Source organism: Rhipicephalus microplus, chromosome 2 (genome assembly GCF_043290135.1).
Source record: "Rhipicephalus microplus isolate Deutch F79 chromosome 2, USDA_Rmic, whole genome shotgun sequence".
NCBI lineage: Eukaryota > Metazoa > Arthropoda > Arachnida > Ixodida > Ixodidae > Rhipicephalus > Rhipicephalus microplus.
Window position 1 is genome coordinate 112261101 of NC_134701.1, and position 72089 is coordinate 112333189.

The following is a 72089-nucleotide window of genomic DNA, read 5'->3' on the forward strand; positions in this document are numbered from 1 at the left end:
GACACTGTCAAGTTTCCAACAAGTTTTTCGACACCAACTGCATCAATGATAATAGGGTCCATTGGCAAGAAATCGGTGCTTGTTAACTGTGGAAATATAGTTGGGATGCTGTTCTGAAAGTGTGCAGCAAATACATTACTCAGAACGTTGCAGCACTCGCTAAGAGCGACAGGGACATCAGACTGTATTAATTGGATATGTCGCGTTGTAGTTCCGCTAATGATGCTCCAAAACTTACGTGGATTAGAGCGCAGCAGCGAAGGAAGAGTTTCATCGAAAAATACTTTTTTGGCTTTCGAAAGCGCAGTACAGAATTCTCTGTTAAATGTCTGATAAAAAGACCAAAGGTCTGTTCTGGCTGTTGATTTGGCGCGTCTGAATAGCCGCTTCTTTTTATTGCGCATGCGTTTCAACGTGTTATTGAACCACGGAGAACGAGGATTCGATGAAACTTTTCTCTTAGGTACAAATCGGTCAATTAGGGCTAGCAGTTTGTTCTTATAGTCTAGCCAGTTCTGTTCAACAGATCGCTGCTCAAAACCAGCAAAGAATAGGTCAACAAAAGATTGTAACTCTGTATTCATTCCATGAAAGTCCGCTTTGCTATAGTCTTGGATAATTTTTGTTCTTTTCTTGATGGAAACCCGTGCTTTTATTGTGAAGTGGATTATGCAATGGTCGCTAATTCCCGGTAGATGAGTGAAGGGTGAAGCTAGGTCAGGTGTACTGGTAAGTACTAGATCTAATACGCTAGCGGAAGTGGGAGTAACGCGAGTAGGAAAGTCAACAAGCTGGGTAAAGTTGAAGTCGTGACAAAAATTCAAAAATTCCCTACTTTCACCTGAGTTGTGCTTTAAGGTAACCGGGTCTCTTTCCCACATGATGTCGGGAAAGTTGAAATCGCCAAGAATGAACAAAGGTGATCTCGGGTATCTGACGAACAGCTGATTGACAACATCATGCAAGTCATTGCAAAAGGATGATGATGCAGTTGGTGATCGATAGCAAATACAAAATATTATTTCGCGAGAATCAATGAGCACGCGAACACAAACAAGTTCAAGTGAAGACATAACAGGAATAATATGAGAGGCAAGATTATCGGCAACCGCCAGCAGAACACCCCCACCAGACCGGTAATCGCGGTCGCATCGGTAAAATTTGTAGTGCTTCTCACAATCCAATATTTCTTCATTTCTTACTTTTGTAGAAAGCCAAGTCTCTGTCAGACCAACAATATCAGCGGAACAGGAATCAATAGCAGAAGACAGTTCGACGCGTTTATTCAGGACGCTGCGCACATTAGAAAAGAAAAAAGAAGCGTTTCCTGCGCAGCAACGAGACGGGCGTAGCTATGAGGTGCTAGAAGTGTCAGCACGTGCAGGTAGAGAGGGTTCTTTGTCCTTAGCTTGGGGTGAATTGATTTCGCGAACGCTGTCGCTTTCTGCGCAGTAAACGTAAGTTTTCTTGTTCATGACCAGTTTGTTAACGCGTAGCAAATACGGTTGCCCGGCTGCCTTAGCAAATTCCATTAATTTCTTCCTTGAGTTTCGCGTGCTTTTGCAAAAATCTTCGCTAGCTGATACACCAGTTCCTTTGAATTTTTGTCTCTGCATCAGGATAGCATCTCTAACCTTAAATGACGAAAATTTGACGATAATTGGCCGAGCTTTTTTAGCGGCGTAACTTCCTAACCTATGTGCTCGGGAAACTTCGGAGTCAGAAATGTGCATGTCAAGGTGTCGGGAGAGTAGATCACGAACATGGCCTTCAGACTGAGCCCACGTCTCATTAGGGCTGTCCGATATACCAAAAAACAATACGTTCTCTCGTCTGGACCTGTCTTCAAGATCGTCCAGTCGGGCACTGAGTGTCTGGCCTTGCACCTTGACAGTTTCAGCGATTAGACGTGGCACATCACTGACTACTGCAGAACCGTCGCATGACTCGACGAAAGCTTCCACCGCCGACAACCTTTCCGTTAAATCAGCAACAGTTTGCGCTAATGCCTCCTGTTTAGTCTTTAGGTCGGCAAGAGCTTCCATTAGCTCATCGTGACGGTGATCACCTTTTTCAGATAGCTTAGCGATCGCGTCTAGTATTTCTTTGTTAGTATTTGCAGGGCCAGGGTTTAGTTCAACGTCTCCACAACATGGTAGAAGCTTTGTGACATGCACGCATTCGCACACACATTCAAATATGACACTTGGGCACGGTAGGAGCAGCAGACAGACGTTACTGGTTCGCTTACAGTAGAGAGAAGGAGGTTTACTGACCTGCACAAAAAGCAAAATCGGATTTCTGAGCGACCGCATCGTTGCCGCTCCACCGTGCCCACTGAAGGAACAGGAGAATTCCGTGGTCTTTATATGCTCTTGCGTCGCTGCAGTCGCCCGCAGTGTTGTGGACCAGGTGACGATGGAAAGGATGCCACCGTCAGATAGTGGCAGATGACGCAGGGGCGTGTTCATCCAGATCGGGGCCGCCAGCAACACCGGTGAAGAGTAGTTGGCACGCGCTGGATTCGCACGCGGTGGTAATGTTCCAAACCAGGCGACTAACTGCACAAAAAGCAAAATCGGATTTCTGAGCGACCGCATCGTTGCCGCTCCACCGTGCCCACTGAAGGAACAGGAGAATTCCGTGGTCTTTATATGCTCTTGCGTCGCTGCAGTCGCCCGCAGTGTTGTGGACCAGGTGACGATGGAAAGGATGCCACCGTCAGATAGTGGCAGATGACGCAGGGGCGTGTTCATCCAGATCGGGGCCGCCAGCAACACCGGTGAAGAGTAGTTGGCACGCGCTGGATTCGCACGTGGTGGTAATGTTCCAAACCAGGCGACTAACTGCACAAAAAGCAAAATCGGATTTCTGAGCGACCGCATCGTTGCCGCTCCACCGTGCCCACTGAAGGAACAGGAGAATTCCGTGGTCTTTATATGCTCTTGCGTCGCTGCAGTCGCCCGCAGTGTTGTGGACCAGGTGACGATGGAAAGGATGCCACCGTCAGATAGTGGCAGATGACGCAGGGGCGTGTTCATCCAGATCGGGGCCGCCAGCAACACCGGTGAAGAGTAGTTGGCACGCGCTGGATTCGCACGCGGTGGTAATGTTCCAAACCAGGCGACTAACTGCACAAAAAGCAAAATCGGATTTCTGAGCGACCGCATCGTTGCCGCTCCACCGTGCCCACTCATTGCCGACATGCTGTCGATCGCCGACATGCTGTCACATTGACAGCATGTCGGCGATCGTTTTGTTAAGCCGCTCGGTGAGGCCGTTGGTCTGTGGGTGGTACGCTGTCGTCCGGCGGTGGTTTGTTTGGCTGTATGCCAAAATCGCTTGAGTTAAGTCGGCAGTGAATGCCGTTCCTCTGTCGGTGATAAGGACCTCCGGGGCGCCGTGACGTAGGACGATATTTTCGACGAAGAACTTCGCTACCTCGGATGCACTGCCTTTTGGCAGGGCTTTTGTCTCGGCGTAGCGGGTGAGGTAGTCGGTAGCTACCACTATCCACTTGTTTCCGAAAGCCGACGTCGGGAACGGCCCCAGTAGGTCCATACCAATCTGTTGGAAAGGTCGGCAAGGTGGATCAATTGGCTGCAGAAGTCCCGCTGGCCTTTTCGGCGGTGTCTTGCGTCGCTGACAGTCCCGGCATGTCCTCACATAACGAGTGACGTCGGTGGTAAGACGTGGCCAGTAGTACCTTTCTTGTGTCCTCGCGAGCATGCGGGAAACACCGAGGTGCCCTGCCGTCGGATCGTCGTGCAGGGCCTGCAGGACTTCTGGTCGCAGAGCTGAAGGCACCACAAGGAGGTACTTAGCTCGAAGCGGTGAAAAGTTTTTCTTTTGTAGAAGACCTTTTCGTAGAAAGAACGACGCAAGTGCGCGCTTGAATACCTTCGGGACTTCGGCGGTCCTGCCTTCGAGGTATTCTATTAGGGCTTTAAGTTCCGGGTCGGCCCGCTGTCGTTCAGCGAAGTCGTCGGTAGTTATCGTTCCCAAGAAGTAGTCGTCATCCGAGTCGTCGGGTAGCGGTTGGTCGACAGGCGCACGAGAGAGACAGTCAGCGTCGGAGTGTTTTTTGCCGGATTTGTAAATGACAGTAATGTCATATTCTTGAAGTCTTAGGCTCCATCGTGCGAGGCGACCTGAAGGGTCCTTCAAGGTGGCTAGCCAACACAAGGCGTGGTGGTCGCTCACAACTTTGAAGGGCCTGCCGTAGAAGTAGGGGCGAAATTTCGACGTAGCCCAGATGATGGCGAGGCACTCCTTTTCTGTTGTGGAATAATTTGCTTCTGCTTTGGATAGCGATCGGCTGGCGTAACTAATAACCCTTTAGTGTCCGTCAGCCCTCTGCACAAGAACGACGCCAAGACCTATGCTGCTTGCGTCAGTATGTATTTCTGTCTCGGCGAATTCGTCGAAATGGGCAAGTAACGGAGGCGTCTGGAGGCGATGTTTAAGCTCCTGGAAAGCGTGTTCCTGCGGCGTTTCCCACTTAAACTCCACGTCGGCCTTAATAAGGTTAGTGAGAGGATCGGCAATGCAGGCGAAGTTTTTCACGAACCGCCTATAATAGGCACACAGGCCCAGAAATCGGCGCACGGCTTTCTTGTCAGTGGGCGGCGAGAAGTCGGCGATAGCGGCTGTTTTTCGTGGATCGGGACGAACTCCAGACTTGCTGATAACGTGCGCCAGAAACAAGAGCTCCTCATACGCAAATCTGCACTTTTCTGGCTTCAGTGTGAGTCCGGACGTCTTGATGGCTTGAAGTACAGCTTCAAGGCGCCAAAGATGCTCGTCGAAACTCGAGGAAAACACGACGACGTCGTCCACGTATACAAGGCAAGTCTGCCACTTCAATCCTGCCAGTACTGTATCCATAACGCGTTGAAAAGTTGCAGGCGCTGAGCAAAGGCCGAAGGGCATCACCTTAAACTCGAAAAGGCCGTCCGGTGTTATGAACGCCGTCTTCTCTCGGTTTCTTTCGTCGATTTCGATTTGCCAATAGCCAGTCTTGAGGTCCATTGACGAGGAGTACTTGGCGTTATGGAGCCGATCAAGGACGTCGTCTATTCGTGGGAGAGGATACACGTCCTTTCTTGTGATTTTGTTCAGGCGGCGATAATCGACGCAGAAACGTAGGGTCCCATCCTTTTTCTTCACTAACATCACGGGGGATGCCCATGGACTGTTGGACGGCTGGATAATGTCATCTCGCAGCATTTCATCAACTTGTCTCTTCATTGCCTCACGTTCTCGCGTCGAAACCCTGTACGGACTCTGACGGAGTGGTCTGGCATTTTCTTCGGTTATGATTCGATGTTTCGTGATTGGGGTCTGCCGAATTTTCGATGACGACGAAAAGCAATCTTCGTATTGCAGGAGCAGGGCCTTGAGCTGTTCTTGCTTATCGTTCGGAAGTCTGGGATTGACGTCGAAAGCTATGGGAGGGGCTTGGTTCCTCTGAGCAGGTTCCGCAGAATCGGCGAGGGCGACAGCACTGGTGGCTTCGACAATTTCTTCGATGTATGCGACCGTTGTTCCTTTGTTCACATGTTTGTACTCATTGCTGAAATTCGTGAGTATAGCCGTTGCTTTGCCTCCCCGCAGCTCTGCAATTCCTCTTGCGACGCAAATATTTCGGGTGACCAACAGATGCAGACTGCCTTCAACGACGCCTTCCAAGTCAGGTGATTTAGGAGCACCGACTGAAATAATGACGCTTGAGCGAGGCGGAATGGTGACTTGTTCTTCCAGCACATTCAAGGCATGGTGTCCCGACGGCGTGCGCGGCGGTAGTGCTTCTTCTGTGGATAACGTTATCGACCTTGTCTTTAGGTTGATGACAGCACCATGGAGGCATAAGAAGTGTATGCCAAGGATGACATCTCTCGAGCAACGCTGTAGGACTAGGAAGTCTGTAGGATAAATACGGCCGTTAATGGTGACTCTCGCTGTGCAGATTCCTGCAGGCGTTACGAGATGACCTCCGGCTGTGCGGATTTCACGGCCTTTCCAATCTGTCCTAACTTTCTTTAACTTCGCGGCGAACGACCCACTGATGACAGAATAGTCGACTCCAGTATCGACGAGAGCAGTCACACTGTGGCCGTCGATAAGAACGTCGAGGTCGCTAGTTCGCCGTCTCGCATTACAGTTAGGGCGTGACGTCGGGTCAAGGCTGCGTCGGCTTGTTCCGCTGCTTCCATGTTGCGTCGTCCGGCCACCTTCGGTAAGTGAGCTTTTGCCTTCAGGGCTTTGCCTGGTTGGGGTTGTGTTCAAAAAGCTCCGTCGCGTCGGCGTCGTCGTCGGAGGATCTTCGGTATTTCGTCGCACAGCAACCGCACCTCCAACGGTTGCTGCCCTTAGTTTCCCGGATACGGGCTAGGAGACCGGCCCCGCGTTGGGCCAGAGTACTGCCGGGGGTGCGGTGACATGCGGCGGCTGGGCGACGGCGAACGGGAAGGACTTCGTCGTCTCCATTGAGTTCCTGCCAGGTAGTCGGCGATGTCACGTGGTCGTTCTCCTGGCTGTGGACGCGGTGCATTGACGGCAAAGCTACGCAGTCCCATCTGTCGGTACTGGCAACGGCGGTATGTGTGCCCGGCCTCGCCGCAGTGGTAGCAGAGCGGGCGGTTGTCAGGTGCACGCCAAACGTCCGTTTTCCTCGGTGCACTGCGCTGGCCCGCTGGGGAACGGTAGGACGTCGGTTGGGGTGGTGGCGGCGGTGGCGTCTGGCGACGGAAGTGTGACGGGGCAGCGTTTTGGCGTGGACGGGGAGGAGCGTTGTGGCGCACTGCAGCGGCGTAGCTCATAGTTTCTGGCTCGGGCGGCGGTGTTTCGGGAATTCGAAGCGATTGCGGGACTTCTTCTCGCACAATGTCGGCGATCAAATCCACTTGAGGCTGCGCCGAAGGCAACAGTTTGCGCAGCTCTTCCCGCACGATCGCTCGGATCGTTTCACGCAGGTCGTCGGAGTCACTGGCTTGAGTAGCAGCGCATTCTGGAGTCAGGCGACGATTATACTGTCTGGTGCGCATGTCCAGCGTTTTTTCGATGTTGGTCGCCTCGGATACAAATTCTTGGATGGTGTTCGGTGGATTTCTCATTAGTCCCGCGAAGAGCTCCTGTTTGACCCCTCCCATGAGGAAACGAACTTTCTTTTCCTCAGGCATGTCTGGGTCAGCGTGACTGAATAGGCGGGTCATCTCCTCTGTGAAAATTCCCACCTTTTCATTTGGTAGCTGAACCCGGGTCTCGAGTAGAGCAGCGGCTCTCTCTTTGCGAGCGACGCTTGCGAACGTTTGAAGAAATGCGCCGCAGAAGACATCCCACGTTCGGAGCGTGGACTCCCGATTCTCTAGCCAGGTCCTTGCGGTGTCTTCCAGGTAAAAGTACACACGACGGAGCTTTTCTTCGTTGTCCCAGTGGTTGAGGGCGGCCACACGGTCGTATGTTTCTAGCCAGGTTTCCGGGTCTTCAAACGATGAGCCATGGAACGTTGGTGGTTCCCTGGGTTGATGAATGACGATCGCGGGCTGGGATGCTCCGGTTGTCATTGTCGCTGCAGTCGAGGTCATGGTCTTGGTCTTTCGCGCCTTGTCTTGTAGCAGGCCGTACTCCGGTGGGAGACCTTGCTGTCGGCGGCTCGTTCGCTGCTCTTGGTGGGCGTCGGTGTCTTCTCCGCGAAGGGGGCTGGGTTCACGGCTTGACGGGGGCGTCCGGTACATGAACGAAGCAGCACCTCCACCAGATGTCACGGGGTCGTGACGTGGCCAAAGACAGAAAACTTCGTGTTGGGATTTAACTGTTTATTTGGGCGAACCTGTGCCCGGTAAAAGGAAAGTCTAATTACAGCAGCAGTCTTGCACAGATAGCAGTCTCAGACTGATAGCGGCGAACGCAGCGTCGGCCTTCGATCAACAACTGACAAGCGGCGAAGCGCGTCGGCATTTATACCCTTGCCGTCGAATGTTCTAGCGTTATCGCTGGCGGTGGCGTAGGTTCCAGAACAATCTGTACCGTTCGCACAGCGGGCGTGATCTTATCAAAATGATCTACTACAGTCCGGAACCTTCTCGAAGCCTGCAGGCGCGGTTTGCGCCGAGAATCGTGTGGTGTTTCGGAACGATAACAAAAACTTGTGAAATGGAACGTGGCAATATCTACCAATCAGGAGTGCAAAGGGCGAAAACCCTGTACTACGTTGTGGGGGTTCTCTGTGGGCGAAGAGCACAGGTGCTAGATTACGGTCCCAGGATCTTGGACACTTCTGGCACATACGCCCCAACATTCGTTTCAATGTGCCATTGAACTTCTCTACCAAGCCATTGGCCATGGGGTGGTAGGGTGTAGTTGGCATTTGCTTCATAGATAGCAAGCGGCTCAGCTCTTTCATTATGGTCGACATAAAGTAGGATCCCCAATCACTGACTATTTTTTTGGAGATTCCCACGCAGGAAAACATTTCAAGAAGGCCTTCTGCCGCTTGTTTTGAATTATTGGTCGCTAAAGCGACCGCGTCTGGATATCTGTTTGCGAAGTCAACCATTGTTAATATATACCGGTTTCCCTTAGATGATATAGGTGAAATCGGTCCAACAATGTCGATGCCCACCCTTGCGAAAGGAGTTTCGATTACGGGCATCGTGCCTAAGGGTGCTTGTCCTACTAAGTGTCGCGGCACAGACCGCTGGCACACATCACATCAATTTACGAAACGCTTCGTAGAGGACTGCAAACCTGGCCAATATAATTCGGCGACGATCCTGTTCACCGTTCTGGTCACGCCTTGGTGTCCCGCTAGAATTCCTTCGTGGGCCATTTTTAACACAATATTCCTTAGCTGTTTTGGTACCACCAGCTGTTCCAACTCTTTCTGGCATGGTGATAGGTGTTTCCGAACTATATTGCTGTCCTTCTGAAAGAATTCTGTTTCGTGGGACTTGGCAATCACCTTTTTTCTCGACTGCGTTGAAATAGATTTCAACGAGGCGTCCTCTTTTGACAATGTCGTAAGGTGTTGATATCCATACTGGCAACAGAAGTCGCTAAAACCGGGATAGGAGCGTCGCTAAGTTTCATCGCGCCCGTTCCTGATATCAGGTCGTCTTTTGTTGCTTCGAATCCGTCCCATTAATCGTTGATGTTGTGGAGGTTTGTCTTCACCTACTTTTCGTACTACTTCACCTTTGACATCGTCGCTACTGCAGGCTACCTCCTGTTCAGTGACATCAATGGGGTGATGAGACACATCCGTTTGTTTTACGTCAGCTTCCTCACCTACACGATTGGCTCCATTCTGGGTCCTTGTCGATGTGTCTAGTGCCACAGTTCCTGGGATGTTTCCTAAGACCACATCGTACATAAGGTCTTGCATGCCCTTTGCTCGAACTTCATCACTAAAATATGGTGTCTCCAAGAAGACCACAGCTTCTGGTAAATATCGTACTGTGCGATCGAGGAGGAATACCACAATATAAGTCCTGGTCATTTTCTCTTTAGCTACCAGCGCCTGTCGCACTACAACAGTGTTACAGCCTGTGTCTCGCAGCACTGTAACTTCATGTTTATACAAGAGCCCTTTCGCCACTGGCATGTCTCGAGGCCCACCAGCAGTAACTCCTCGGCTCACCGTTGCATTCACGATCGGGATTGTCTCTCCTTTCTGTAAGACGACATAACCCTCGTGATTCGTCATGACTTGTTCTGCTTTATCTACTGAGACCGCGCACGAGTCCCCTCTCTTGCCTACTCCTCCAGAGGATAACTTGTCCCTGTTAGGACTCAACTTTTCGCCTGTTTGACCTTGGTCTCTGTAATTGCCTTTCGTGCGAGACCAACATTCTGCTGCCCTATGCCCCTTCTTGTCGCATAGGAAACTGCGATTGTTTCATCGAGGTGTTTTCTTCGTTTGATTCGCCCTCCAGCTAGGCCCTTGGGTCACTTCCTTCTCTTGTCACTTTCGACCACTCTCTTGTCTCACTTCTCTTATCACTCTGAGCAAATTTTAGGCCTCGACGGAATTTTCGGCTGCCTGAGAGAGTTCCTGTATGGTTTGGCAATTTCTCTCCTTCAGAAAAACGCTTAACGCTGGGGAACAACCCTTGAGAAACTGCTCGGCAATGAATAGTTCCCTGAGTCCCTTAAAGCTTTTCTCCACCTCCGCGAGCTCCAACCAATAATCGAAGTACCCCGAGAGCCTCGAAGCGTACTGCTTGGCGGTTTCTCTATTTTCGGGCCCCTTGCATAACGGAAATTCTCCCGGTACCCGTCTGCCGTGTACAGGAACCGTTAGAGGAGTGCCCTTTTGAGCGAGTCGTAGTCCAAGGCTGCGGTCGGGTCCATGCGTCCAATTACAGTCAAAGCTTCCCCGGTCATACAAAGGCCTAATGAAAGTGCCCATTTCTTGCGCGGTCATTCCTGAAAGGTGGCGACACGTTCGAAGCGTTATAGGTACTCGTCTAGGTCGTACCTCTTGTCATTGAACAGAGGTATGAGTTTGTAGGGACTGCACACGTTTGATGCAACGGACGCGTTCGTGCTCGCAGCATTTATGTTATCGGCGGCCTGCGGACTAGCGGCACTCTCTTGAAGCCAAAGTCAGTTCGAGAATCTTCATTTTTCGTTCTAGCAGCTGCTGGTGCTGCTCCGTTTCGTCGCGAGCAGCAGCGCGCTCCTGTTGTATCAGCTGCTGCTTGGTGCTATTTCGTCTTTTAGAGCAGTTCGCTCTTCAGCGCGCTCATTGCATAATCTTATACGCTCTTGCTCCACCCATGCCTTCAGTTCCGCATCTTTTAGTCCTAACACTTTCCCAATACTGACGACGCTCTCGTTGTTCATGTCTCAGCCCTGTGTTTGAGCGTTGGCTACAGATGTTGTTTGCCGATCCTGGCAGGCTCGCCAACTTCGAGAGGTTCGTGTGGGCCCAGGCGCTCAACCGACAAGTAATAGGGCCTACACAAAGACAGGGTGTTTATACAAGTTGGACATAAATACATACATGAACTAAAGCTGCATACATGTACACCTAACTCGTGCCAGTCCAGTTTGCTCTACCGGTTTAAAAGACATAGTCATGGTTCACGCGGCCCTGACACAGCGAATATAGTTCGCGCACCACTCGACGTCAACCACTCACGCGACCGCCATCGAGATGGTCCGACGTGTCGCCGCTTCTCCTTGATTTGGGAAGGTCCCGAAGTTGCCCTCGCACCACGGCCGTCGCTGGGACAGCTGCTCGCTGTGCGGTGGCTGGTCGGATCCGTGCTCGGCCACGCCAAAGAGCACCCGATAGATCGGTCCAGCACGCCTCAGCTTCGCTCACTCGGCAACCCACGTAAACGCCGTCTCGCTAGCAGGTCTCGACCGTGACCACGAGCACCATCGTCGCCTGGCGTAGCTCGTCGCCCGAGGTCGTATGCAGTCCATTCATGACAGGTTGCGCGCCGTAACGGGCCGGTAGCCACCACAACCCTCGTTCTGCCACTGCTGCTCGACTGCTTTGGTCCGACCTTCTTCTCCAACGTTCCGAAGAATCCCCTTTCACGCGCCCCCTCACGAGTGGTGCCGCCACTCACCACACATGCACTTTCGTTTTCCTCTATCTTCCCAGGTCCCATTTTCACTAAAAAACGTCCCCAAATTAATACACTATCTATCTACCTACCGTTCTATCTATCTATCTATCTATCTATCTATCTATCTATCTATCTATCTATCTATCTATCTATCTATCTATCTATCTATCTATCTATCTATCTATCTATCTATCTATCTATCTATCTATCTATCTATCTATCTATCTATCTATATATCTATCTATCTATCTATCTATCTATCCATCTATCTATCTATCCATCAATCTATCTATCTATCTATCTATATATCTAGCCACCTACAACTTCTAGCTCTCCTGGTTGTTTCAATAATAGTATCAATACCAAACTTGGTATGGCATAACATGACTTTATGAAGAACATATATGACTAGTCATAACACGAAAATCATTTTACTTATGTCATGATTGTCATGATAAACCTTTCTTGTTCTACCTGCTTTTGCAGTGGTTTCCTTCACATGATACTTTGCAAACCATGTATGGTATCACTTGACTGCCTTGCTAAGAAAAGTGGCAAACTCTAACGTGGAAACCATAAATTGCATGTCATTATTTTCATGTTATAACAAGTCATGACTACACACCACGCTCATAGTGTGCGCGTGGTCGTTTCGCTAGCTTCAAGTATACCAATTTTGGTAGGATGGGATGTGAATGAATGACGATGGTACATGACTGGTACAAAAATGAAATAATGAGATGCGTGTCATGCGAGAACATGACTACATGCTACGCTCATGATGCGCTAGTGGCCCTTTGGCTAGCTTAACATATACCGAGTTTAGTGTTACGTGACTTGAATGGACTACAATGGTAACTAACACGCCCAAACATGATAATGATGATGTGCGTGTCATGAAAAACTTGAATACATACTACGCTCATAGCGCACTCGCAGCCGTTTCGCTAGCTCCACATACACCAAGTTTGATATCACGTGACGTGAATAGACAGCGAAAGTAAATGAAGCGTCTAAACATGGTAATTACAATATCCGTGTGATCTGAACATGATTACATGCTGCGCTCATAGCGTACTCGCGGCTGTTTTGCTGGCTGCCCTTATACGAAACTTCGTATCAAGTGACGTGGATAAACGACAAATTTAGATGACACGTTAAAATATGATAATCTTGATATGCGTGTTATGTGAAACATGACTTAATGCTACACTTATATCGCGCATGTGGCCGTTTTTCTAGCTTCGCATATACGAAATTTGATATCGCATGACGTAAATAAACTCGAAGGTAAATGACACGTCCAATTATTATGAACAGGACATGCGTGCGCTGTGAAAAATCACTACATGGTTTGCTCAGTTTCTCGCAGCCGTTCTGCTAGCTCAACATATTACGTTCCTTGATATAAAATTTGGTATCACGAGACGTGAATAGACGACGAATGTAGATGAGACATACAAACTTGATATTGTTGGCAAGTAAGTCATCTACAGCATAAATTTCGTCCGCCTCGTAACGTTCAACTGATTCTAAAGGGACATATCCACCTTCCTCAATCATCCTTCGCTTATCATCGATTCTTACTCTATCAGGGATCTGCCACTTTTAGTAATCATGGCTGCCCTGTCGAATTTGCGTTTCAATAAGGAAGCATGCAGTGTTTGTACTCGTGGGCTGAGGGTGATGTTAACACTGAAGTGTGAGTTACTTCAATAAATGGGGGCAGATTTGGAACGAAAAAAGTAAGAATGCAAGGCATTGTCGGAAGTAATAGAGTAATACACTGTGAGATCACTTGTCATTCTCAGAACTATTTATTGACACCTGTGCGTTCTTATTATTGTTTTTTTTTCAAAGCATTGCGTGAGGAAAACGGCGCACAGTAAAGACACACATGCACACAACACAGTTCTGTAAAGAACGCAATTAGGAACACAAAAAATGCTGTGTGTCTTTAGGAAAGGTGGTTAACGCTTTAGAGTACTTAGTACTCTACTATCCGACGTGTGCCTTAATGTGTGCCGTTTCCTCGCACTACGCTTCGATAAAAATATTGAATGTACTGTGGCCTTTTCACGCCTCTAGTAGGCGTATGGACACTTTGCTATTGGAACATTTCAAACACAGCACATGAGATGCATATTAGTGGTTTCTAGGTGCTATTTGCCACTCGCTACACAACTTTGCATCTACTGTCTTCTGCATACCGTATGTCTGAAATTTGCTCAAATAAATATGTCATAAGTTTTTTCTTTGAATCTCGGTCCGGATGTGTCAATTAATGTGTTCCCCTTCAATATTTGTTAGGAGCACCTATGCCTGATAGTGTGACATCTTAAAATGCAAACTTGGCATCTTTCAAAATAGGCATGATTTACTAAGAGAACAATCGATGTAAGTTCCAGTTTTCTATAGATGCTTCCCCAAATTTCTTTGTTAGAGGCAGCTTTTTTTTTGGTGGCTAAGGTACTCGGCTACTGACCCGCAGGTCGCGGGTTCGAATCCCGGCTGCGGCGGCTGCATTTCCGATGGAGGCGGAAATGTTGTAGGCCCGTGTGCTCAGATTTGGGTGCACGTTAAAGAACCCCAGGTGGTCAAAATTTCCGGAGCCCTCCACTACGGCGTCTCTCATAATCATATGGTGGTTTTGGGGCGTTAAACCCCACATATCAATCAAGCTTTTTTTGTTACGTCTGGGCTTCAAACAACAATTGTCTCTTAATTTACAGCAGAAATCACAGGATGGTGATCTCACTTGTCGTTGTAAAAACGCATGTTGTATTTCTTAAGAGGTCGTGTTCGGTAGCATGCAGGTAAATGTAGGTACACTTGCGCTTCCGGATTTTCAATGCCACCGAATGTCAGTCGCTATTGCTGAAAATAAAATCCATGTTACCAGTAATAATCCTGAAGAACGTAATCGCTCAGCCATGCCGGTAGAGACAAAAATGGACCGTGTATTTCTATGCTGTGCTGCAAAGGACGTCGAAAGAAGGTGGTCTTGTGTCTTGACGCGTTGTGTGAGATATGGTGTCATCTAGAAGTAATATGAAGCGCGGTGGTTGAAGAAACGAAAGTTTTCTGTTGTTTTTTTTTTCAGGAAGCAGAGCCACTGGTATGTAGCGACGGATCGCTTCAGATAAAGCCTCTTAATTTTCAGCAAAGTGTAGGAAGCACACAAAGCCTGCATATTCCACTTGTGTAACTGAATTTTATGTACTTGTGTCGCATTGAGCGTGTTTCGTGTTTTTTCGCTTATTCGTTGTAATTTTCTGGTACTTCAGCCCTTCACTTGCACTTAAGTTGTGTAATAATACATGCTGTGATAATTATTCCTTTTGTTGTTATTGTCAATAGTGTTCGTCTGCAGTTGTCCGACTTTGGGACCCTTTTTTGCATATCTTTAACTCCGAACTTTGTATTTTGAGTGAATGAATAAATTAAATAATCTGAACTCACTTTTTCGTTCTTTGGGTCACAATGCCAGCGCAGCGTATTAAACACTTCAGTGTTAACACATACGTAATTATACATTTTCCCACAACAAACACTCTGCCGAACACTTACATATTTCTGTTATGCCTCAACTATGCACAAAATTTGCTTTTTGATTGACAATGCTTACAAATAAAAAAAAGGCACCAAATCAAAATGAGTGGGCTTTCAGCACGGGCTTAAGCTATAGTCGGGTAGTTGAGTTGTTGGGCAGACTCCTAGAGATGGACAGTCGAACCAAAATTTTTGCTTTGATGTGCTCAAAAAAGTACTGTCTAAAAGACTTCGGCTTCAGGGCACGCATATTAATTGAAGGAACAGCCCAAGCATGATGCCCTTTACCAGTAGTGTCACATGTGGTGCTCCGACTGTGAAAACTTTGCTCGTTGTGCTCACACCATTATTGCTCTAAGCTACTGCTGAATTGTGCCATCGAGCAGCACTAGCTTTAATTGATCGAACATATACCTACTATACTACAAAGCATTCCATATACCGAAGCAGCGTTGTGATTGTTGCACCTACACGTCAGTGAAGTGCTGCCCAGGTTTTTGCGAAAACATTAAATCACATAAATTATCTTGACACTACAGTATAGTTCAAGAGTTAAACTTTATTTGTTTGAGTTGTGATATATTCATATTTTAAAAGAACGCCTTTATGCCAAGACAGGGGTAGCATTGTGCTTCTTCACTAGAAAGTGCGCTTTCGAATCAATGTGAAAATTTGTGTATAGCACCTTTTTACTTATTGCTCTCCGACTGGTTAACAATCTATGTTGGAGATTAACGTCCCGAAACCAGCATATGATCATCAAGACGCCATAGCGGAAGGCTCTGGAAATTTCTACTACCTAGGGTGTTTTAACGTGCCCCTAACTATAAGCACAGAGGCTTCAAACATTTACGCCTCCATCGAAAATGCGGTGCGACCTGCTGATCCACAGCCTAGTGCGTTAATCATTAGAGCACCGTGGCGGGTACTGTCGCCCTGCTTGACGACAACGTCAGGCTTGCAATTTTCTTGGGGATTGTTTACTCTCAGTACGTCTAATTACGTCTAGAGAACCCTCGTTCAATAGATTAGATTTGTAGTGTTCAGTCATTCTAATAAGGTAATGTGGAATATTACCCATTAAAGATTACCTTTTTTTAATAATACAACCACTCGTTGTTGCCTAACCTTAACGTGAAATTGCTCTCGGACGACTTTTTTATGCTATGTCATTAGGTATAATACCACTATTTTCTATTCTACCACTCAATCACTTCCAGCTCACAAGAGTGAAATAGCAAAATACTTTCTCTCCGAGAACCACAGTAATTAGCCATTTCTTTATTTTCCAGCTGTGAGGCCATCTCCACGTTTCTAATAGGCAATATTAGCAGCCTACTTCGGACGTGAAAAGTAATGTTCTAATTATTTACAATGCTGTATTAATAACGTCATGGCCTAATTGAATATAATAAACATATGAGGCTTTTTTTTACATGCTGCTGATGAGACACCACCAAAGAATTTAAATAGCGAGCCTAAGAGGCGCTGATACAATCTGATTTTTGAAAAAGAAATATATTGGGTAAGCAACTACGTTCTCACTTGCTTTACGTAGTATTTATAACGAGAGGTGTTACAATGCTCGAAACCTTCATTTTTTCCACTACGTTGTGGCATCTCGATTTGTTATATCTTCCAGCGATATCGTCCCAACCAAATAGGACATGTATTCAACTCTCAGTGAATGTAGGCCTATAGCGTACCGGCCGAGCCGGTCATACATGTTATCAGCCCTTCTGGGTTGAATGTTGAGTGATTACGATGAGTATAAATGACTTTAGAGTACATTCTTCAATAGGTTCACCGAACGAACCATTATTTCCTGCGTACGGTGTCCGTATGCGGAGTGATGAGCTTCGATGCGACGCGCTTTCAGCCAGCACACACAGACCACCATCAAAAGCAGCCGGGCGCACTCACCGGAAAGTCGCCGACTTACACGTGAGAACATGAGCTTTTCAGTAGGTAAGCGTGAATAAAGTAACATGATGAGACATTATGTGAACATTCAATTTGATTTTTAACAATCGGCCATGCAGTTGCAAGTGCAGATGCGAATCAGTGCACAATAACACGACTGCCTTGCTAGCATATCGTAGCTCGTGGAGGAAAACACACAAAACCATGTCACGACCTTCCTTTTTCGAAATGTGGTTCAACGGCAACAGGATGCGCAGGAGCGTACGTTAGGATGGCTACAATGCACTTCGCACGATCAATTTATATTGTAGCAAGTGACTGTATCACAAGCTACAGTCAAGACATCAAAACAAACCTTCGATAACGAGATTTATGTCAAATTCCGGCTTCTTTCCCGCTCTCCGCGTGAGATGAGAATGTAAAAAAGGTAGCTGATACCTTCGATTCCTTGAAGTACGTGTGAATAACGAGCACCGAGAGCAAATCGCAACTGAGTGAGCGTCAGGGGCACAGCTATGTTGCCGAAAATCGCCACACTGGCTTCTCGGAAACAAGCGATCTTTCCTGGTTTTCCAAAAACGTGTGACACAATCAGCGGTGGCGACAAATAAGCGTCGGCAACAGCAAATCTGGTCGCTTATTGCTGTCGTTTGTCGCAGTAGCGAGAAAATTGTGGGGATGCAGTTAGGGCTTCACACGGCCTCCTTGCAGGGTGACTCCTAGTTCTTTATTCAATGATTACCCCGCTTAGCCCGAAGGCGCTGCGGCAGGGGGGTTACAATGTCGAGAAAAACACATCTTCATTAATACAGCACATTTGTTCATTTGATAAGTAATTCCATTCTCTAATGGAACGAACAAAAAACGAATTAGCATACAAATTAGATCTGGTACAGTACTCTAAAATCGTGAAACAATGATCATTTCGCGAAGAGATATAATGAGGACTGTGAAGGTACTTTTCTTTTCGAATGCCGGTTTTACCATAAAATATTTGGTACAGAAGCTTTAGCCGCAGTTTGTTTCGACGCGATGAGAGTAATTCCTGCCCTAGTTCATTTTTCATAATGGTGCAACAGTCATTTCTTGAGTACCGGCTTAGGACAAACCTTGCAGCTCTATTTTGTATTTTTTCAAGTTTATAACTTAAAGTACTTTGCCAGAGGTCCCACACGGCACAGGCGTATTCATGCATAGGGCGAATGTATTGTCGCGAAACGTCGGGGTTGTTCAAAGTTAGGCGCATCGGACGACCAGGGAGACGAATAAGTGTGGGTGAAACTCCGCGGAGGCAATCGATGAGAAGTCAACACGATGATTTCGGGGAGCACTCATTGGGGGTTTATTTAGCTAACACAACTTCAATTTACAAAATGCACTGGGTCACAAAGACAAAACTTAGAAAATGGTGGCATACCCCTCGGCCTGCATAGCTGGTTTCCGGTGGTGAGATCCGCTGTTGACCCCGACTCCCCTTGTGAGCCGTAAAAGAACAGGGTTTTCCGCGAAACATTGTTCTCGCGACAGTATGTTGAGTACGCCGTTGATTTCAAACATGCCGGCGCTTGTGTTAGGCTGCGCTGCATAAAATTTAGTGACTTGGCGGCCTTCGCAACAACTGAATCAACGTGTGCTTTCCATGAACAGTCGGCTGAAAAAGTTACATCTAAATATTTAAATGCGGTTTTTGTGTTACTATACTATTACAGATTACATACTCAGAAGATAACTTGGGTTTTTTACGCGTGAAAGTAGCATGAATGCATTTATTGGCATTTAATGTCATTTTCCACCTTGAACACCATTCTTGTATGCGCGAAAAGTCGCTTTGAAGCAGGGCGACATCACTCTCATTTCTCATTATTCTGTACAAGACACAGTCATCTGCAAACAACCGTATATTAGAATCAATTTCTGAGCAAATGTCATTCATATATATTAAAAATAAAAGTGGCCCTAGGACTGAGCCCTGTGGCACCCCTGAAGTGATGTTTACAAAACTTGATTTTTCGCCTTTAATACTACACACTGTTGGTGGCCTTAAAGGTCATTTTCTATCAACACCAGAACTTCGCGGTCAATGTTTAGCGCTGCAAGCTTACTTAAAAGAAAAGAGTGAGACACAGTGTCGAAAGCTTTTTGGAAGTCCAGGAAAAGGCAGTCGACTTGTCCGCTATTGTATATTTCAGATACTAAATCATGGTTAAATTCAATTAATTGTGTTGCACAAGATAAGCCCTTACGAAAACCGTGTTGTTGAGGCGCCAGCAAGTTGTTTGTTGATAAATGTGGCATTATTTCTTTATGCAGAATATGCTCTAATGACTTGCAGGTTATGGACGTAAGTGAAATAGGTCTGTAGTTGGTTACGTCTTTCTTGGACCCACTTTTATGAATAGGAAATGAATGTGCAATTTTGCAGTCATCTGGGAGGGCACCGGAGGACAAAGACTGTGTAGATTACGTGCAGGTAAAGAGAAATTAACTCGGCAGACTGCTTTAAGACTCGAGGTGAAATTCCGTCCGGTCCAATTGCCTTATTATCGGTAAGTTTGTTTAGTAATGCCCTAATTCCATTCACACTTAACTCTACTGATTGCATTTTCGGCACGGAACTTGTGCATTGCGAAGCACTAGAGCTATATTTCGGCAAGTATACGGAAAGGAAGTAGTTGTTTAAACAGGTAGCTTTCTCAGTGTCGTCTAATAACTCCTAATATTGAAGACAATTTTGGTGATTCCCGAGGGGTCTGCTCCATAGCCTTTCATGTATTGCCAGAACGCCTTTGCATTAGTTTTCATTTTGTTTCCAAATTTTAAGAATAGTTGCGCTTAGCCACCTTCATATTGAGCTTAAGCTCTCGAGTCACATCATTCAAGCTTTCAAAGTGCCGATGGCATTTATTCCTTTTATATTTTAAATATATGCGCCTTCTTTTCCTTACTATTCTTAAGATACGAGCAGTCATCCAAGGTTTGTTTCGCTTTTTAAGTCTACCGCTTTTTAAACTGGGTATGTAGGTTTCAGTAAGCTCATTGATTTTTTGTTTAAACTTAACCCATAATTCTTGTACGTCACAGTCATCCGAGAGACATTCAAAAAGCTGCAGATGATCGAGAAGCTTCCTTGATATGCTAGCGTAATCACCTTTGTCATAGAGGTACACCGTTCTCCTCTCCTGTTTCGTTTGTTATGCATTTTTCGTTTGGGCAATGGTGACGACAACAAGGTGGTCACTTATTCCTGGTACGACATTTACTGAATTCGCCATATTTGGCGAGTTGCAAAAAACAAGGTCCAATGTACCATTGCCTCGTGTTGAAGCATCAACACATTGGATTAACCCGCAAGAATCTACAATGTGCTTCATCTCAAGGTTTAAGGTTCCCCCCGCTGTCATCTCACAAATTCCGTCACGCCAAGATAAATCAGGCAAGTTAAAGTCTCCCGCCAAAATGAACATGTGACAACAAGCTTCCAAAACAATTTCATGCAACAGCTTTAACGCGATTACGGACGAGTTTGGAGACCGATAGAGAGTATCTGCTACAAACGAGAAATTGTCTCGCATAGTAATTTTGCACAACACGGATTCAACTTCTTGATGACCTATATCTAATTCAGATGAATTTAAAGAGCGACGAACTATAAAAAAACGCCCCCACCCGTGCGGGATATATCTTTTCGATAAGCAACAAAGTCGCTGGGAAACACCTAGCAATCTCTAATAGAAGGGTCCAGCCATGATTCAGTTCCGAATACTAGATCAGCTTTTACAGAATCGATAAGAGCCGCGAGTTCATCAGGTTTATGGACAACGCTTCTGCAGTTCAGTGTCAGCGTTATCAGATGTTGTATTTGACGCCCCCTTTTTTCTGGCAAGGGTCATTTTTTTTTACGATTTGAAAGACTTCTTCTTTTTCTTTGTCCGACCTATATGTTTTACCATCCACAATTAACTTATCAAAGTTCAACCTAGCTCGATGTTTTTCGTTCATGTTGTTGGTTTTAACATATTCCCAAAGTCTTTTCCGAATATGTCTTGTTTCAGGTGCATAATCTTGCTCGACACTATACGTCGTTCCCTTGAATTTCTTAGCTTCGGAAAGAACACGGGACTTTTCTTTGTAGGAGGCAAAGTTGACGACGTTAGGCCTGTTTTTTGATACATTATGATGAGCTATACGATGCACTCTTTCCACTGACTGCCATTCTAAATTCAAGTTTTCTTTGCAGATGTTTTTGAGCAGTAGTTCAGACTGTTCCCACGTTTCTGATTCAGAATCGCTGACCCCAAAAAGACCAGGTTGTTTCTCCGGCTTCCATTTTCCGAGTCGACGCCGTTGTCATGCAGCTGCTTAACTTTTTTTGCTATGGTCCTAATGGTGTTTTCTTGGTCGCTTAATTGTTCTTTGAGCATAGTAATTTGACCTTCAGTCGCACGTAATTTACTGTTAATTTCTGCCATCATTTCTTCGTGTTTTGCCAATATGGTGTCGATGGCCTCTAACTAACTCGAAATTGTAGCCTGACCAGTTTGTAAGGTTTTAAGCAGTTCGAACTCTTGGGCATTTAGCGGAGCGGGATTCAACTCAACATCACCGGAAAGTACTAACAATAATGCAAGGTACAGAACCTTATGCGTGAAAAAACGAAAGCGGTTGCTGTGATACATCATCGGCTTTTGCTTTCGGCGAACAGATACATCACTTGTGGGACATGGAGCCGGCAATACACACAATAATCTACAAATCGTAATTGGGCAATTATCACTAACCTGCAGCAACAGAAGCAACTTTAGCTGCATGTCGGCGAGTGTGCCGGCTCCAAATTCCACGTAGCCAACGTGCCGCTCGATTAAATACGGTTCATCAGTGTCACGTGGTTGTCGTCAGCCCATGGCGATGTGATGGCTGTCCTCGTTGACAGCCGCATTCCTATGTGGCTTGGCGCTGATAATCGTCGGAAGTGTCCCTGTTCTACCGGCCGCTGGCACTATCCATGGTGATCCTGTCGAAGAAGGCACGTCGCGAGCGTGTGCGATTGCTGGCCCTCCGTCCAAACTGCAACTGTACGTAGATGCAACAGCTCTAGCAACCTGCAGCAACAAAAGAAACGTTAGCTGCATGTCGGCGCGTGTGCCGGCTCCAAATCCCACGTAGTCAACGTGCCGCTCGATTAAATACGGTTCATTCGTGTCAAGTGGTTGTCGTCGGCCCATGGCGATGTGGTGGTTGTCCTCGTTGATAGTCCCATTCCTATGTGGCTTGGCGCTGATAATCGTCGGCAGTGTCCCTGTTCCACCGGCCGCTGGCACTATCCATGGTGATCCTGTCAAAGAAGGCACGTCGCGAGCGTGTGCGATCGCTGGCCCTCCGTCCAAACTGCAACTGTACGTAGATGCAACAGCTCCAGCAACCTGCAGCAACAGAAGAAACGTTAGCTGCATGTCGGCGAGTGTGCCGGCTTCAAATCTCGACGGTTCAGTTTTCACCGACGGTTCAGGTTTGAGCTACAGTCGTGCGGCGGCCACCTATTTGGTGCCCTAGCTGGAGCTTCACATCAGTGCCGCCTCACCTGCAAGGCTTCATTGACGATCGCAGAACTTGCCGCACTTGACCTCACCGCCGATGCCCTCCTTCAACTGAGAGTTCCGTTCGCTGCCGTACTCTAAGACTTGCCTGCTCGTCTCCAACTGCTCGCCCGGGACACCTGAAGACCTACTGTTGCCACGCGCATCACGCGAAAGCTCGAAGTGGCGCAGGACCTCGAGTGTGCTCTTGTGTCACAATGGATGTCAGTGCACGTTAGAATTTCCGGCATCAAAGCGGCCGGCTAGCTCGCCGAAGATGCGCGCTCACACGGGACCCCTAATACTAAAGCGCAACGTCGCACACACCACTCCGTCATCACTTGGCAGGGCAACCCCCACGTGCGCTCCGTAAACCGCATTTTCGAGAGAAAGGAAATAAACATTTTATTAGAACTAATGCAATTATGAGAGAATCCTACTTTCCTATGATGATATCGGCCACCAACCGGGCCAGTTGAACCAAGGCCTGGTTGACATCAGGAGGCCCGTTGCAGAGGGCATCGTACCACAGTTCTTTGGTACGGAAGGAATGCCAGATAGCAAGATGGGGAGGAAATAATTTTGTGGAACACATGACTGTGACATAAAATACTGTTGAACAGGTGCCACAGCCCAGGAAACAGTCTGTGTTGCAGTTAGGGTAGCATTTGTGCATGGAGAGAAGGCTGGGGAACGTACGTGTTTGGAGTTGGCGGAGTGCCACCTCCTCATCTCGCGGGAACGACGGTAAAAGCGGGTGCACGATGCGTCTAGTATGTTAATAGTTCTCAATATGTGAGTGGAAGGCCCACTTAATCTGGCTTCTTGGTCTCGCCATGCCGGGCAGATCAATAGGTAAGCTCTCGAGTGACCACGTGAGCGTTATTATTACCCGGCACAGAGGCGTGAACAGTCCAGATCAAGTAGACACGCTGGGAGCTGGACGTGTTGATGTTTGTGGCCTTGATTAGGATGTGGTGAGCCACCCCGGAAACGCTGCGTCTCATCAAAAAGGCTCGGTATGCATGTTGTCAATCAGTATATATGTAAAACTCTCCGTGAATGTCAAGAGTGTGTCAAACAGCAAGCGCAACACCAAGGACTTCACCCTCTGTAGGAGTAGAAATGTGCGAAGAGGCAGCCGTAACTAATGTTGCATTGCCATCCAACACTACCGGAGTATACCCGTTGTGCCCACGTGTGGGATCAGTGTATAATGTATTGGCTACAACGATGTCTTAGAGCATGCACACCCGGTACCCAGCACGGGCGCGCTGGTGTCCCACGTCATGCTGAGGACTCATGTTCCGGGGCAGTGGATGCACCTTCAAGGTTTGTCGTACCCGACGTTGGACACCGATGGCGCTCTCCGTGGGACATTGAGCGCACTCCACCTGAGGACGGCAACGCCATCCACGTGCACAACAATCTGGGGTGGCAGCGTGATCATACGCGCCCGGATAATAACAAGGTCGGACTTTTTGAGGGGAACAGGTTGAGCCTACTGTCTTGCGTAGGCGGCAACAATGCCGGCTTCCTGCTGTAGGTGATCCTGATAAGCCCCGTGTGAGCCTCGCGTTGTCCAGATTATTATGTCATCTGCGTCCATTGCATGGGCGACATTGGGGATCTGATGAAGCTGCTGTGGTAATTTTGCCAGGGCAACATTAAACAGGATGGGGGAGAGAACTGATCCCGGAAGAGTAACACGACGTGTAATGCGAATTGTATCCGAACGTTTTGGCTCTGTACCAATGCTAGGTGTCCTGTCACGCAGAAAGGAACAAAAGTAATTATACATGCGGACGCCGCAATGAGATTCCGCTAAGTTCTGTAGGAAGAAATTGTGTGCCATGTTATCAAATGCTCTTTTTAAATGAAGGGCGAGTATGACCCTTGTTTAGGCAAGCGACGGAGGTCCCAGAACTGCGTCCTTGAGACGTACACCCCTGTCTGGCGTAGAGAGTTGCGGCCAAAATCCAAATTATCAGTGCAAAAAGAATGTATGTCGCTCAAAAATAGGCTGCAGACGCCGTAAAGTAACGTGTTTCATGGATTTTTCAATGCATCAGTTAAAGGATATTGACCGCAGATGTTCTATGGCTATGGGATTACTTCGTTTCGCCATTAAGAAAATGTTGGCATGACGCCATGCCTGTGGTAGTCTATCCTTAGGCCAATTGTGTTTGAAGAGATTTGTTAGATGACCCAGATCTGATTCACTGAAAATATGAAGGGCAGAATATTGAATGTGAGCAGCAGATGGTGCCATATTTCGACTGAGACCTTGAACTACGCCAACTTAATCAACCGTTATGTTCGTGTCGAGTACCTCGTTAGATTTCAGCTCGCGGGGGTAGTCAGGATATTTTGGGATGTAGCCGGCAGTGATAAAACGTCGTTCAATTTCTTTGATCGAGGAGGCCGGGTGGATTGTTTCCGTACAAATGTGTTAGGCGATGTAGTTGGTGAAAAGTTTGCGCTTTGCTAGAGGTTGGATTTAAAAGGGCACCAAGTATCGAGCATCTTTTCACAGTGCCAAGGCGCCCGAAAGACGCTCGCATAGGCGACGCTAGTTGTTCCGGACGAGATGATGCGCGTATTCTTGTGCCTCATACGAGAGTTGTTCGATACGCTGGCGAAGCTTATGATTGAGGAGTTGTACCTCTACGCGCCTCCCACAGATGCAGAAAGTTAGGGTTCACGTCAGGATTTGTGGTTGTGGTAATGACTGCGCACATACACACATTTAGGTCACCAGAAAGAGACTACAGCCATTTCTCATTCACTGATCGTTTGGGGAGGCTCTGTTGACGCTCTTTGAAGTACACTCCACTAGTGATATGCATTTCCTGCTTGGGACAGCGTGCATTGTGTAGTGTAATTACAGTGAACACTATACTGTGGTCACTGCCAAGATATTAGTCAAGAAGACCATGTGCTGTTACTGGTCCTGTGTTGTTCGAAAAAAGTGACGTCGGGGTATGTGTCTCATGAGACACTGTTCCATATGCGAGTAGGGTGTCCGCGATCTGTGTGCAAGGTATATCGCAAGTTGCATTTATCATCATGGAGCCTAGTTTTCTTACCTTAACATTTGCGGTACCCCCGAATTTTGTGCGCAGCGTTGAAGTCTCCGCACACAAAATGGGTACGCCCAACGCCTGCATTCAATTAAAAGTTAATGAAATGAACGTATGGGTCAGCGGGGAGAACTATACACGCTGAGTATGTAAAAACTGCAACTTTTCACCATGGGAGATAACTTCAAGGATCTGATGAAGAACATCGATTCTTGTAGTGTAGGTGCTGCGTGTGATGCTTTTGGAAGCTAAGGCTCCAACGCGTGGAGAGTTAGCTGCAAAAGAGTTGAAACCAGATAGAGCCTGCTCCTATAGGAGAAGCACATCTGTGGAGTTGCTGGTTATAGCAATGTACTGTTCCAGGGAGCCGCTATTTTGTGAATATCCTTGGTAGTTCCATCGCCATACCATGATTTGATGCTGGTTAAGGGACGCCATCGTCATCTTGAGAGGAAGTGGTCAGGTGGGTGTATGCGTGCGTCAGGTTTGCTTCTGTGAGTGGAGGCTCGGGCCGCGTGGCATGAGAATTGGTTGGCAAGCGATGGACTCGAACAAGCCTATGGGTTCCACTACATCCTTTTTGGCCTTCTCTTCCAAATTGAGGCTGCTGATTGGTAATTTCGCACTGCGCGCTTACTTGAACCAGAGGAAAAACACATCTTTGATTTCTTTGTACGCCGTCGTTCTCATCGGCATTCTTTCCGCGACGACGAGATACTAACTCAGCAAAGAGAGAGTGGGTGCGCTCTTTCGGTGCCTGTATGACTACAACGATCTCCTGCACAAGTGCTGGAGAATACTACCTCGCACGTTCTATAGCTGCTTGATTGCTAGAGTTTGTACACTTTTTTGCTGACTAAAACTGCACATGCATCTGTGCGTAACGCGCTTCTGTTGTCACTGCTTAGGGGTGCGATTTCGAGGAAAGAATTGTAATTGGTAGTTCAGAGGTGGAGGGGTATGGGACGTGCGAAGGGGTGAAGGTTAAGAGGTATTGAGGTGTTCGGATTTCTGCCCCCTGCTTACCTCCCGAGGTGCTGTCTTGACATTGCTGGTCCGCGAACCCTGTGGTTGATGATTGCTTCGTGGTAACAGTGTTAGTTGTTAGCTTGCATAAGAGTGCCTGCTTGTAAGTTGACAGGGATGCCTGTGATGCTGGGATAGCAGGGCGCTTACTTGGATGCTTCGGGAAGTTGACTGGGAGTGGCATCGAAGCTTTGATTTTAAAAGTCCATGACTTGGAGTGGGGTGTGGATCGCAGCATCGATCGGGACCGCCCACCATTCGTCAGCGGTGTTGCAGAAGCGTAAGTTGTTGACAATTGTGAAGGAGCCTCATAAGTGGATATCATCAATTGTCGCTGTTCCTCGTCCATGGCTTTTTTAACCGAGGATCTGTTGGCAGGCTCTTGCTGGCGTCGCGGGAACTGTGGATCAGTTGTGGCATGATCACCTCCAAAGGATTCTCAGTGTGTAGAGCATGGGTGCGATGGTGTTGGGTTATTAATGTCGCACTAATCACAAACGGTGACATCCGGAATGGGGCAATGGTCAGCTCGGTGTCCCGAATTTAGGCGCGTTTTGTAGCCCTGGTAGTAGCATAGCTGTGCTCCAAAGATTGATATGTGAGGTTTGGCGTCTCAAAACCACCATATGGCTTGAGAGACGCCGTTGGAGAGGGCTCCAGACATTTTGACCACCTGGGGTTCCTTAACGTGCACCAAAAATGCAGCACACAGGCCTACAATTGCGCCTCCATCGGCATTGCAGCCGCCGCAGCCGGGATCCTATCCCCCGACCTGCGGGTCAGCAGCCGAGTACCTTAGCCACTAGACCACTGTGGCGGGGCCTTCTCCAAGGAAGTGGACGAAGCAAGGCACACGAAGGACATCAAATGTTACCAGTGCTATATTAGGGGCGAAGCTCCTTATAACGGCACCCGTTCACCCGTCGTAGCCGTTGTAGTATGTAACAAGTATAACATTTTGACCTTCAAGGTGGTGCCGGTGAGAGATTTTCTCTGTGCGTTGTTCAACAATAAACATGCCAATGACTGCTACATGTACATGCCAATGGCTGCTAATGGGGAATCAGAGACAGGAGCATTCGGCTTTTAGTTAACGCGCATGCTGCAATCCCCATTAGCAGCAATTGGCATGTACATTGAGCACTATCTGGCAAGGAAAGGTTGCTGCGTTATACTCGCTGGGTGTAACCTCCTTAGTTTTAGAAAAGTTTAGTGAGCGTTGAGCTGCAGTGCCATCAATACAATGAACTAGGGTATACCTTGAATGAACTCGAGGTGGTTAAAGGTGGGAAGTAGATACGAAGCGCAAGCCGTAAGAAAGTAAAAGCCAAATTCTCCTGTCTCTCATTTCCCATTTGCGGCCAATGGCATGTACATTGAGCACTATCTGACAGAAAAAAGTTGCTATGCTATACTCGCTGGGCGTAACCTCCTTGGTTTTAGAAAGGCTTAGCGAGCGTTGGGCCGCAGTTCTATGAATACAGTGGACTAGTATATACCATCAACTCGAGGTGGTTAAAGGTGAAAAGTAGACGCGAAGTGCGAGCCGTAAAAAAGTGTGCGTGTGCCACCTCTCGTTTAGTCCTTGGAATGTCCGCTGGATCGCGGTGCTTCTCTGTGGGGAAATATGATGAAAAGATGCGAGATAATGGCATTTGTAGTGTTGAATAGATGGACGAATGGACACACAAACAGATGCATGGATGGACGCATAAACGGACGCAGGGGCGGATGCATGGGTGGACGCAGGGACGGATGCACGAACAGACGCACACACCAACGGGAGGATGGACGCATGGACGGTCACACAGACGGACGCATGGACGGACGGATGTAAGAACGAATGGACGGACGAATGCTTCGCCCCACTCTCCATCATTCACTCCGTGGATATGCTGCCAATTTTTTCTTCCGACCCATCATCAGAGCTAGTAGTATCTGTATTCCAGTCACCTGAATTTTTCTCATCCGATGTGAAGTGGTACCTGGTTCTAGTCCCGGAGCAATACCCTTGCACGAATCATCAGGGGCTGCCAGATATGCAGATAAAGTGTAGCTTTGCTGGCCGAGTGAGAGCTATTGGACCTTCAGGAGGGCGTCGGCAACGTGTGATGACAAAGTGATTATGACGGCCCAGTTTTTCTGCGGTCGAGTTTGTAGAGTGAGGTTTCTGTGGTCATTCGGATCCGCTTCAGCGGCAGCCCAAAGCATGGTGACCATTGTTGGTCTAGGCCATAGATTCATTCTGAGACCTCTGAGCGCATGGAGGACAACCTTTTCAATTCTGAATGGAAAAGAAGATAGGCGTTTCGCTGCACTCGGCTTCGGCTTGGCCTGAAAGTTCTCCGAGTCGGTTGAGAGGGGCGACGCTGCTTCGAGAGCTGCGGCTTGCGGGCGCATTGAGAAGAAGGAACGACGAGCCAGTAGCTGCTGCCGGCGGGTAAAAATTTCTTCTTATAAAGAACGTCATTTCACAAGCAGTACGATGACAGCCCTCTTGACAAAAGTTTCGGCACGCTATTCATTTGCCCTTGTGGATAATTTATGAGTAGTAGCACTTCAGGGTCGTTGCACTGCTGTTTTGAAAAGGTGGCAGTGTCCACAACTTTCGAAAAGGCCGTGTCGTGTTCGTCATCTAGCGATGCCGTCTCAACAGGAGAGCGAGAAAACATCCAGCATCAGTGTGTTGTTTCCCCGACTTGTAGGTAACAATCAAGTCAAATTCTTAGAGTCGAAGACTCCAGCGTGCAAGACAGCGATATGGATCTTTTATGTTTATTAACCAACAGAGTGAGTGGCGGTCGCTGATAACGGTGAATGGGTGGCCGTACAAGTAAGGACAAATCTTCAGGACTGCGCACACCATTGCAAGACATTCTTTCTCCATCGTAGTATAGTTAGCTTCTGATCGAGACAGCGTCCTCCTGGCGTAGGCGATCACGTTTTCCTTGTCCTTCAGCTGTAGGAGCATTGTTCCAAGACCCACAATACTAGCCTCTGTATGTAGTATTGTTGGTGCATGTTCATCGAAGTGGGCGAGCACGGGCGGTTTTTGCATGCGCTGACGAAGCTCGTAAAACCCCTGCTGCTGGTCTTTGCCATATGTGAAGTGGATGTCTTCCCAAGTAGGCTATGTCCATAGCCATGTGATGCGCGAAACATTAGAAGTAAACCAATATTCACAGAGTTGGCAAAAAACCAATAGGCACAGAGTCTCGAAAAACGTCGCACTGATTGTTGTCTGATAGTGTCGGGAAATTCGCCGTGGCGGCAATTTTATGCGGGTCGGGTCGTATTCCTTGGCTGCTTCACCGAGGAATTGAAGTTCGTGGAAGCGAAGGGGAAGTTTTCGGGTTTGAAAGTAAGACCAGACAAGCATATCACTTCAAAAACTGCTTCGAGCCTTCGTAAGTGTTCCTTGAAAGTCGCTGAAAAGACAATCGCGTCGTCAAGGTACACCAAAAATGTTAGCCACCTAAGTTCCGAAAGAACCGTGTTCATCAGTTCTGGAATGTTGCTGGTGCCGAACACAAACCCAAAAGAAGTAGCTGAAATTAATAAAGTCCATTATGCGTAACAAAGGTGGTCTTTTCATGATCTCTCTCGTCCACTTCAATTTCCCAGTAGTTGATTTTGAAGTCCATGGGCAAAAAGTAGAGTGCGTTTCGTAATCTATACAATAAATCATCAATACGCGGCAGAAGATAGACGTCTTTCTATGTGATCAGATTTAGCTTCCGGTAGTCGACGCAGAAACGCAAGCTGCCGTTATTTTATTTGACAAGTACTACTGGCGATGCCTAAAGACTGTTAGATGGTCGAATAACACCATCCTCCAGCATCGCTTTCACCTGATTTTGAATTGGTTCACGCTCTTTCGAGGCGACGCGATAAGAATTTTGCCGGACGGGCCTCGCGTCGGAATCCCTCATGACGCGGTGTTTCGTGAGTTTCCTTTGACCAATTCTTGATGTGGGTGAGAAGCAGCCGTGGAATTTGTTGATCAGCGTGAGGAGGCGGTCTCGCTCAATGGGACATAACGTTGGACGAACGTCGAAAGATGTTGGTGTAGTAACAGTAGACGCTGGTGCTTCCTCCACTAAATGACAACCTTCTATTTGTGCGAGTTCGTCGAAATAGACAATAGCCGTGCCTTTAACTATGTGTCGGCGTTCTCTGCTGAAATTCGTCAAGAGTTCAACGCATCCGTCAATAGCAGTGATGACAGCCCTGGCAATAGAAATGCCACTAGTGAATGCTAATACCTTAATGTGTTCAGCAATGCCAGTACAGTTTTGTAAGATGTCGGAGTGCACAGATACGAGGGAGCCTGGTGTGTCGACGTGTGGTAGCGATTTCGGGCACGAATGTCGGGTCCGCGAAGAGGTGCCAATCATACGCGCGTCAATATTCGGACTTTATTGTTTATAATGAGTAGCGAAAATGAGGTTGTTATTTGGACTCTTAATTATAGATGCCGAGTTCGAAGATGCCACTACAGTTATAACATTGTTGTCAGTACCTTTCTTGAGTGAATTTCATTTTCATGTTTGATCGAAAGTAATTAGTTGAGGCAAAATGTGTCCATGTACATCTCTCTGGTCTCCATGACTTGATGGGCAGTGACAGGTGCCCTCGTAAGGAGAGACAGTTACGGGTCGGCACTTTTTTTGCTGATATACCAACTTATAAAGAGCACTCGTCAGGTAAGCGCTGCCAATGTCAGGTTTTTCTAACCACTCACGCGTTAAAATTGTCCATGTCTACTGTCGTTTTTCATGGGTAGACAATAAGTGTCAATAAAATGTGGCACGCACCTGCATAGCAGGGGTATCTACAAACCTACGGGTATGTGCCACTCTCTGCCGGGAAGTGTTTGACGATTTCCACGAGATTTCGGCATCAATCGTGGATTAACTAGCCCATCATATTCGCGAAGGCAGCTTACCCTCCCATGCTAATTTTCGCTCACGCCAAGTGACGGGGATGATTACGAGAGCAACCAGAAGTAAGCAGCTGAATAGATAGATAGATAGATAGATAGATAGATAGATAGATGAATAGATAGACAGATAGATAGATAGATAGATAAATATATAGATAGATAGATAAATAGATAAATAGATAGATAGATAGATAGATAAATAGATAGATAGATAGATAGATAGATAGATAGATAGATAGATACCAAAAGTGCTTCCAGTACACAAAAAAATGCTTCGCATTTATTGGCCCCAAAAATGCTATATTGTAGCATTCAAAATGTACATGCCAATTCATTTCTCAGAGGTTCATGGTGATTATGCTGTGTGCAACCTATTTTTCCCCCTTTAGCACTGTAATTTGTCAACTTGCACTTAGTATGCTTTTCTTGTTCTATAAGCAAATGTCGAAAATCAATGTTTCTTTTTTTCCAGATTCTGTACAATCTGTCTAGAAGCCGATACGATGAAATACTCTCTCTTGGTTGTAATATCAATGATCTTTGTGGCGGCATCACAGGCTCAGGTTGACTGCGATAAGACGACTCTCCTAATAGGCAATGGTAAACCATTATCTGTAGCACGATTTTATGATTTCTCGCTGCGAAATTCATAAGACGGTTTGGGGGGACATGCATTGAAGTGAGACTTGGTCCTTGTGCTTATCTTGTACTACTTTGCTAAGAAGGGCTTAATATCAAACCATTTTACTTGAGTGTCGGATATGAGTTTATGCAGCCATGCTTACCATTGTGGCTGATCTACCAGTTTGTCGCTGTGTTGTGGCATTGAAAATTTTAGCAGCCGAGACATCCCTTCTAACTTTGTCGTGGTTGTTGTGCCCGGCTGAACAACAAACATGTAAATAACAATTGTTCAATATAATAAAACCTGATTTTACAAGCTTGCCAATTTAACGTACGAATTTCCAGTGCAAGGAAGGGCCCTAAAGGGTTCGGTGTTGTCACCAGCACAAACTAGCTAAGCTTTCGTGTCTAAATAGTCTAGATATTACTACACAAAGTTTTTCCTTAAAAAATTAATAAAATGTGCAGTCATTTTTTTCGTACCCTTAATAGAAGTGGGTCTGTTTTGAAGGATGCACATTAACGCTACCTTGTAAGACCTTGTAGCCGGGCTACTCACAACCTTAATTTCATTTTATCCGGTCTGCGTATTGCGCACGTCAAGCGCTTTTACGTACAAAAGGAGAGTACTTGTTTTCACAAATGCCCCCCCCCCTGATAAATGGTGGATTGCCTATGTAATCAATGCTTTATCCCATAGATTGCGCTTATGGCATTTTGTGAATTTCCGAGCTGTGCCTGCTCACAAACTCATTCTGTGTCCTTGCCTCTTGGCAGCTCGTCACAGCCTCACGCAAGAGTCACCTTCACCGGTATGGAACGTAAATGTCATCCTTAAACTTCGGTGATTCTAGGAAGTTCCATTTCTTGGATGCAATGTGAACTAGTGATAAACTTAAGGGCGTGTTTGTAGAAATTGTATAAACTGCTATAAATTGTATATAAATCAATTTATAGCAGTTTTGGGGCGTTTCTACGCTACAGCTTTACTATTTGAAAGCAGCGATTGTGCCTGTTTTTTATTTTGTCAACCAAATGAATAACCTATTTTGGCATTGCCAATACTTGACTACGTATCCAAACCACGTGATTCAACCAGCTGGCCAACACATCAGCATGGTGACGAAGGCGTCGGAGGTGGCTTGCGTTGGCTTTAATCGCAAACTACCCGTGCAGCACGACGAAGCTTGGTGACCTCAAAGAGGACGTGCTCTTTAAGATTTTGGTTTCGATTACGAACACCGAGAGCACTGGAAGTTGACGGTGCAGCTGCATCGAGTCGGCATGCCCAAACGTGTCTTATTTTCCTTTACAGGTGGTTTAATCCACCACCGCCGCTGCTGGTGCGTTCAATCCTGTCGTTTCAGCTGGCATATACACCCGAAGCAACGTTCTATTAGGTGTGAGCTCTTTATTTTCAGCACTTTGCGTGAATAACTAGAATTAGGTACAACCTTTGGTTCTCATAACGCAGGCGGAATCAAAATAAATTTCAAAGCAGTGACGGCAGCGGCTGCAGAATGGGGAGAAACAAATGTGACCATCTTCGACGGAAGTGGTGGTGGTTTTCGGCTGCTCTGGCGTTGTAAAAGCGAATGCCTTCTGAGTCGGATTATGTCAGGCATCCAGCGGTAGGTAGCATCCGTGGCTGCGCTGCGCGCTGGCAGTTGTTATCTATCCACTCTCCCTCCAGCTCTCATTTCAACAGCAGCGGGCACACCCACTTATTCTCGCCCCAAACAACCGGAGCATGTGGTGCGAGAAAGTTTACGCGAGCACAGTGCTTCGCCGCTATTTTTCTCGCCATTCGCCTCTCTCTCCCTGCGCCCCACTTTCCCGTCCACTTTCGCCTCACTCTCGACCGTTCGCTGGCCTAGCCCTCTTAAAGTGATGGCAAATGTCGAAGAAGGTGAATTATAGCTACTTAGTACACTCTAGGTGAATGTTTGACCGCAACGGTGCCCTCTCTCGGCGAAAGAAATGCATTCGGATTTCCTCACGATGTCTTTTGGAGAATAAATTTTCGAAGTAGATACGGCAGCAGAGTCAGGATGGGGAACAAAAAATGGGATCATCTTCGGCGCACACTGGTCGTGGTTTTCTGGCTATTCTGGCGTTTTAACGTCAATAGGCTTTCTTAATGACCTTTGACGCAAAACATTTGGTCTGTCTGTACCTTTTTCTGTTTGTCTCTTCTAATGATACCCACAACGGCACCAAACGATACCCCAAACGCCGACCCCTTCCGCAGCACCCGCCAATAATGTTCAAAATTTAGCGTTCCTACTTGTGCAATTGTCAATTAAAAAGCGATTATTGCGCTTATCTGAGGCACCATAAGAACACATCAATATTCTGTATGTGCATCGTTTTACTAGCAAAGGCATACATAAGCAATTATAAGGACCATAGCGCTTATTACGCTGCGCTGACGAAGCAACGCTTGCACGAAGAGGCAAGTGTTGCAAACGCTTTGCTAAGACGACATGGTGGTGGCACCTACCCGTCGCCTTGCGTTCTAAACATTATCGCCTCCGAGACGGGCGTGCACGCTGCGCGCTTTGTTCAACAATAAAACGGCAAGATAGCGCTCATGTCTCACGTGTGACTAGACTTGATGTACTCATTCGCCTCCGCTGCACGCTAGGGCAATCCAACAGAGTGTCTCCAGAATACCATTCACCGAATTTCTTGCGCAGATCAAATAAACATTTTATTCCCTCTTTTCAAACGCAAGACTATCGTCTTACGACGACATTTGCAGCGTATCATGCAAATACGAGGCCGTCCTTTGTTTTCACTACATTTCTGAAGTGTCAACTTGCTATAACAGTGGTCGCAACTGTTTTATGAAAGGCAGTTCAAGAAAGCGCCATTTCTTACGCTAGTGGTCCCCCAAGAAAGCAGAGTCAAAATATTGGATGACAGAAAAAGTGTTTGTCACTATAATTAGGTCTATGAGATACATCAATGTTCTGCCCTTACCTATAAGGGAGGCCTTTCAATGTTCTGAGCGACCACCACCAATGTGTTCTCTGGAAAATGGCCACAACATTAAAACCAAGAAGAAGAAACTAACAGGAGAAGCGCTGACTCACAACTAAGCGGGTTATCAGAAATAAAATGTAGCTGTATACAAGAAGAGTCACGTGCGCACCGATAAACATAAAGAGTGAACTAAAACATGTGAGGGAATTTTCTGATTGTACACCAAAGCCACGTGCTCAATAAAAAACGTTATTACCAAACGAAAATTAGAAGCAAGCCTCTGTGACAATAATACTGGAGGCTGGCGAATGAACTTTTTTTATTTTTTACAAATGTATTAGGTATAGGTTTCGACAATTTCTTTGAAAAGGTAGTTCGTACGATGAGAAATGATAGTGTATTCATCTTAGCAGGGGTTACTACGACATCCGCTGCAGTGTGGTCTAATGTGGGACAATCTATCAGACTTGCTGGCTCCTTCATGCCTTTTAGGCGCACAAGAATAGCACGCCGTCTTCCCTGTACTTCTCTTTCCGCATGACAGTAGCATCTTAGACGTGACGGCATTTTACAGGCAACAAATATGGCCTAGAGCTTGACATCCCACGCACCGGAAGAAACCTTGCTGTCCTCCAAATTTCGCTTGATTGCAGCGCAGATGCCATCAATGCAATTTGGTGCCGAAAACAGCACAACGATGTGGTACCTCCTAGCAACACTTTTCAGTCCATGTAACTTACGATTGACATACGGTGTGCAAACTTCCTTGCTTTTCCTCACTTCTTCATGTTCCTTTCCGCCATTAATCAGTCACCAGCTAATTTTGTGTGAACGTGCAAATGTGGTCAGTAGCCATAGCTATTATAAAGCTATGTCACCCGACCAGAGTGGAGTGCGCTACCAAAAACCTTATGCAGTAATCACCATATATTCCAACTTGGCCCGTCTACGAGTGTGTAGCACAGACTCGTAGATAGACTAAGGCAGGAATAGCATGCTTAACTGCGTAGAATTTCTACAGAGATGATCTCGCTGATGAAACCACTATAACCGACATTGAATAGTGGTTCAAGAACACGCTAAATACAGCCGAACGACAGACTAAAACATGAAGCTCAACACCAACACACCCGCATTCGACGCCCACATTCTCCACTTCTTGAAGGCTAGGAGAACACTTCTCAAGAGGTGGAAGCGGCGAAAAACTTAACAGGCAGCTACAGAAACGTATCGCTTTCCTCACCAAGCAAAGTCAAGGTTATACCAAGCATTTGACCAGGCAGCACTGGTGCGCCTTTTGCGACAAGCTAAAGAGCTTTCTTAGCACCAAGAAAACGTGGCACCTGCTCCACTCTCCTAAGTATACGAAACCCTCCAAAGCAGCAAAGAAGCAATCTCTTCCCAAGCTTATTCACAACTACGCCGGATCGAAAGAACATCATCTACAAGAATTACTAAATAATGTTTGCGTAGACGCGCCCGCTGTCGCGTCTTTAACACCAAAAAATATGCGGGAACACCAAACCCTGACCTCGACCGGCCCTTCACGCAGGCAGAACTCTTCGAAGCCCTATCGAAGGTAACGAACAACACCAGCACCGGAAAAGACCGGAATGTCAACAAACAGTTGCGCAACTTACCGCACCAGGCCACCACAGCTCTTCTACAATAATACCACGACTGCTGGGAGAAAGGAGAGCTGCCTTTGGTTTGGAAACATTCGGAGATCACCATGATCTCCAAGCCTAACAAACCTAAGAGCATTGAGAACATGCGCCCAATTTCTGTCACGTCGTGTGTGGGAAAGATATTCGAACATACGGTACATGACCACTTTACCCTCTACCTAGAAGATACTTGGCACCTACTAGATACAATGTTCGGCTTCAGTCACCACCTCTCGGTGCACGACGTGCTTCAACTACTCAAAGAAGAGCTTCTTGATCACCTCAGTCACCGAACAAAGTACTCAATACTCGAAGTCGATGTCAAAGGGGCCTTCAATAACGTAACTCATGACGCAATCCTCACCAACCTTGAAGGCACCGCCTGCAGCGTGAGGACCTACACGTATGTCAGAAACTTTCTGACGGACCGTACAGCAACTTTGGGCATCTGGAACATCCGCAGCGAATCTTCCAACTACCTGAATACTAAAAAAGGCATTTCGCAGGATTCGGTCATGTCACCGCTTTTGTTGAACGTTGCAATAATCAATTTGCCTAAGGTTCTTGAAAAAGTACCAGATGTGCAGCACGTAATATACGCTGATGACATCACACACTCTGCCAAGGTTTCGAACATCGGGAGACACATGAGCTGCTTACAAGATGCTGTACACAGCATAGGAAAGTATCTCCGACACTGCGGTCTTAATTGTGCCCCCGAGAAGTCTCAGCAGCTTGTACTCAAAGCAAGGACGAGAGGCAGGCCTTCCATATACGAAGGTCACGTCCCATGCGTCACCCTCAACGGGACAATTATTCCGAAAGTTGATACGCTACGGGTGCTCGGATGTCGCATACACAACAATAGATTGGGGGCTTCCGCCGTACCAAGACTCCTAAGAAATGTCTCGCAGCTCGCACCCTTCGTCAAAAGGATCGTGAACCGACGCATTGGCCTTAAAGAACATGGCACCCTACAAATAATGCAAGTTCTTGTCACCAGCCGCATCATGTACGGCAGGCTATACCCTAGTTTGAATACCACGAACTTAGAAAAACTCAATAATATGATAAGAGAGGCAACCAAAGCCACTTTAAGACTACTACCCATGTCTTCTACTTCACGACTTCTTGAGATGGGTGTCCACAATCCTTGGCAAGAGCTCGCTGAGGCTCACAAGAACAGCTAGATAGAGCGGCTCAAGCTCACCCCAACTGAGATGTCGGCGTTCAGGTATCTCAACTACAGTGATTCATACATTGCCGATGCAGACCGGAAAAAGCGCATCCCAGTCAAACACGTCTGTTATCATAAAGCGTTGTCACTACTACAAGACAGTGTTTTGAGGCTACGTTATAGTTCGTAATCATTGCTTGGTCATTAATTCCAAAAAAATAAAGCTACTTTTCTTTAAAAACCCATTGAAAAGAGCCAATACACCCTAATTTCTTTTTGTCTGTGATTACGCTTTCTGTGTGCACTTTCATTGAATTTGTTCATTCTATAATACATCTCAGTGTAATTCTCAATAGCCACGTGTTTTAAATTGATGATACGGCTTACATTTATGGCAGACCACGCAAATCTCATGCTTACTTTCAAATACTAACCCGATTGCACCCACCAATATAAAGTGATCGTTTTGCTCGCTCTTGCGTACAGTGTCCAGTATTACGGAATCACATTATTTGCTCTTTGTTTCTCGCGATGGCAGTGTCGGGTTGATAATAATTTTAAAAACATTTTGAAACTCATTGTTTACAATTGTACACAAATACATAACTCAAATATCTTTTCTGTATTCGCCCGCCGTCTGTCAAAGCGCCATCCATTCAAACTGTGGTATTACGACAGTTCTGAAACTCTGTGTTAAAAAAACTGCTTTGCTCCTGTATATTAAGAAATTCGGCAAAGCCCACGTACCCAGAAACCACGTTATGTGAAGCACGCGGAGGGAGGACGACCGCGTTAAAATCTTTGATTGAGTGACATTTCATCAAATGACACTAAATATTTGTAGAAATATCAAATTTTGCACGCACAGACATATGTTGAAACGTTTCACATGTTTACATTACCAGTTCTTTGTACTTGCGCAACGATGCTAAATAGAAATTGGGTATTAGCAACAACAGAAGCAGATGTGAAGCACTGATGCTCACAAGGATGCTGGCCCTGGAAACTGCTACGTAAATCAACTTCTGCGCATGACAACTAACCAAAATTGACGTTAAGTCGACGTTACTGCTGTATCAAAGTAGTACATATGTTGTGTTAATATAATTGGCTAGGCAGAACTGCAACCACTATACATGTTTCACGAAGATTAGCGTCTATTTGAAAAGTAGTTCCAAGACCTTGCTTAACTCTCTGGTAAAATGCCTCATTGCCCCGCAGAATGCTTGGGTTCGATTCCAGCTGGGACCCTGACATTTATTCTTTGCGTTCAATGGGTCGACACTACCAATGTCGGGTATTCCTTAACCTCCCGCGTTAGATAGGAAGGAAAGAAGGAAGTACTTGGAAGCTGTGGCACACACCCACGCTGGAGGATTGGCCGAGAACCGGGTAGTTTTGACGAAATTGCCCATGCGGGATCTCGTCCTTCCTGGGTAGATATTAAGTGTCAATCATAGTGGCACATACCCGCCCGAGGGTATGTGCCACTATCTGGCGGGAATAGTGTGACGACGTACGTGACGGGGTTGTGACCATATTAATGTCTCGGCAAGCACGTCATATTCGTCAAATCATCTTAGACTCCCGTGTTAATTTGTGTTCACACCAAGTTAAAGAGGAGGGCACCCTAACGTAAGCGGCTAGATAGATAGATAGATAGATAGATAGATAGATAGATAGATAGATAGATAGATAGATAGATAGATAGATAGATAGATAGATAGATAGATACGCTCGAAGTCACCGAAGTTCGCTAAGAAATACTTCGCATTTAAAAAACATCCCGCTTTTCTGTACAAACTGTCAAAACACGATATGGCAAAGGTATTGAAAGTTTTATGTTTTTTCTGCTTTTAGTGAGTTCCCCGACAATGTTTTTTTCTGTAACGACAAAACGCCACTTACGAAATGTTCTAGAAGTACTTTTCGCTGCGCAATTTATTGTATGACTATTAATATATCTTTTGTTATGCCGGGTATAATCTGTTAAAAGTTGCTCAATCTTTATCTCAACGTTCTACTGCTTATATAGTTTTGTTTCCGCTAGTTTTAATTTTGTATATTATTGTTTTTATATTCTAGAATTTGTTCTCTAGAATTTGTTTGTATACTACAATTTGTTTGAAGTACTTATGAGTCATCACTGAGGTTTCTAGATGGTGGGCTGAAACTCGCACTTGCTGTTTCTTATAAATTATTTCAAGTACTGGTAAACCATCACGTAGGTAAACAGCCGGTAAGGCAACCCCCGTCATACCTGCTCTCTACAATAAAGATCCCGTTAGTGCTCTGCATTTTATTGGCTCCGCCGCGGTGGTCTAGTGGCTAAGGTACTCGGCTGCTGACCCGCAGGGCGCGGGTTCGAATCCCGGCTGCGGCGGCTGCATTTCCGATGGAGGCGGAAATGTCGTAGGCCCGTGTGCTCAGATTTGGGTGCACGTTAAAGAACCCCAGGTGGTCTAAATTTCCGGAGCCCTCCACTACGGCGTCTCTCATAATCATATAGTGGTTTTGGGACGTTAAACCCCACATATCAATCAATTGAATGTTATTGGGTTTAATGTGAATGGTTTGTAGACAGCCGCATTCGACACGATGAGCGGAACACTAAAATGACAGTGTCTCTTATAAAAGAACCCTTGCATTTTCCGACTAGACCGTTTATGCTTCTCTAGTGCGATGAATGTGCTTCTTGCCATATGGCAGCGGTATCTGACACGCGATAACGCCGTGGCGATAGCAACTCTTCGAGTTGTGCTTCACACTATAGTTTCCACTTTCACCACTGAATATTTTGTTTTTGTCGAATTTCTGGCGTCCCTTCGGACACATTCCGGCGAGCGTATGTGGTGACAAGTATATGAGATCTACAACATGCCATCTAGCAGCGTGTGTTCTTTTTTTCTAAAGACCTGTGAGAATGCGGCATTTTACGTATTCTTCAGGACAGCTACTGCTGTTTTACTGGTTTGATATTTTATTCCGCATCAACCCTTTCGTTATGAAAAATACACAGAGTTTTTTTATCACTTAAAACAGTGACGGATATGCTGGCCTGTCCTACGTTGTCTTGACTGAGCTAGAATTTATGTGAATAACGATGTGCGAAGGAACAGTGCTTTGGCCTTCACCAAAACAGCACAGATCAAGCTGACGTGTGCCCGCACGCTTGTTTGACAGATAGAAGCCGGAACGTGAACCAATAATGCCGCCAAAATACGATGTTTATGCAGTGCAGACCTCACAAGACGATTGCCTGCACAACGCCCCGGCTAAACCACTCAGAGCGTATCAACACTCGGTTGGTTACATCGACGTAGCTCATAACTCATATTCATCTTGTTATACGAGCTGAAAGTGTAATATAGTGGATAAGGCGCTGAATTGCTCACTGGTGGTTCGTGGGATCGAATGTCGGCCAGACACTTTGATTTTCGATGAATGTGTTATTTCCAGAGGCCCTCGTGCTTTAATGTTAGTACATGCTAAACGAACCCAGGTTGTAAAATTTTTTGGAGCCCTCCAACACAGCGTCCCGGGCACCTGAAAAAGTTAGAGTGCATAAAAGTCGCGTGCTTTGTAAGTAAACAGCTTGTACCCGTCATGCAGTACAACACGAATATGGGAAGTGTAGTTATGAGATAGGAAGCACGCGCAATGTTAATATTCAATTGCATCATTGATATTTTCTCTTCTCAGTGTGCAGAATGGGCCACTACCCATCTAATCATTTTATGCAGCGCGTTGTGCGTGTTGTGCCATTATTGAGGCGCCGTTCTCTTGGCACACATTGCTTCTTTCAGGTGTTTTTTTTCAGTACCAATATTCTCTATTTAGTATCATGGGTTACTTAATAGTCTTTGTTTCCTTCTCCAGGGATGTGCACTGAGGGACCGCTGCCTATTCCGCCAAATCAAGTTACTCGGCTACGATGCCCATGTGCAAACGTTACATGTCATGACTACATGAGGCGAGTCACAATTACCTGGTAAGCCATAAGTTTCAAATACTGTTTTGTAATGAAGCTGTCGAAACTAAGTGAATGGTTCGTGTTCTAGCTAGAAAAAAAGATTATAATTCTGGGTGAACATGCCTGATCTAAATATATTTCTCAAGCTCCAATGTGGCATGATTGATCATGCTGCTAACTTTTACGCAATACGCATACACATGTTTTTTGAACAGGACAATTGTGTTGCTGACGCTAAGACTACTGGGAAGTAATTCGACCCTTCACTCTAAGCCGAAAAAGACTAAAGTGGGGTATGCCATTGGTCCTTTAGGGGTCTAAATGCGCTGCCACAGATTTTGAACCAATTTTGGACTAACTGCGGGAGTAACTGCAAGGGCTCAACTGTTACTCCAAGCACTTACTCCACTTGGTTTAAATGTTGGCCCCAGTAGAATGCTCCGGCGGGACTAACAGTTGAACCGTCTGGACCAATGGCAAAAAAAATGGCGACACTGCGTTTGTGCAGTATAGTTTATGTTTATTCCAATTTAATCAGCACTGAAGATCATAGTATGTTATTCATGCAACACAAACCCACACACACACATACATACGCACTATTACTTCAAAGTAAAACACCGCAAACACTGACTGCCCGCGCTGTACTACAGAGAACAGACTCTCGGGTATATATAGCACAGTATTTTGACCTCCCATCTAGTGCCAGTGGGCGACTTTCACTCGGCTTAAGAAAACAATAAATATTGACACCGTAACGCGAAAATTTACATGGGCTTATTCGTAGCACCGATGCGCATCGATCTTTTAATATGGATCCATCTAATCTTCAACATGCCTCCAGCCCGAGAATACGAATTATCAGCTGGCATTCGATCATGTCGGCCGAACCAGCGTTCGCAGTGCTGGCGCACGAGTCCGCAAACACAAACATAGCAGCGGCGCTTGTGCGGGAAAGCCGGCGAAGCAGCCGCAGGCGCCCGCCCCGCCGATGCCATACCGTGTCGGCTTGCCGACGGCGTCGCTAGGCTTACGACGAGTACGGCTAAACGACCGCCGGCGATCGCAACATGCGGCTCGCGTGAAATTTTCGTCGTCGCTATTTTATAGTCACAAATGAACAATAGGTAAGTGCCTCATGTTCGCTGTGTCTTACGGAGTGATGTAGATATCTGTATACTTACAGCGACGAGACCGTTCGCAGGCACGGTTCTTTCATCGTGCTGGTAAGGCACAACCTGTGTACCACTGGCCGCACGATTAGTCGTATCCGCGATCGCTTACACGTTGGATTTTTGATAACGATTGTCGCATGGATAAAAAGACATAAGCTTGCCTGAGCTACTATTTTTGTGAACTTGTACGCGACGTTTCCTTCGCTTGTGCCGGCAATGCACTCACACCGGCAGCCCGCTTGATACCGATGACGTACGAAGCCTACTTTTCCTATATATCGCTTTGAACTTGTGGTCACTGTGTGGGTACACGACTGCTGATGAACAGCTTACCTTTATTAGCATTGTCAGTGTTCACCATAGTTCGAACATATTCAGCACATTAAAACGAGTTCTCGGCATTGCCCGTGTTTGCGGAGACTTTCACTTGGCTTCGGCTCGCCCGTGCCGGCATGGTGGAAACGCGAGGGCACTTGCTGTGTGCACTGACGGAGTGTTGTACTACTTTCCTCTAATAACATCTTCTATTTGTTTCATAGTGCTTCACTTTCACAGTGGCGTATAGCTTATTTAACTTGTTTTTATGATCGCCGACCACGCCGAGCATTGCAGTGCAGCATCGACAGGAGGCGATCGCGGCGCAGTTGCCCTCCCCGTTGGTCCCTTCATTGCCGGGCGTTTGCGCAAGACACGCATTGTCACACATTTAGTCCCTGTTGGACGAACCGTTCGTCTATTGGTTTAACGACTGCAGTTAGTCCAACTTAGCCGAATTTCGGCTTAGAGTGTTCAGTATTTTCACCATAGGGTGCTACAGTTTCATCAATTCTCTACTAAAACATCGCATTCATAAATAATCAATATCTCATATAGCATTTATTTATCAATTCTAAAATGCAAGAGTGACCACAGCAAATAGATAATGTCACCAGAACTGCCACCCGAAAAGAAAAACAGCCAAATAATATGAAAGCGTCTTTAATCTCAAGATATCAGATAGGGTGTAACGTGGAAGTCAAGTGTTCTCTCACAGAAGCAGTTGAAGGTTTCTTTTGCGCGTACGTTGAAGTACGAGCGCTAGCACAATGCCTATTGGTTTTGTCAGCTACAGGCACCGTTTGAACAGAATTCACTGATGTTGGCGCCTGTTTACACATCTCAGACCCGACGAATAACGTCTATGATCATAAATAAAAGTTCGTGGTACACTGTAAGCATGTTTTAGCATTTTAGGGAGTTTTTTTATCATGTTTCAGCGTATATCTCAAAGGTAATAAATGAAACGCCTTTTAAAATTAGGTTTTTACTAACACCTTTGTTTGCGGTGTTTTTGTAGGGTCTCTGGGGTGTTTTGTTTTCCTCGTTTGAACAGCATGCTGAAGTAAGAGCCGTCCACTTCAAATCTTTCTAGTGGTCAGCCTGCTTTATTAAATCTATTTATGAACAAATATTGCTCCTATTTGATCTAGAATGAAGTAATGAAGCTTTGCTATCTGTTAATTGCCGATAAAATAGCTTAGTTTTCAGATACACGGCCGATTTGTGGTGGCTCAAGGCTTAACATGGTTTGCTTACGAAGTAAATGGGGTTAAACGATTTAACTTAGAAGCTAACGTCGGTGTTTATTTAACTTGAATTGGGGGCTTAATGGGAGTGAAGTGGAAGTTCTTCTGCTTCTCTTGAGAGCCTTAAAAATACCCTTTTAGACGCGGCCAAGAAAACAAAGTATTTAAGGCACAAAATAATTGTTTCAAAAACATTTCTTGCAATTGTCTATCGCAGTGACATATTAGAAGATGGACATTCACGAATTCACAAACAAACATGACACTTGTACACAAGTGTGCATGACCAAAGATGAACTTCGGACCACATGCACTCAAAGCAAACACGATATCCATTGCACCAGAGCACCACCACTAGCTTGCCTGGTTTATCACGGGCATTTGTGTGTACAAAGCGGCTACTAACACGTCGGCGACACTTCAATTTTTTGTTCTCGTAGCAGCGGCTTGTGTCAGCGCTTGTACAAGGCCACTGCTTAAACTGAAGGGTGTCACGCCGGCCATGATGAACACCTTCGGCTGCGAACTATTCAGCTCGTCGTGTCGTGCCGCTAGACAAATGGTAAACGTGGGCCCACTTGAGCACTTCTCCTTACATCGACAGTGCTTCATTCGCATCGAATTCGTAAATACCAGCGTGACAAAACATATCTTCAAATGGCCGAACATAAGTGCATTCCATGGGCGTATGCTCTAGAGATATTTTCAGTATTTCCACCTTGACTTGCACGTGTCCCATGGATGCGGCATGTTCTCAGCTTTTTGAGACCGCCCGTATATCTATTGTAAGTACATGTCTGAGACTGCCGCTACACAAAAACCTCAGAGACGAGGACGAAACACTGAGAAATTATCTTTACCATTTCAAGACTCTGCCGCGAGTGACTATGAGCGGCCAGCACGAGCGTGCCAAGTTCCATCGTTCTTCTCTGCCACCGGCGCGTTCACCACCACCGCCGTTTCCCATAGCATATAGAAAACAAAAATAAAAGTTACACGCGAAGATGCCCATGAGCATGCACAGGATTCTTATTCAGATTGAGGAGGAAGGGGTGAAGGTTTGTCGCAGCACTCACCCTCCCTATTAAGTCAGTGTACGGAGTGGAGTTCGCCCCCCTTTCCCCTGGCGATACAAGGACACTAACGCGCCTACACCAATTGTCTTTACTGCGCACGCACTGTCACGAGCCAAACGCAGGGGCAGCAGCGCCTGCCTTCTGAGCAGCTGAACCACCATCTGTATCCTAAATTAGCACTTATTTGGAACTCGTATTTAAGCGCGGCACACAGTCGATCTCTAACTTAAACTAAACATTTAGTTGATTTGGCGCTCGTTGACTTTCCACAATCTTACTAATCAACCTTTGTCGTTAAATATTACGCAAATGCATTAAAGAAAATGTCTAAAGCATGCCTGAATGTCAAGCACAACCACCACAAATTAGCAGTTTACAGGTCTCCCGCTAAATAAGGAAGCTGATTTACAAGCATTTCGCCCTCATGAACGGCTATGTGTATTTGGCACTCCTGTTACACAAATGATGCAGCGCGAATCAAAAACAAATGCTGAGTTACAGTCTTCCACTAAAAACAGCTGTTCCTCAATAAAAAATTGTTTTTAATTGCAAGCATATCATGCGCACAGAAGACGACAGCTTTGCTTTTTAGCCATTCAGAATTTTGTAGACCTAACACAGAAACCCCGAGGATTGTAGCAAACATACACAAAACTAGAAAAACCAAATCAATGTAGCATTGTGTCGTCGCCTGCATATTACGTTAAACTTTATTTATGCAACAGGCAACTTCAATTATGGTACAATTGATGAAGCACCACTAATGTATGCAAGAACAAAGTGAAAACTTACTGCTTGTTTGTCCGTCACCTATTTAACTCCAACAAATTTTCTCAAGAGTAAAACATCTACTCCAATCGCTTGGTAATAAAAGCACAAGCCATAACATTTACCCAGCAGTATTTCAGCTACTTCTAATGCATACCTCAAATGATTAAAGATACAGTGTTCGAAATATTTTATTGAAACCATAATGGCATCAGTTGTTATGTCAGTGTAAGCATATGCATATTTACAAAGTTGCAAACTATACCTTATACAAAACACTAGGAACATACACAGCACGACCCAAACACCATGCATTATTCACCGTAGTATAGCAATATGAAACTAGAGCAAAAAAGGTTATCATAACACACACTAACAGGTGCACTTCAGAATGCAAAATCCAATGAATATAAGCACAATCCAATGAAATAGAAAGTACAAGAAACTTGGCGTCAGTCTACACATGAAGTGACCAAATTAGTACAATAACTCTAACATTACTTTTACGAAATATGCGACCGCTCACATGGGCACGTTGCAGTTTTTTTATTGCATTAGTTTGAGCTATGGCATCAAACGTTGCGCGATATGATCATAAGTTCAGTTTTTTTGCTTAGAAGTCGAAATATTATCAGTTCAGTTCATTGTACATTCACCTACCTGAATTTGTAAAGTGTTCCGTCTCGCCAGAAAAATAACAACATAGCATTCATATATGGCTTTACATGTTTACTCACGCATATCTGAAAAGTAATGTAATTTTCTGGAATTACCTATGCTCTCAAACTTGTCGAAATTATCACACAGCTGAAATACACCGATGCTTTATTCATAGATAATTAGTACCGATATGTTTACAATATTTCCAAGCTAGCCAGTGCCATCTGCAACCTAAGAAGTTCTTCCTATTTTCTTTCACATTTCATGACTTATGCATGATTTTCACACTAAAATTAATCCAGGTACCTGGGCTGCATAGTCAACTTGAAGTTAAGTAGTCACAAGCTTACAATTTAAACTTCTTATATATATCAGATAGTGGTTAGCATATTGTGTCCTAGAGCTTGGTGTGCCATGAGGTGAAAACTATTTTGACTACAAATGAATACAGACTGTAAAGGAGTTAGGAGTTCAGTCTAAGGATAAACATGTGCGATGACAAACCATAGAAATAGAATTGAAGAGAACAGGGAGACGCAGTACTATAAGCTGTAGTTTACCGCAAGTATGGTTATTTTATTCACGTTCCTATATTTATTCAGGGACTGCATATTACTTCCATCCAGTAATTTTTTTGTACTATGTGTGTGTACCTTTTTGTGGTTGGCATTACACTTTTCTTTCTAGTAGCGCATCGTCCTGTGCATTTCATTCTCGTTTTATTAAGATATGGGCCTTTTTTACCGCTCTTTCTTTAACTCTTATTACTAATAAACTCACTCAACTGTCTATTTTAGGAATAAGTTTGCTGTAAAAAGCCAGTTCCAACCAGTGTCGTTTCTAACAGTGTAATATTTTCAAATGGGCACACAATTGCACATGTTCCGTGCAGTAACACATATAACACTCTGCGTGTAGAACAAAGCACAGTGAAAGTATTATCATAAATGTCGTAAGATGAAGAAATGTTCAAGTTAGTGTACAGTGAGGCACAGAGGAGTCTTCCCACAATGCACTCTCTTGTACAAAAACAGGTGGCTGAGCGACTCCTGCTGCTTTGCCATGTCTTCCTGAAAGGGATACAAAAAAGTCCATTAAGCTTTTTTATGCATAAAACAAATGTCTTACCACTGGCGCACACTTGACAGTCTCACTGCACACTTTCCAACAAAACGTGAAACAGGTGCAAATTTGAGATGCCCTTAAGTAGTTCCTTGTAAACATTTCACTTTAAGCTACAAAGGGTAAAGAACACTTGATGGTGAAGAAATTCAAAACAACATCACAAGTGAACTCTTGTCCTGTGCACTACTACTCCGTCGGTTTTTTTTTATCTCAATATATTTAGCAGTGGGGTGCAAAAAAATGTTAGTAAGATTAGGATTCACTTTGTTATTGAACCCATTCTCGATGAAGAAAAGTTCCTTGAGGCTCTTGTGCTTAGCCAACAAATGGCCCTTGCGCCAAAAAACACCATATATCATCATCATCATCATGAGCTTCAGGTGGTCAAAATTTATGTACTTTTCCACTGCAGTGTTGCTGATTATCACATGATGGTTTTTGAACGTTAAAGACCACCAATTACATTTCTTTGAAATGAAACACGTTCAATACAAGCTTATTGGACAACCCTAGCTGTTCTGTTTAGGTTTCAGAATGGAAAACTTGTTATTGATTTATGGATGAAAAGCACAGGTGTAACAACGACAAAAACAGAGCGAGCCACAATATCAGCAGTTTCTACCTTGCTGAAAATTCGGTAAATAGTCAGAATAGTCTGCACTGATCACAAGCACTACGGCGACGCAATGTAAAACAAAATAGCCAGAAGGAAAAATGAAAGTGACCCAATAACAAGGTTCAACAGATTAAACTGTTAATAATGTAATTAAATTAGCCATGCATAAGCGACACCTCTCCTAAATTCTATAAATATTCACATCTAATCGTGGCTACTTCCAGTGCTGATATGTGACGCATGAAGTGACAATACCTTAAACTGCATGTGCTTCCTCGAAAACGCAATGTTAATAATGACATGTCTGTGACGGCATATGGCTATTATTAGGTCTCGTTAACGTATTTTATCTTTCAAGGTAAATCAATACAATCGCATGATGCTGCTCTACCTTGATATGCAATGCAATTTTTTTCTCTACAATCCAGTACAAGTGAACAATCCAAAATTGCTATTGTAAAGTCTTCTTGCTAGCTCATATTTTGGACATAAGAAATGGAATACAAAAATTTGGTCCTAATGCACTTTCATCACAAGGCAGCGCAATAACAGTGGTTGTTTGTTTGTTTGCTTGTGCTTAGGTGTATACTGCCTGAAAGCACTGTTTCAATAATGCTTTATCTTAACGAAGAAATTATGTTGCACGAACATTCCTTTTTTTTTTAGGGTGCATTCGCTAGAATTGGCTGGTGTTGCAAAGCTTCGGGATATTCACAGGAGTTCCAAAACACGCTCCACCCCTCGTTATTTGAGCTTACTAACTTTTTTTCTTTTTATTGCTATTTTCACGCAACGCAAAATTCAAAACGCTTCCTACTGGTGCTCATGCGGCGATAATATGTGCGAACAGAGTAAACATGAGTATTACTATATACTATTTGTGTGCCTGATAGTGCCGCGAACGCGGCGCACTCATAAGCTGCTTGGTGATACACAGCGGCAGCTGGCATGCTTGCTTGAGTCACAGGGCTAATGCCCCGCCATCGCACTTGCATAGCGGCGTGTTGCAGTGTTGTCAAACCATGCATTTCTCATCCAGCAACAATACCACAGTAAGGCTCCCTCAAAAAAGACACGCACACAACGCTGCGACACATAGCCGTGCAGCTCAAATGCGTCACTTAGAAGGCAAAGGTTATCCCGTCACAGCTTTGTTTCACTATCGCTCACGCACGTCGCTGGGGTAGTCTTATATTCTCCACTGGCATATCGAAACTTGAACGGCTCTTTTTTTGCGTGTTCTTTTTTTATCTGCGTGTGGGCGGCACTGGGCGAGTGCGTCGGTTCCCTCTCGCGAGGTGCCGTCACTGTTTAGAGATCGAAGAAGAGATCGTTCGAAGGGCATATTCTCTCGTTTCGTAGTGGCCGTATGAGAAGAGCAGCGTTATTCGCTCCATTTGTTTCTTCTTATAGACGATACTCTTTCTTGGGGACCTTGGACAAAAAAATTTTGGTGATTCTGTCTGTACAATTGTCTGTTTGTCCGCTCTAGCGATACCTCAAACGGCACTAAAACGGCCAACCCCATCCGCAGCGCCCAGCAATATTGCTCAAGGTTTAGCGCTCTGAGTTGTGCGATTGTCAATGAAAAAGCAATTATTGCGCATATCTGAGGCGCCACAACAACGCTTCGATGTTTTGTATGTCTGCCTTTATACTAGAAGAGATACACACAACTAACTCTAAGGAATGTAGCGTTTATTCGTGCTGCGCGGACAGTGCAACACCATGCTCAAAAAATTGGCAGCATATCCACGGAGTGAATGATGAAGAGTGAGGCGAAGCATTCGTCCGTTCATTCGCTCTTGCTTCCTTCCGTCTGTGCGATCGTCCAAGCGTCCATCCGCCCATCTGTGCGTGCGTCCGTTCCTGCGTTCGTCCATGCATCCGCCCCTGCGTCCGTTCATGCGTCCATTCATGCATCTGTCTGTGTGTCCGTTCGTCCATCTATTCAACACTCCAAGTACCACCATCTCGCATCTTTTCATCATATATTCCCCATATAGAAACACCGCCATCCAGCGGACATTCCAAGTACTAAACGAGATGTAGCACACGCACACTTTCTTACAGCTTGCGCTTCGGGTCTACTTCCCACCTTTAACCACCTCGAGTTCGTGGTATATGCTAGTTCACTGTATTCATGGCACTGCGGTCCAACACTCGCTAAACCTTTCTAAAACCAAGGAGGATACGCCCAGCAAGTATAACGTAGCAACCTTTTCCTGTCTGATAGGGCTCAATGTACATGCCAGTGGCTGCTAATGTGAAATGAAAGACAGGAGGATTCAGCTTTTAATTTCCTACGGCTTGCGCTTCGTATCTGCTTCCCCCCTTTAACCACCTCGAATTCATTCATGGTATATACCAGTTCATTGTATTCATGGCCCTGCGGCTCAACGCTCGCTAAACCTTTCTAAAACTAAGGTGGTTACACCCAGCGAGTATAATGTAGCAACCCTTTCTTGTCTGATAGGGCTCAATGTACATGCCAGTGGCTGCTAATGGGGATCGCAGCGTGCGCGTTGACTGAAAGCCGAATGCTCCTGTCTCTCATTCCCCATTCGCAGCCATTGGCATGTACATTGAGCACTATTTTTTATTGTTAAACAACGCACAGAAGTAATCTCTCACCAGCACCACCTTGGAGGTCAAAATGTTTTCAGGTCAAAGCGTAAGACTGGTTAAATACTACGACGGGACGCGGGACAAACGGGTGCCGCTATAAAAAGCTTCGCCCCTAAAAAGGAGTTGCCAACGCTTTGCTACGGCGTCACGGTAGTGGCACCTGCCCGTCGCTTTGCGTTCCACACCTTATCACCTCCAAGACTGGCGTGCATCTTTCTCCGCGGGCTGCACGCCATCGTTTTCGAAGATAACTGGCAGATGGTACTTGTATCTAACGTGCCTAGATGTGCTCGTTCACCTCCGCTACGCGCTCGAGGCACTCTAACGCAGTGCCTGCAGAATACCATTTCTCTAGTTTCTAGCGCAGAACATCAAATAAACGTTTTGTTCACTCTCACGAGACGCAAGACAATCGTCTTTAGAGGACATCTGTGGTGTAACATGCAGATTTGGAACCATTTTTTTCCTCTGGGTCTTCTCAACACCTGGTTTTATTTCTTGCGTTGATGCACACCGCGCCTTTCGATACTTTATCCAGAAGGGTAAACTGAGTGTGCATGCTATACCATTCGGCCACATCGAAGGTCTGCAGGCTCTTCCTTTAAAATTATATATATTTGAAGGTAAGACAACATAAGCAAAGTTATTCTGTGGTCGCAGTGCTGATTGAACGCGAGCCCAACTGTCTGAAGTGTGCCCTCTGCAACATTCCCTACAACGGATATCATTCGACAATACGAAAAAATAAATAATCTATTAGTGCGTTTGAACTGGTTCAAGCATTCTGGTAAATTTGTGCTTTTGTGTGACAAGGCACTTCTTCCCCGTGCAGAGCAGATTGCCTGCCGGCCAGCACTGAAAACAAATTGCAGAGGGCTCCAGAAAAGAAAAAAGAAATCATGCGAGAAGAGGTGAAGTGGGAGTATTTTGGTGGTCTAGTTCGTGATGAATGACGTCAGATTGTGAATTTACCGCCTTTCTCCCCTCATTTATTAATCCTATTAGCTAAGGAAGTATAATTGAGGTCGCAGTTCCATAATACACTTTTTTTCACACCCTAAGGGTGTATAAGTGTGAATGCATGTAACATCACGCCCTTAAAACACCCAACCCGGCTAGCTTGTGTTTACAGTGTAGCTGTGGTCCACAGTAAACGTAGACCTAGATACAGTCTATCGTAAATGCCAAGAAAAGATGGCCTCAGCTTGCAAACAACATATTCTAGAACTTGATAATTAATTTTTCAAAGCGTCCCCATTTAAGGAGACAATACAAAAGATATGTGGTCCCCATAATTAGCATGACCAACGCCTCTGCTCATGCATGACTCACGCAGTATTTCAGGAACACGGAAGAGGTAGTTCATAGCCTGTACTGTGAACGCGCGAAAGCGTTCCGTTTCGCATTGACGTCTCCCTCGCATCATCAAAGAACCAAGACATGGCAATCACCCATCGACGCTCACATTTGGACACCATCCCTCTCCTCTCTTTATTGCAGCCAGTTTGTTACATTGCACCTCGTCACAAGAAGCAGCAAGTGGCGGGGAAACACCATAACATTTCGAAGCTACCGTACGTTGACGAGGAAGCGTCATATGATGACGCAAAAGCCAAATTATGTAACTGCCGCTTTGCTGAATCGAATCCCCGCACACGCTGCATTTCACTGGCAATTTAGTTGTCTAGCAATACCGTCTCGTACCTCACCTCCTTTCAGAATAACACTGCCTTCCACTAAAAGAAAGTCGGAGCAGCATCCGAAGCAGCGCATAGGTAGTCTTCGAGGAGCAGTCATATGAACTTTACTAATGTTCCGTTTTTCCGCTTCAATGCGTAGTTGTCAACCCTGTAGGAACGGTTTGGTACGAACAGAGGGACAAAATAACGTGTTTAATATCGATTAGCCAGAACTGTATTGAACCCAATAACACCGGTGCGAAGCCAGCCGATTTTCAGTGCTGCGAAGCGATCACCTCCCGTGGTCCCACCCCATCTGATCACGTGGCCAGACGAAAGTGTGATGAAATTGCGAGGTTAAAATTCTTCTGCTCGGCGCGCACATGTATAGACATGTCCTCTCCAAACCCATTGTCGTTGCCACCGTCATCAGTGTTCATTAGCGAAGATAACAACACTGAGGAATATGGAGTCATGGCATCTCCTGCTGTGGCGAATCATTTCCGGCTTGATCCTCTTCTGACTAGTGATTCTGAAATCGCCGCCGGACGAAGCAGTGACGAGGCAGTGGAGATTCCTTTTGACCTTGCTCGCTGGTAAGGCATATGAGCGCTGCGTGCGTGTTACTTGTTCGCGACGACCGTAGTTTCATATAAGCAAATTGGCGCTCATGAATTCACGAGAATTACGAACTGGCACCGCTAAAACGCAGTATTCACACGAACGCGCTGCAGGAAGCAAGCGATACAAAGCAAGTAAAGTCATTGTCAGACAGCCAGGCGTCGCCACCAGACGGTAATACATATAGACACCGCGATGACATCACACAAAAAAATGTCACCAAGCCCGCGAGGCGGCTGAGGGGCTTGGCATCTCAGTCCCCACGTGGGAGCTGCCCGCAACACAGTGATCTGTGTTTTGGAGGACCAAATAAAAGTTTATTCAATCCAATCCAATCACTGCTCTCTTATTGTCACTAGCAACATTATGTGCGGCCTAGGAGCATGCTGAACTCGTCAAAATGCTGTCGACGTCTCATGGCCACTAACGTACTGATGAGCCTCGGACGCTCGAAATAGAATAACTTCTACGTAACTAACGCGATTCATACTTCGATAAAAAGCTCATGCGCACCAAGCAATCGAATGAACGCCACATCTAGAATTTTGAAATTTGGTGTCACTGCTGCTTCAACGCTACGTTCATCAAGGGTACATTGCTCAATGATCAGGCGTCCTTGCAAGTTGATTGATTGATTGATTGATTGATTGATATGTGGTGTTTAACGTCCCAAAACCACCATATGATTATGAAAGACGCCGTAGTGGAGGGCTCCGGAAATTTTGACCTCCTGGGGTTCTTTAACGTGCACCCAAATATGAGCACACGGGCCTACATTTCCGCCTCCATCGGAAATGCAGCCGCCGCAGCCGGGATTCAATCCCGCGACCTGCGGGTCAGCAGCCGAGTACCTTAGCCACTAGACCAACGCAGCGGGGCTCCTGGCAAGTTAAGCACACCATAAATTTACTGTAGCTTTTGTTGCTGTTACTCGTCCCGTACTTTTCGAGCACACCACGCAGGTTCATAGCGACGCCATGCGGCGCACGTGCATTAATCGTGATGCTTCAGAGTCTCAGCACCCGTCACCATTGCGTGATTGCTAGGAGAGTGTAAGAGGCCGCCACAATTAGCCACAACTAGCCACAATCTCTTACAGAGCAACATATCAATGTCCGAACGCGCTACCGTGTGTCAGCGTGTTCTACTTATGACGCAACGCGTTGCTTCATCGCACGTCTGCAGAATCTCATTCGCCGACGTCATCACATGATTACCGAAATGGTGTAAGGGAGAAGGGCTACATCGTCTTACCCATTCCTTTACACAGGCCAGAACACGCTAGTGCGTGAGCGCGTTCTGAGCGTGCTTGAACCAGCTGTTGTGCATGTGCAGTAAGAGTGGCCACGGAGACCTGATTGAGCTCACCCATAAGGTGATTCACATAAAAATTTTACCCAAACCACAACGCGGGCTCTTGTTCGTTGCTTGGGCTCTGGTAGCTCTCAACGGCGTGCCATATCATGGTCGTGTGCTCCGCGATATTATTTCTTCCCTTCACAATCTTCCCGCTCGCCCTATGAACCAAAATCTGTAAAAAGATGACCTTTGCGAGAGGCCGTTTGGGGTCTACCAGGTCTTCAATAAAGGGCTCGAGGAGTCACCGAAATCAATCTAAATGCACAGAACTGGGTTCTCTCCCCCATGTTTGGTTTTTGTTTTCATATTACAATATTTTTGCTCTCTTTGTATCTAAAACACTGAGTACCCTTTAAAGTCTGACGTAACATCAACGTCCGCGCAAATTATAGCCACAGAGCAGTTACATTAATGAAGGTACGGCAACGCACAGTTGAACGCGATGCTAGAGCAACGTATCCGACATTCGCCGAAGTGCTTCCGCCGCAGCCGTCACAGCCCCCTGTCAGACACACCACGACCATGACAAAAGCACATCGGGGGTGCGGAAGTTCTGGTACGTCAAGGTGAATTGGTGTTTGTCTTAACTATCTTGTTCAATATAGTCAGTGGATCCGTAATAAACATAATGTCGCCAACTTCTGCTGTAGCTGGCTGACGCGATCTCAAGGTTTAATCGAAAGCCTCCGGGGCTCTCAGACTACTGAAACACTCCCCGTCGGCGTGACTTAGTGTCATGAAGGTGGTGTCCCCGTGCCACCCGAAACAAATTTCTCGCTACGCACCTGCCACGGAGCATTCTTTCACTATAACGCATCCAGACGGCAACACCATCCCATCAACCAAGAGTAAAGTGTTATTAAAAGTCCGGAAAGTGTCGTTAAAAAGCGAGTCAGCTGTTGAGAGACCGCAACTTGTTGGACTTCAATAACGATTGGTTAATGCATGCCTCTCTTTGTTCCTTTTCTTTCTCTGCTTTTCCTCTATATTTCCCACTTTTCATTCCCATGACGCATTGCTGTGCTAGCTGTTGGGCTGCATAAATATGCATCCTTTCGTCAATGAGCCACTAAAATTGGCGTAGCACACTAGGTGGACCACCACATGGTCCTGTACAGAGATGTGGGCTCGACTGTCTTCAAGCAAGCTTTCTCTTTTAGTTTTTTATTGAACCTGAGATTGCGTTGATTTGGTGGACGTCATATTCATGGACATCATATTCACCGAACTTAAGGCAAGGGTAGTAGAAACTCCTACAGGTAGCCAAGCGTAGGTGCGTCAAGTGAGAGAGAATAAAAAAACATTTATTGGTAATTACTAAGTCGCTATTGTGGTTGGACCTTCTAGTCTGGAAGACCATTGGCTCTTGCCACCATCCGGGCTAGGTCGACCAGGGCTTGTACAGGCACTGGGTCACAGCTGGACAGGGTCGCCTCCCGCTCGTCTAATGTAGAGTTATGATTGTCCAATATACTGGCATTTTTTGGCACTTCCCGACCATGTGAAATAAAGTTGCCGTCTGGGGACAGAACGTACATTGCGGATTGTATATTGAAGGGTCTATTTTAGACAGTACATAAGGATTTGGAATTGTTGATGATTGTAGACGTCTTCAAGCGACCTTCCATTCCTTATTTAATTCACGGTTAGGTGGGGGTAGAGTGCGTCTACTCAGCCTGATGTGTTGCAGGATGTCAGTGTAAGAAAAGAGGGGCTGGGGATCATCCTGGTCAGAAAGAAGGTGCGCTGTGTATGAAGCAACGAAGTCCCGGCGTAGGAGATTGTGGGCGGAGGCATGAGCACGTTCGTTGTCTATAACTAATGTGTGCCCTGGTACCCGTAGCAGGTGGATTAAACAACGACGTATTTCTTTGGATCCCATATAGCATCACGTAGACTTGTCGAAGAAAATTAATAGTTGACGAATTTTAGCTTGTGTTGCCCAATTTGTGTACAAATTATCATATATCGACTGCGCGAAATGCAATCTACAGACATGATATATTTACAAAGCATTCACTGCCACTACACATGTATCAGAGTATATCCACTGAGTCCAAGATGATGAGTGGGGAAAAGCGTCTATCTGCCCTTCCGCGCTTCCGTTCGTCCGTTCATCCGTATGTGCGACCGTCCGCACGTTCATTCGTCTGTTCGTGCATCCGTTCATGCGTCTATCCATCTGTCCCTGCGTGCATCCGTGCGTCTATTCGTCTGTGTGTCATCCGTACGTCCGTGCCTCCATGGGTCGATCTGTGCATCCGTCCGTCTGTGCGTCTGCCTCTGCGTTCGTCCGTGCGTCCGGCCCGGCGTCGGCTCATCTATGCTTCCGCCGTCCGTTCCACCGTCCATGCGTCCATCAGTGCATCTATCTGTCTATCTGTGCAGCCGTCCGTTCGTGCGTCTGTCCATCCGTATCCCATCGAGTGCACACTTCAAATACGACCATCACGCATTTTTTATTTATATATTCATCATATAGAAGTACCACCTACCAGCGGACATTCCAAGCACTAACAAGAAGTGGCACACCTGCACTATTGGAGCGGCATGTGCGCACTCTCTGCGGCCTGCGCGTTGTGTCGTTGTGTCCTCCCTTTTACCGCTGATAGTTCATGGCACTGTGGCCCGACCCTCGCAAAACCTTCTTAAAACCGAGAAGGTTGTTACGCGCAGCGAGTTAAACGTTGCAACCTTTTCTGCTCAGATAGTGCTGAAAGTGCGTCCTTCTGTTACTGAACGTTTTTTTTAGTAAATTTCAAATTCATGGCAAATTTCATTGGAGAGTATATCACCGATACTTCTTTCTGTAGGTTATTTGATCTCAAACAACAACCTTTATTTATAATAACGTGAACGGGTTTCCTACTCCATTCAAAAGAGTGCGCACGTGCTGCTCTTCTAGTCCAGCCATGTACTTAGCTACGAACTACTACTACTACTACTACTACTACTACTACTAGCACTACTACTACTACTACCTACATCTCGGATGCACCACCCACTGCCTAAGGAGCTTCGCCCCTAAAATGTCAAATACGTGCGGAGCATATAGTTTATAGAGAGCTTCTACTGAACCTGCCAGGGTTGAGCTTGCTTTCATGAACAATCAGAATAAAAACAATTACGATTGTTGCGATGCATTTTGACCCACACCCACTGTGTTTCTCCAGGTTTTTATTTTAGGGCGTATACAGTTGTAGGAATTTCCATAAACAGCTTCTTTAAGGCCCTTTTTGATTTTGAAGGGCTCGGGTATTTTATAGGGGTACTTTTATTGCGCTACGAGCACATCTCATTTAGGCGATCATGAACCTAATAGCATCTGGTGCCTAGAAAAGTTCGTTACGCAAAATTTAGCTTTCAAAGAACTCTTTCAATTTGCACTATGCGAACAAGACTTAGCACTATGCAGACCAGAACAGATGAATTCATTATGCCCGAGAGCTAATCTTCAAATCTTTATATCAATTCAAGAGTTTAGCCATGCTATATTGACAGAAACACAGCTCCCAGCAGAGCTTATTGAACTCCAATTTGATAGAGTCACACTCACTCGAAAGTGGCTTCAGAGGCTCCAATGCGGTACTTTAATATTTATTGTGACCTTCACGTGTGGCAAGCATGAGCTACTGGCGTTTGAGATTGCAGACGTGACCCATTAGCAAACTGAGAGACCACACAAAGGAACAAGCTTTCTTGCCATGTCAGTACAGGAATGCTCACAAGAAACGGCCTAGTATATCTTACTGTTGATCTCACGCCGAAAACCACCAATGACGTGTATGAATGGCACTTTCTGGAAGCTATGCTACTTGGAAGCTCCTCGTGCTTTCTCTCCAGTATAGCACGTCGCAGTGCTGTGGGCCATATGAGAAGCATGCACAATTAGTTTTCATGAACGAAGCCATCAAATTTTACACCCAATACCATCTTTGCAGCCTGAGACCAATGACGCAAAGAAGAAACTCTAAAAAATATTCTGGCAGACGGCACACAGCAGTGCAGAGAGTCAATCCCTCAGCCCTGCGATCCACTACACCAATGTCCAACGCAAAAAGTATTTTGAACCTATATATAGGCCTTAAAATCACAGAAATGCAAGCAACTGGGGAGCCGAGACCCGTCTTCACTGCCTCACTTATCGAGTTTCACCAACCTGCATGTGTATGCTTCCTGCAATACTGTGGAAAAATGCATCGGTAAACTACAGGATGAAGATCTAGTTTGTTCCATGGTCTTAACACTCTGAGTGAATACTTTTCTGAGCTTTCTGTGTTTATGTGAGTTTTCGTTCATTTTAACTTTTATTATGTTTTTTTACATCTGTCTTCTCTCCGTACCCTAATTGCCCAATCATGCACAGGATAGCAAACTTGTTCTATGTAGCGGGTTGATACTTTCATGTTTCTGTTATCTTTGCGTCCGGCTCTCTGTGCAGTTTAGATTCCTTGTGTCCAAAATTGTGGAGCTCGGTGTTTGCTTTCCTATGCTTAAACTCCGGGGATGTGGCGTAAATTATTAGTAAGGCTTCATAGCAATCACTTCTTTGCATTTACAGGCTTGACGCTGCCGATGGGTGCTCCTCCAATCTGGATCACTTTTTAATAAGAGAGCGTTGAAGAGCACTTTTCACAGAAATACTGATGTGGCTACAGCCGTCGTTGGTTGTGAGCCAAAAATCATCACCTTATCGTTGACCACAAAGTTGATAAAGATTCAAATAAAATAATAATAAAAAAATTTCGCCTTGAGTGAGACTAGAACCCAAGCCATCTGCGCGGCAAGCAGGTGTTCTACCACTGTGCTACCGGGTCTTGCAATCAGCTACGGTAAAAGACTGCATGATAATACCGTGTCATAGGAGAATCCTTGTTTACGCATGTGAAGTTGCGTAGGAGAAGGGTAGAATTGTGCCCGGCGTCGAAACATTTGAATTTGTGCATTGAATGTGCGTCTGAAAGGCCAGCTTGTTACAGAATGCTCTGAACTATTTATTCATGATCAGTTGCCAAATCTCCAGCCAAGTTAGCAGCTCAGTAGCTTCCCGTGTTACCCAGTGGACACGTAGTGGACCTTCCGCAAATTCCCCCAAGGAAAAAGTCACAGTTTTGCCAATAGGGCAAAGCATTGAACGCTATATCAACATATTGGAGCCTTTTACGAAGCAAGACTCTTAGCTTGCTTATTGCTCCTAAACCTAATAATTTAGGAACAATAATATTTGTGTACAGCAGATAAACACAACAATGCTCGTGCGTGGCAGTGCCGTTGATGTACGAATTGAGGCTGGCAGATGACTCACTTACATTCGATCTCACTTAACTCTACAAAACGTTAGAGTAAGAGAGCACCCCTGCTCCAGATAGACTTTTAGTACTGTTTTTTGATGCTGAGAGTACATCCCATTGAAGCTACCGCCTGATCTAAGAGGACAAGGTGCGCGCTGATCATTGCCGCGATTGCGTGGCAACCATGAGCGCTCCTCCTCCTTATTCGCTAGAGAGATAAGTGCGCGCGCAGATGAGCCCGGCCGGAAAGGCGATGTTCGCTCCACAGAAAGAAAGGGGCTAGCGCATCTTTTCCCGTATTTATATACATACGTACACCTATACGGGAATGATGGCGGTGGCGACGGCAATCACAAAAACTAGAGTATGTTGTCCATATATTTGCTATCGCAATAAATTTAGGTCTAGGGGCCACTTGGAAAGCGCTCTTGCCCAATAAGGATGATAGCACAGTTTGAAACGGCCAATGTTTCACACACGATTTCTCGCTTCTTTATGGCATGGCTGAGGCATGCACCAAGGACAAAATCAAGGCTAGCAATTGAGAAAACGATCTGCAAGGAGCTCAATTTCTACTACGTCCTGCTTTTGACGGCAAAGTTCAAGTGTCCTCTGCTTTTTTTTGAATCATCAATTACATAAGGTACTGCTGGCTATATTACCTATATTTACAGTCGCACTAGTCAAAGTCTTCGAAATACACAACACTTTCCTTGCCTTTCCTTGCATGAGTTATTAGTGTGGCTGCTCATGCGTTCACGAAAAACCAATTGAAGATGAGTTACAAAATTTTTATAGACCATTTCTAGTTAGTACAAAAAACGTGCATGGGTGCAGCAGAAATAATAACGTGTTCTTAAATTTTTCTCTATGCATTATGTTAATGTCACACTTGTAAGAATGACGCACTTCTCTGTAAAATTGTGGTTGGGTTGTCGGTGTATTCCTACTTCATTTTTGCTTCGTTCTACTTTTGTAGTAGACATGTATTGGAGCGGTTGCATTTCAATTGTTCTAGAATTCCCCTGGATTGAGTGGTTTCATTGTTTTCAACTTCCAATTGTCACAATGCTCTTCATACTCAATGCCAGTCACGCGCTTTAAAGTGTCTCAAAGAAAAATAAGTGATATCACTCAACTCAGTTGTATGCTTTCTCAGCAGGAAAATGTCGTTATTGCAAGAACATTTCTTATCGGGATACAAAGAAAATGATGAACGCTTGTGTAGCAACGTTTCTCACACGTATTACAAAATATATGTAGACTGATAGCGTAACTTCCGTAGAAGACTACTGTCACAAACCAAGCGCTCAAAAAAGGGCGCGCCGCCTAATTCTCGCGACAAAGCGCCTAGAGGTCAACGATAAAAAAAAGGAAGAAAACAAGCATCCAAAGACTCCCCGGGCGCGCGCCCCTCTCCCCTCGGAAGCGTGGGTTCGCCGACGAACCTCCTCTCATCGGTGCCCGAGCAAGCCCTGGAACGTTCTAGATGGAAAGGGGCGTGGTGATGAAGGGTTGCGTAGTCCGTCGCGGACGGCCCTCGTACCGTCTCGCCCTTCGCTGCGTGTTCCCAGCCTTCGCTGCGTATCGCGCCGACGAAATGATGAGAACTTTCTAGAATCTCGCGCGGGAGGTATTTAATTGAGCAGCCGAGATGGGAGATCAGCAGAAGAAGGAAGGTAACGCCAGAGTGCGTAGAGTATCCCGCCGCGTCTGTCGGTGAAGGTTTTGTCCTTAGTGACAAAGCAGGAGAAGAAGAAAGTATGCGCCAGAGTGCGTAGGGTGTACAGCCTTATAGGCGAAGCCTGTTGTCTTCCGTGACAAAGGAGGAGAAGAAAAAAATGGAGAAGAGGATTTCCACCTGAGGGGTCAAGAGTGAGCTACAGGCAAGAGTGTGTGTCTACCGCTATCGAGCGAAGACGCGTGGTAACAGCTGCGTGTGTTAAGCGGACGTGTTTCCGGCGAAGAAGTTTGGAGTCTGGAGAGCGGCCAAGTGAAGGCGCGAGGTTTCCTGGAAGAAAAACTTCGGGGGCAGCGGACCAAGAACAACGCTGGACTTTGAGTGAGTGATTCTCGGAAGAGTATCATCCAGACTTTTGTTCCAAGGACTTTGGACTGAATAAGTTTCCAAACACTTTACTCTTTAAGTGTCTTGGTTGTTCGATGCATGCGACTGCATGGTAGTGCGTATTGTTGTCTGTGTCCGTTGTTTCGAGTGTGGCTGATTGTACTGTGTAGTACATTGTTTGATTGGTGGCATATTGTATTCAACTATTGTCAAGTGTGCATGCTTGTGTATCGTTTTTATCTGCCATTATTGAGAATAGAATTTTGTTTTGTTTATTTACTCTCGCCTCTGACTTGTTCTTTGGGCCGCAGCCGGCGTCCGCTGGCGCGCCAAATAGGACCGCTTCTAAATTGTCCACGCTTTCATGGTGTGGTTCGGGGGGCCGATACTTCGGCCCTTCGAATTAGCCCGGCGATTGCCTTCCAAATTAACGGGAACTGTGAAACTACGAATCCAGTATTTAGCGGCCCATCGCCACCATCGTCATTTACGTATGAAAGGGGCAACTAGAAGCAAACAAAAAATACAAAATTAAATATGAAGTCACAACCGGAAGTGGCAGTGACGCTGGGCATTTGCCCTACGTAATGCAAAATCATATTTTTGTTCTCAATTGCTGAAATTTTACGTGGCGTTTTGTATAGCAGATTTCATTGTGCCTCATGACTTGATAATTGCACGCGGGAAAGAAAACAAACAAAAAACCAAAGCTTGATAAAGCGAAGTTCTTTTATTAGCCAAATGGCTTACTTACAATATAGGCAAAACACTTCGAAGACGCAACTTGGCACAACTGTTCACAAGTACACTAGCATATTGTTCAAAAACTGACGTTGCTCAATCGTTAAAAACTACTGCAGTGAGACCGCAGCTTTGAGAATATAGCTTTGGCAGCCACAGAGGAGAGCGTCTGTTGCCTAGCATGCCGCATTTGCCGTCACAATCTGTGAGCGTAGGCTGGCCATACGCCAGTGATAGCAGTCGGCATTCAAGGTGCGGTAATCTACACAATCTGTGATCTACTTCAGCTAAGAAATGCCACAGCAGGAGACAGCACATACGCAAATAAATAAACTACGGGAGGCGCGCGCGAAACCACCTAGAAAAAAAGAACAATGCCTTGTTGATACCGCAATGCACTGAACCACCGAAGTAAACACAAGCTCTAAGAGAATATTCTAGATACGCCTCCCCCCTAGCCATTTATGGCACTCGACCTAAATTCGAGGCAATCAACTATTTATCCAGATGTCAGATACACTGTAAAGTAAGTTGATAGTTAACTTTGACTTATATAAATTATGCCTATTTGTACAAAAAACTACATTGAGTTTCAGTGTTGGCTATTTCCTCTCCTCACAAAGCAGCACTTCAATCGTCGGCGGGCGTCAATGGCGGCTGTAGCAATAAGTTTTAGACACTTTTCGTTCCAAGTTTTGCGACTCATATAATTTAACCAAGCGTATTATTCGATTGAGCTATTTCATAAAGCACAAAGCAGTGGAGAAAGCTTCAGTCAAGAGCTATTGTCGCACTATACAGTGTGAAGTCATGTTCCGAATCTCACATTCATTACAACGATGCGCGCAATCTCGCTCCTTTGAATATTTGCTACTCGCGTTCTCAGGGACCAAGCACATGCAAGCTTCACAGGTGCACTCCGACTTCCTTTGTTTATGGTGACACCGTTGTATTAAGGATGCCTGCAGGGACAAGTGCCAGGGTCAACAACTCATTTTGAGTATTTATATTGACTACATTATGCGTGCACCTGTGTAAGCTAAATAACAACCAATAGGTCGAGAGTTCACAGCTTACACCTAATAATTAAAACTAAGCTATTTCGTCCTATTACAAAAGCTGTTCAAGGTATTTGAAGTGTCCATTCCACTTGCAAATAATGAAAAGTTTTTATGATCATCAGCCGTACTACACCGACTGCAGAGCAAAGGCCTCCCTCATCATCCATATATCAACCCTGTCTTTTGCTTTTTGCTGCTTTGTTATAGCGGCAAACGTTTCAATCTCCTACTCAGCTAACCGTTTGGGTTCCCACACGCGTTTGATTTCTCCGGGAATTTAGTCAGTCACCCTTAATGACCGGCGGTTATCCTACCGACGCACTACTTGCCCGGCCTATTACATTTATTCTTCTTGATGCAAACTATGGTATCCTCAACCTCCTTGTTTTTCTGGCTTCTCTCATCTGTTCCCGTCTCTTAAAATTAAACCTTAAGGAAAAATGATGAAGTACTTAAGAATAAACACTGATAAGTTTCTCTTCTGGCTCACTCATATTGAAAAGGTCTGATTGCGACACGATGAGCTGGAATGCACCTGTCAACCCACGTGCACTCGAGCTTCGAGAGACTAACCAGAGTTTTCCTACGCAAGAAGAAAATGGCAAGCGGTGCTCTAAACGTGCGTCTACAGGAACAGAGTGACTTGTGCTACCTTCGGGAGAGGATTGAATGCATCACACTTTGACCATTAGTTGAACTCATTATCAAACAGCCTCTGTTCCACGTATTCATGGACATTTCAACAACGCTGCTTGTTTTGTGTTGCATATTCTTTGAAATGTCGTTGATTTCTTTGACAAAAAATCACCCTCCAAAGTAATAAAACATAATGAAATCCTATTGACTCGAAGCTAGTATCTCGCAACCTTCATAAATGTTATAAAAACAAAAACAAACACAAATATGAAGGGCGATTTTGTGTATTCTTTTAACAGCGTTTTTTTATATTCATTATAAATCACTTTTCGACATCTTCGCTCTTTATGCTTCCCGAACTCGCAACAAACTGCACTAACAAGCTGCATTAACAAGCTGCGTACCTAACTGCGTAACAAGCCGCACTAAACATGTATTTGAAAGGAAGAATAGTGTTGAAATATCTCTATGTTTTGAGCCCTACAATGTAGTAACGTTACAACGACGTTCACGCTTCAGTCTCTCTCATTAAACAAGTACCTTGCACATTGAACATGGACACTTTCGCCCAATATATGATTCTAGTAGGGCGAAAAAAATATGATCGGTGTAGTGCTAGCATGTCTGATTCAGTAAATTGACAGAGGTCAGTAGAATCGCAAAAATAGAAATACATACCTAGCGCACCGAATTTCTGTCAAGACGCGCTGCAGGGGCCAATATTTTTAGGCAACACCAAAACACTGAGCTTATGTGTTGAATGCTGCACTGCGGTCTGTAGCCTGCCAAAAATACGAGTGCCAAAGGTCAAAACACAATTTCAAGTTTATTTTATAAAAACTGATACCGATCAATTTTACAGTATTTTTTCTCATTGTACACAGTGAAGTTTAAATGATAAGTCATCAATTACAAAGGATAGGTTGGCACAATTGAGGAGATTAATTACTGTCGTGAAGTTTCGCGGGAAAATTTATCCGGCATCCACATCCGTGGAATTCACTGAGTATCCACAAAGGCACTCAACGAAGACATTGAGATATCATATATTTATGCGATAATTTGAAGTAGGGCTTTTTCACAAGCGATGAATGGCTCTTTTTATACACAGACTATGACTGAACTCCTCACTGGCGAACGGCGCGATGGTTGATGAGAGAGAGAGAGAGAGCGAATGAAATAAAAAGAAGAGATAGGGAGGTTAACCTAGAATAACTGGTTTGCTACCCTGTACGGGGGTGGGGAAAAGGCTCGCAAAGAGGATGGTCGATGAATGTAATATTACTCTAAGACTATTTTTGTTGACGTAGTGGCCGCTAGCAATTTCATAAATGGAGCCTAAAATGGCGGTCACTTTAGAACGAGCCTCTAAACAGACACCTCGCGAATGACGCAGAAGTTCCTTTAGATGAACTGCTTACAACAAACCACAGCGTAAGGGCTATGCACCAATCAAAGTTCGAGGCGCCTGGAGGTAGCCACCGCGTTACAGATCTGATTGATTGATTGATATGTGGGGTTTAACGTCTCAAAACCACTATATGATTATGCGAGACGCCGTAGTGGAGGGCTCCGGAAATTTAGGTTACAGATTTGAGCCATTTAGTTAGGCAGCATTAGGTTTTCTACAAATTATAGCCGCTCCAAGCGTTGATAGCATCAATGATATTAGGAAGGTTAGAGCTGCCAAGGAACTTGTGTCCACTCCAACTTCACTACATAATCAGAGGATAAAAACACTAACGGCGGCGACGGAGACAATTGTAAACGTTGGTCGACCATTTTTCCATATCACCGGACCCCGTAAACGGTATCAATATATATAAAGTTCCGCATTTAGATGGCAAATCACAGTACGAGCGAACGCATCCATTCATTATGATAAGCTGCTGGAACTGACCACGAAGTCGAAACAAGATGAAACCTGTCGTACAGAAAAGCTGTCTTGCAGAAGCTTAGAAGAAACCCGTGCAAATGAATGAGCTGTGCGACTTTAAGAGCCAACTGTGGCAATCTTTCGAGGCAAATGGATCTCAATAAAATTCAGTGTGCACGTTCATTTGCACATTTCAGCCATTTATGCATAACCGCAGGCTTGAGAGTTTCGCAGATTCATTTTAAATGCATTTATTAGCTTGCCTCTATATGCTCATCTCGCTTTCCAGAATGAATCGAAACAATGTGTGTCAAAATGACTTTTGCAAGCGATAGAACTGACATGCCACTGCAGTGTCTGCTTGTCTGCTATGAATTGTGTGTGTCTGGCCGGCGTTTTTCTGATTAAGCGCGCGATGTCTTTTTCCGAGGGAGTGGGCATGGGATGCGTAGCTAGTGGTGTTGCGTTGTGGGCCACTCATGATTTCCCATATATATTCACCATATTATCTAAGCGTTTCAGCCGACCGCCGCAGGCACGGACTTGAATGACCTTGACAAGTACGGTCTGCGCCATCTAACGGCGTAGTCCTGCAACCACGCAACCAAGTACGAAGATCTGCTCCATCAATCAGAAATCGCTGACTCCCAAATGAGTCTGAATCGTAGCTCTCACTGTTTCACAGCTCCGGGGAGCTTCTGAATGAGGCGCGATCAGTCACAGGCATGGTGCGGCGTTGTTCCTGTGGTGTCCTATCACCGCTGAGCGTCTGCTCTTCTCGTACTCCGCGCTTCTCGTACAGTTCTCGTACTCCGCGCTGAAAGGACTGGCATGCCATTCATTATTTCCGGTTCTAGCAAAGTTGTACATGATACCTACAATGCACTCCGTTGTGTTCTGGCTTCGGTATTGTGGTTTATTACTTATTGGAACTTATGTTCGGATTTGTTGGAATTTCAGCTATTGCACGCGTGGAAAGATTCTTTCAGGAACACAAAACCACCGTCACCCTGACATGATCAAAAAGTTGCTGGTGTTAGGCCTTCGAAGGGCCCTTCGCCATCCCGCGTTAAGTTACGGGAGACAGGTTCTCTACCCTTCGCACGAAGTTCTATCCTGCTAGCCAGTTATTTCTTAAAGGCAAGAGAACAATGTTTCTACTAAGCACTGAAGTCCAATAAGATATCACGTTATTCGGCTTCACGCTTTCATAAACACAAAATGAAGTGACTTGAATTGACAGCGCACAATATTCATGTGAAATTAAAAAAAAAGAATGGGCGGCTGCATTGAGAAACAGTGGAGGAGGCCATTCATATCGCATGTTTCGCCTACACGGGCTAATCGGGAACATACATACACTGCATACGTCACGGGAATAACGGTCTGCGTCACCATAAGTAACCAAGGAAGACCAGAAACGCCAGGTGATTATACTGAGGTCATGTTTTACGAGCTTGTTTGGCAAACTTCTTATACTGGCGCCTTATCCGACGGCGGCGGCGGTGTGTATACTTCTGTGGTGGTTTCTGAAATTCTCCGTAGATGGCGCACCGCCACTCAAGGTGTCTTCTCTGGCGATTCCAACAATTCTCAACAGATGGCGTGCCGCTGCTCAAAGAGTCAACATTCGGTGATTGAAAGCATGCTCACTAGATGGCAGGCCACTGGTCAAGGAACACATTGCTCTCAGCACATGTGATTTCTTTCTCTTCACCGGGAGCTTACGCGGTGGACGTTACCCCTCAGCCGGTTGAAGACCTTAGAAGCCAAGGCAACAACACCGCAGGCTCGCAACTTAGCAGCCGTCATGAATATACAACGTCGCCACATCTATATTTGGTGGTAGAAGATTTCTACGGAAGATTAGGTGCTTACCCAATCATCCACGAGCAAGCTCGTCTAAGTTTTTTTGTGTGATAATGTGGGTGATTTTTTGTACTTTGAGAGACTGGGGAGGTGTCCTTTAAACTCTTTCCTTTGTCCTAATAACTACCAATTTGACCATGATACCACCAGCATGGCTTTTCCTTTATTTGCAACATCCATGCGCAGTACATACGAAAACTAGTTGTCCTCACAGTTGTGACCACTAAATATTGGTGAAAGAAGTGACTATTGATATAACCAGAACTCCAAGACAGGATACAAGAACGCCAAAATCAAAAACAGAATAGCAAACGCTTTGCTGCAAGAATGACATCGAATGAATAATTTATTTTGACAAGTTGAAGTACGCCTAAGACGACAGGTGGAACATGGCAGGCAGCAGTGCAGAGATATAAACAGGGTGCCTCTTTAGCTTTGCCAGGGTAGAAAAATATACCAACGCACTTAATTACGATGCAACCAATGCATGCGTTTACAATAATCTGAAGTGCGTCGCATTACATCCATAGTCGTTTTTTGCTAAATCACTTAGTTCGGCATGAACATTTTTCTAGCTTTTCGCGCAACAACGCTTGCCAAAAAATGGACCCGTTGAAATCACAGATAGACTCGCGAGACATCCAAATAAACACTTCCATTTTTGATGAAGGCGAAAACGCTTCAGATTTATGGTTTATTTTTTCCTGCATGTTATGGTACCCAAGGCTGTCGATATTTCCGGAGTCTTTCCTCACAAAATTTCTCATATTTCTACTGCTGAAAAATATTTCCGCTCTCCTCTGGAATTATACACCAGCGGAAAGTCCTTTCGCGCATCATTGCGAACCCTAGAGAATTTAGCCCCTGTCACACGTGGCAACTTAAGTGCCCTTCAAGCGAGTACACTTAACCGCCAGTGTCATTTAGGCGCTGTCGCAGGAGGAAGTTTAATGTCACTCGCTGCAAAGTACACTCACCGGCAAGTGCGTTCCCCAACCTCACTTCGCTGCGACCAAGTGTGTAGCCTCGGTACCAGTGGTTTGCACAGAAATACGCCATTCGCTAAAGCGGCGCGCATACTATTTATAAACTACTGTTTTCGTTACAAGGATTTCTGCTATATGCTAAAACAAACCATAAATCAACAAAAAATCTCGCTACTTTCTCTCTTTCTCTCAAGCAGTTTGCGGCCACGTCCCCTACGGGAATGTGGCAGCACATACTGTGCAATGTCCGCGTCCATCGCGTTGTTCCCTTCCTGGCGCACTAGCACATGTGTAGGCGAGTCATTGTCTAGCTATTTACGATAGTTTGTGCCACTGGTGCTACTTCCACGAAGACAACGTGGTCCGACGATGAAACACGGTCGCAAAAGTAATATTGTTCTACAAACCTAACAATCGCCACTGCCATCACTTCCAAAGTACACTTCGCTTTCTCGTGTAGCAGCGAACCGCCAAACTGATACTTTGTGAGCGTTAGTACAATCCATCAAAGTGCACCTAAGTTGCCACGTGTGACAGAGGTGTAAGTAACTTACAGTTTGCCTTACCCTAGTAAACAGCCCTGCCCTACCAGCTGATCTGTCGGATTCCATGTCTTCTTTTATTCTAGTATATTTTTTTGCTAGATTGTACTATGTCATATATTCATGAACCGCAACTACTTTACTCTGCTCTACCTTGTACTATAGGCTGTATTTGCAGTATAGTCGATTGCGATTGCATTACATTTGTCTGTGATTGTTTCTTCATTTATTGAGCTATTTTTGTTTGTTGTACTATGTATTATCCCCCCTTTATTGTAAGGTGCGTTTTGGGGCCTTTAGGGTAGACATAAAATTAAATGAAATGAAATTGCAATTCCGGACGTTTATTCCCAACTACAATAAGAATATCAAAATTAATAGCTTTCAGCTTTTTATCTGTTCATTATTAGCGTTAATTATAACCTTACTGCAGATGCTCGGGAAACACCACTGAATACCACGTGTGATGCACACGAGCGCCCACACAATACGTCCTTGCAATGCTTCCTGAAATTTTGATGCAAAAGACATGCTCCCTTCCCTACAATTTGTGAGAGTGGTGAGCGTAGAAAGCAGCTTTTGCTTGTGTTTCCGCTCGCGGCACAAGTGAGTCCACGACAGCAAAGTGACGACCATCATCGGAGCGATGCTAAAGTAGCATGCCCAGCCAAAAAGTGTCGCCTTTTTTGTCACAATGTTTCACAGCGCTGCAATACGGTGACCATGTGTATATTTCACGTAGCATACAGGGTGTTTTTTAAGCAATACTGATTTTTCCTTAAAACATTAAAATAAATAAAAGCTTGTCGTCTTTGAAGTCAATTTATAGGCCATGACAGAAAGGTTTTGCCACAAATTAGATCAGTTAGCAACGATCAATTAACACAAATATTGGAATTACCTTTTACCAATTTAAGGTGGTTTTTTTATATATGGCGAAGTTGTTATACATCTAAACTATGCTGAGCCTATAGTTTCTGAAATCGAAAATATCACGCGTTGTTTAGTCGAAGCGTTGTTTCATGCATCATCGATTTTCCAGACCATGGTGGCGGAGAAACTGAAACTAACGCACTAAGCAGTATGCATTAGGTGACGTCGGCTTATAGAGCGACGGTGTTTTTTCTAACCGTGGCAAAGGATAGCAAAGACGCCCTTTATATTGTCAAAAAGAGTAGGGCGCAGACATTAGAAAAAATAAAAATGCACCTTAAAAGGTGCTATTTAGCTCGATGGCGAAGTAAAATTTTCTGATGGTAGAAGTGGGTGTCGTGAAGTGCTTCTTTTGCTCATTCTGCCTATACCATGTGCTGAATTCTAGAATGAGGGATAAATATGCTCTGCTATACATTCAACAGCTGTGTGTTAGAAAGGCGTTTCCGTAAAATGTTCATCTTATATACTTTCGGAAGATTCACTATCAACGCATCGCAAATTATGAAAAAATAAAAAAACATCCTGGGTACTGGATTGTGCTGATGTAACAAATTGAAATAAACGGTGTATTCTGTTCTATGCCTAAATATCAGCCCTGTTTGTTAATTTTACACCAGATTCTTATTATATTGTAGATTTTATAAAAAGATTTAAATAGAGCGCCACTGTTCAATTCAAAGATCAAATCTATGCCA

At 45.4% G+C, this 72089-nt stretch overlaps 1 protein-coding gene and 1 long non-coding RNA gene across 3 annotated transcripts in view; one reads left to right on the plus strand and one right to left on the minus strand.

The window, feature by feature from the left end:
• LOC142796341 (uncharacterized) overlaps window positions 1–3185 on the minus strand; it is a 4632-nt gene extending 1447 nt beyond the window's left edge. For both annotated transcript variants that reach the window (XM_075886701.1, XM_075886700.1), the window contains exon 1: window positions 2277–3185. In XM_075886701.1, the coding sequence (XP_075742816.1) occupies window positions 2277–3170 (894 nt within the window). In that variant the 5' untranslated portion in view covers window positions 3171–3185. The remainder of the gene's footprint in view (window positions 1–2276) is intronic.
• Window positions 3186–16575: 13390 nt separating this feature from the next.
• LOC119169427 (uncharacterized) lies at window positions 16576–60142 on the plus strand. The gene is made up of 4 exons (XR_005109602.2): window positions 16576–16662; window positions 32160–32287; window positions 42023–42134; window positions 59950–60142. It is a non-coding gene; the product is annotated as an uncharacterized LOC119169427 (long non-coding RNA).
• The last annotated feature ends 11947 nt before the right edge of the window (window positions 60143–72089 follow it).